Source organism: Leptodactylus fuscus, chromosome 1 (assembly GCF_031893055.1).
Source record: "Leptodactylus fuscus isolate aLepFus1 chromosome 1, aLepFus1.hap2, whole genome shotgun sequence".
NCBI classification, from domain to species: Eukaryota; Metazoa; Chordata; class Amphibia; order Anura; family Leptodactylidae; genus Leptodactylus; species Leptodactylus fuscus.
This window is the reverse complement of record NC_134265.1, coordinates 198,333,843-198,405,931: the sequence shown is the minus strand read 5'-3', so window position 1 is coordinate 198,405,931 and position 72,089 is coordinate 198,333,843. Positions and strand designations below refer to the sequence as shown.

General features: G+C 44.2%; 1 pseudogene; it reads right to left on the bottom strand.

The window, feature by feature from the left end:
- Positions 1-49,257: 49,257 nt before the first annotated feature.
- LOC142190563 (5S ribosomal RNA) lies at positions 49,258-49,366 on the bottom strand (annotated as a pseudogene).
- Positions 49,367-72,089: the final 22,723 nt, after the last annotated feature.

Here is a 72,089-nt window from a genome sequence, read left to right as displayed (position 1 = left end):
GCCCATTGCACATTCAAACAAGATTTGAGTTACCAAAACAATTGAAAACCCCCATAAATGACCCCATTTGATAAACTAGACCCCTTAAGGTATTCATTGAGGGGTATAGTGAGTATTTTGACCCTATAGTTGTTTCACAGATTTTACTAACCTTGGCATGTGTAGGTTAAAAATTACTAAAATGTCCCTTTATCCCCAAAGTTTTCATTTTGACAAGGGGTTAAAAGAGAAAAAGGCCCCCGCAGTTTGTTACACAATTTCTCCTGAACACGGCAATAGCCCATATGTGGCCATAATCTGCTGTATGGGGACATGGTGGGACTCAGAATGGAAAGAGCGCTATTTGGCTTTTGGAGGGCAGATGTTGCTGGAATAGTTTTCAGGTGCCATGTCGCATTAGCTGAGCCCCTAAAGTACCAATACAATGGAAACCCCTCAAATGTGACCCCATTTTAAAAACTACACCCATCAAAGAATGTATCAAAGGTATTATCATTTTGAGCCTAAAAATGCTTCCCAAAAATTAATGTACAAAATGAAAATTGAAATTTTTAAAGAATATGCCATTTCGGTGCCCAATACGTTGCACCCACTTTGTGTTGTCAGAGACCTGCACTCCTAAAACTATTAAAGGGCCATCCCGAGGGTCAAAAAATTATATATGTGGGTGTAAACTGCTGCTTGGGCACACAGCAGGGCTCAGAAGGGAAGGAGGCTTTTGGGGTACAGATTTAGAGGGACCCTCTGGGCGCCATGATGTTTTTGCAGAGCCCTGGAGTTGACAGTAGACTGGAATTCCCCAATAAGTGACCCCATTTTGTAGGGGCAATTTTAGGGTCTCTGTAAATGTGACGTGGTGTCCAAACACCAACAATCTAAATCTGCACTCCAAAAGCACATATCGCTCCTTCACATCTGCGCCCCGCTGTGTACCCAAATAGCAGTGTATGCTGACATGTATTACACTGGTGTACCCCGGATAACGGACTTAATGCCATATGTGGGTAGAAATGGCTGTTTGGGACAGCCGGGCACAGATGGGAAGGAGCGCTATTTTGGTTTTTGGCGCAGTTTGGTTTTTGGACGTCATGCCACTTTTGCGAAGACCCTGAATTGCCAATAAAGTGGAATCTGCAGACATGTTACCCCATTTTGGACACTAGCCCACTGTTGGGATTTATCAAGTGGCGTAGCGAGCATTTTTAACCCTTGAGGGTTGCATTTATTTAGTTTCCAGAAATGAAATCGCAACTGACAATGAGAAGTTAAAAATGAAATTTTTCCAGAGATTCGCCATTTTAGTGCCCGATATGTTGTGCCCAACTTATGTCAGCAGAGATACACACTCCAAAAACTGGTAAGCGGGTATCCCGGGCACAACAGCTTTTAGAGCGTTCATCTCTGATACAAGGCGGGCACAACATATTACGCACTGAAATGACGGGTTCCTGGAAAAATTGGTATTTTCACTTCTCACAATCAGCTTCATATTCATTTATGGATAATAAGTTATAGCAACACTTGGGGGTTAAAAATGCTCTCTGTACCCCTGGATAAATCCTTCAGGGGTGTAGTTTCCAAAATAAGGTCTCATATCAGGGGATTCCACATTACTGGCGTTTCAGCTCTACAAAAGTGTCATGGCATCCAAAAACCAAACCGTCTGCGATCCAAAAACCCAATAACCCTTCTTCCCTTCTGTGTCCGGCTGTGCCCTAATATCAGTTTATACCCACATATGACATTACCTCCGTTATCCTGGGTACACCAGTGTCATACATGTGTCATACATGTGTCATAAACTGCAGTTTGGGCACACAGCAGGGCGCAGAAGGGAAGGAGCGCGATGAGGCTTTTGGAGTACAGATTCAGATGTTTGGTATCTGGACGCCATGTCATGTTTGTAGAGCCTGTAAGGTACCAGAAAAGTGGATTACCCAAAGGAGTGACTCCATTTTGAAAATTGCATCCCTCAAAGAATTTATCAGGTGGTGTAGTGGAGTATTAGTATCCCAGACGTGACTGCACAGCGGATGGCGAAGAGGGAATATATAAGCGGTGCGGAGGACATTGGGAACACCACATTCCCTACTATGTCCCAGTAGCTCCTATGATTGGGGGAGTCACTCTGGGGGTCACTTTGGGGGTCATTTCTGGTGTCTGTTCCCTCATAAGCTGTAAATCTGGGGTGTCCTCTGATATCCGCTTGCACAGCTTATATATTCCCTTCCTGCCGCAGCCAGTCGTATTCTAATGATTTGGCGATTTTGCAGGTTTTTGTCTTCACATTGCTAGATGCTATAGTTTCTTTATTTTTCTGGTGACGTGGCCATATAAGGGCTTGTTGTTTGCAGGATGAGGTGTATTTTGTAATGGCACCATTTTTGGGTGCCTACAATCTATTGAATACATTTTATTAACTCTTTTTTTTGCTGGATTTAAAAAAATAAAATCAATTCTGGCATTGAGTTTTCCTTTTTAAATTTTGTGCCATGCAGCGTACAGTATAAGTAACATGTGACCTTTATTCTGCGGGTCGGTACGGTTACGGTGATACCTCATTTATAGTATTTTTTTATGCGATACTAATTCTGCAGAACAAAAACACATTTGGGAACATAAATCAGTGATTTTTGCATCGCCATCTTCTGAGAGGTGTAACATTTTTATTTTTCGGTTGACAGTGCTGGTTGAGAGCTTATTTTTTGCGGGACAACCTGCGCTTTTTATTGGTACTGTTATGGGGTGTATATGACTTTTTGATCACTTTTTATAGCATATTTTCTAAGGTGAGATGGCAAAAAATCACTACTTCCGGCGGGTTTTTTCCGGGTTTTTTTTACGACGTTTACCGTATACATTAAATATTGTTTCAGTTTTATTGTACAGATTGTTATGGACGCGGCGATACCAAATATGTATTATTTTTATAAATTTTTAGTTTTTTTTTTTACATAACTCATTTTCTATAGAAAAAAGGGGATTTTTGGGGCTTTATAACTTTATTCATTTTTTTCAAAAGCTTTATTTATTTATTTTTCACTTTTTTTTCACTTTTTATTTCACTTTTGTATGTGTCCCTTTTAGGACACTTGATTCAGCAATGATTTCATTGCTGAATCAGTGTTACAGGCTGGAGACACAGGCTGCACGTGTCTCCAGCCTGTAACAGGAAGCCAAGCGATGTAGACGCATCGCTTGGCTTCCTGAGAACCGGGCAGGATCAACCAGGTAACGGGGGGCTCAGGCAGTCTGGGGTCACTGGCCAGACCCCAGACTGCATATTTTTCATATCGGCACCCCCCGATCTCGCCGCGGGGGGTGCCGATACCGCCGGCACCATCACGGAACCGCTTCAGTTCCGTGATCATGTTTGATCACGGAACTGAAGGGGTTAAAAAAAAACCATTGGAGCCCCCTCCGATGGGGGCTTATGGAGCAAGGTCTTAGCTGTAAGATACAGCTAAGACTTGCTCCAATAACGTCGGCACTGACAGGGAATCCTTCCCTGACTGCCCGACGTAATTTTACTATAGGGCAGTCAGGAAGGACCTGTCAGTGCCGACGTAATTTTACTATGGGCCGGTCGTTAAGGGGTTAAGGTATTGAAATTATTGCTTGTACAATTTACTGAACCTTTTTTCATACTTGCATGTCCAGTGGCAAAAAACTGTCTAAAAGGAAGCATAGAACTTGTATTGATTGGCTACTGTATAGATTATCAGCAGTTGTGTTACCTGATGATCATGTGCCTGATGTATGTATGATCTGTGCTCAGAATCAAGCCTCCCCTCATGCATTTGCTAAAACTAAGCAGAAGACTAAATATGCATTAGCTGTCTCCAAAACCTTCCGGTGGATTATGTTTCCAATATCTACAGTGTCTGCACTTGTGTTTCTGAGGATGAACAGATGACTGATAAGGAGGCTAAAAAGTGTTTCTTTGGTTCAATCATGTATGTTTAGCAAAAAGAAATCCAAAGCAGGGTTTTTGCCATTTGTTTTATTCTTCTAGCTCTTTTGAGGGCAAGCTTCAGACATCAGAATCAGATTCAGACATGGCAATTTCTGAAGAATATTATTTGTTTAAGAAGAAAATACTGATCAGTTAATTAAAAATATTCAAAAATAGGACAATGGAAACTATCTCTTCCTGTCTGGACAGGATAAATTTGTTTTACTTCCCCAAAAGAAAGGCTTTCCTCGACATCTACACCTGATCTAGTTATCCATTATGAAGATGGAGTAGAAATTTCCAGTTAAAAGATTTGAGTTTGGTTCCAGATTTAAAACTGTGCACAAACTAGATCCTGGGGAATCTGAAGTTAGGCAAGAGCCAGTTAGAATTGATCCAGCAGTGGCAAGCCTTTCTAGAAAGTCTTTTTCTTCCAACAGTTGATTCATATCTTCTTTGGAATCCAAATTATCATAGAGCTGATATTTTCAGAAACAAACGTGTGGCTCATTAGTAGCATTATCTAAATCCGTCATGACAGCAATTTTTGTGTCTAGAGCACTGAGATCATGGCTAATGCTAGGCTCACACTAGCGTTCTCCTGTCCGTTCTGTGGTTTCCGTCTTCTGCATGCCAGAAGACGGAAACCACAGACCGGGTCCGGCCGTGAGCGGCGGTGAGCGTTTTATGCTCTCCGCCGCGAAACCGGATTTTTTTATCCGGACACAGAGTACTGCATGTCCGACTCTGTGTCCGGATTATAAAACCCGGTTTCGCGGCGGAGAGCCTAAAACGCTCACCGCCGCTCACGGCCGGACATCTCTCTCACCCATTCAAATGAATGGGTGAGAGAGACTCCTGCAGGTTTCCGTATCCTGCCTCTGTTTTAGGCAGGAAACGGAAACCTGAAGTACGAAGTTCACAACGCTGATGTGAACGAGCCGTAAGTCAGTTGGGAAGAGACATCCAAGATGGGGTTCCCAGGGAACACTTAATTCCTTTAAAGTAGCTGCAGGCTTTGCTTCTGACTTATATACATTAAAAATTGCCGCAAGTCTTAATAACGCTCAGGACACCTTTCGTTCTAACTGGTCTCCATGGGACACGTAATGTACTATACTGGGCCTCTGACCTCTGTTTCCCCTTCCCCCACTCTTTCCTCCTTGTTTTTTTCCTGTCTTTCGTAGTTGTCAATTCCCCCGTCTTTCCTCTGTGGTTTTTTTTTTTGTGTTTGACTTTTTGTACTTATGGTGATTGGAGAACTGCCTTCTCCCCCTTGTTGTTCTTTGTTTTATTATCTCCTATGTAAAAGTTCAATAAAAATTACAGTTGAAAAAATTGATGCAAAAATTCTAGCAGTCACCAATGCAGCAAGAAGAGCCATATGGCTGAAACCTTGTTCAATTCCTTTTGACACTGGAAGATTTAGGCTGAAGCCCCACATTGCAGAAATGCAGCTTTTTTTGTTGCAGATTTTGCTTCGGTTTTTTGAGCCAAAGCCAAGAGTGGCTACAAAAGGAATGGGAAATATCTAGGAGGCTCTTATACCTTTTGTTCAAGTCACTCCTGGCTTTGGCTCAAAAAAAACCTCAACAAAATCTGCAACAAAAAAGCTGTGTTTCTGCAACGTGGGGCCTTTGGAAGCTAATAAGAAAACAAGAGCACTGATCTTTTCTCAGACCAATAGAAGCTTTAAGCCTCGCCTCCCCTTGTCAGACAAGACACAATTTTTTTTCAGAAGAGAGAAATTAATAGACAAATTGATCGTGGTAGATCTTATCAAAAAATCAGAACAACTGCCTTAAAAAAACCCAAAAAAACCCCAAACAAACATGAAGATGCAGGGGCTGGGAACAGAATTTTTTTAAAATCAGAAATTGACAAGTTGGAGGTTATTTGCAAAATTTTTCACAGCACGGTGCAGTATTACTTCAGACAAGTGGGTTCTGGATATCATAGAGAAAAGTTATGTAATAGAAATTCTACAAAAACAAAAGGATCATTTTCTTCTAAACAAGCAACAGATTTCTCATGTTTTTCCTCTAATACAAGACTTTCTGGCAAAGAATGCTATGGAAGTAGTCCCAAAAGAGAAAGAATGTTATGGGATTATTCAAGAATTTTTCCAGTTCCAAAGGTTGGTTTTTCATGGATATTGATTATAGATCTCAGATCCCTGAATCGATATGTGAAGAAAATTCAATTCAATGTGGAAACAATAAGGATAGTCAGAGTAGCCTTACAAAAAGGCCAAGTCTTATCATCCTTGGACCTGAAAGATGCGTATTTGCACATTCCAGTCCATCCAGTTTCTAGAAAATTCCTGAGAATAGCTGTCATTTAGAATCAATCAGTCACTACAAATTCAAAGCACTCCCTTTTGGTCTAACTTCTTCTCCTAGTGTTTTTCCCTAAAGTGGCAGTAGTAGTAGCTACTCTGCGTTTGAAAGCAATCCAAGTATTTCTGTATCTCAATAATTGGCTGATAGCTGCTCCATCTGGATCCGTTCTGCAAGATCACCTTCAAGTAGTCATCACTCTTCTCAGAAAACTTGGTTTCCAGATAAACTTGCAAAAGTCCCACTTACTGCCAAAAACTTCAAAATCCTTTCTGGGCTTCATAATAAACACAGAATTGCAAGTCCTTTTTCATCTTTAAATTACAATTATAAAAATCCAAGCTGCAATAAGTGTTCTAATCAAATGCCCACTGTCTGCTATTCATCAAATCATGAAGACCTTGAATTTGTTAGTAGCCTTGAAAGACAGCCGGAGTCTTCAACATAATATGATCCGTTATTGGAATCGAGATATGAAGAGTATGCGTACAAAAATAAATTAAGCTAAAAGAGAAGACTTGGAATGGTAGCTCAATCTAGGCAACCTAAAGAAAGGAAAAGGTTTCCAGTTCAAGGAGTCAGTCATCTTAATGACACCTCCCTGAGATGTTAGGGTGCACATCAGCAAACTTCCTGGGCACAAAGTCTATCGGGCAAATTGGACAAGTTCCGTACTTAAAATTATTGAGAGATGAAAGGTGTCAGGTTGGCACTTCTGCATTTGAAATCATTGATACAGGACAAATCTGTCTTAATGCAAACAGACAACCAAATAGTGGCCTATTATTTGAACACAAAGTAACACAAAGTAAGCTATTGATGACAGAATGCAAAAAGATTGTGTCAGAATGTGTCCTGCTGGACTTAAAAACTCTGCATATAAAAGGATGTCTGAATACCAGAGTGGATCTTCTGAGCTGGACAACACTCAGACCATCGGAGTGGGTACTAAATCCTAAATATTTCCATCTCCTAACATACAGCTGGGGAATACAACAGATAGACATGATGGCAACCAGAAACAATGCAAAACTTCCAGTGTTTTGTTCTCTGAAACCACAAGATCATCCATATGTAGTGGATGTGTTCTCCATGAGCTGGAGGCACAGATTTTTTTACATATTTTCTCCAGTCCAGATTATCTAGAGATTTCTGCAGAAGATATTGCTAGAAGGTCCATCAGTCATAATAGTAGCACCATTCTGGCCCCGGAAGGCTTAGTTTACTCTATTATTTCACATTGCCAACCACGAGCATTGGCCTTTTCCTCAGTATCCAGATCTGTTGATCCAGAAAGGCCTGTTCCATTCAGAGTTGAGCAAACTCCATCTTTCAACTTGATTTGTGAAGGGTCAAGACTGAAGACTACAGTGCTATCTACATCAGTAATTAATACTATACTGGCAGCTTGGCAGGACTCTAAAATAAGACCTACTATAAAATTTGGTGTAACATCTCTGCCTGTTCGGGTCTCTGCACCACCCTCTGTACCTCCGCCACCTCAGGTTCTGTTGAGGGAGAACCCCCGCCAGAATACGGGTCACTTACAGTGGTCAGTCACCTGCTCCAAATCAATCATGCATGTGCGTGCTGACAAAGATAAACACTGACATTGATGCAGTTTCAATCTCAGTCCATGCAATGAGCGTGATGCCTATTCACACAGAACTGAGGTTTATTGAGGAAGTTACAGTTTTTATACAGGAATGCAAGAAAGATAAGAAAAAGGCAGGCTGTAAGCATACACGTCTTGTATCCGAATACACTGGTGATCAGTCATTGGCTGTTAAATTTCAACATCTCTTAGCTTTCGAGTTCCCAGGAAATGATACTGTCTTTCTTGTAAACCACATGACGATCATGTGCGTCAGCATCTGGGTGCGGTACTGGATACAGGCGCCATCTTAATGTATAAACGTTGCACAAAGAAAAATATAATTTCTTAAGCAGTATAACGCATGTATAAAAATAAGAATAGACATGGTCTACCTTCACATTCCCCCCTAAATTATATTTTTCTTTCCCTGAAATTCCTACACAGTGTTATCTGGAATGTGAGTACAACATTCTTCACCAATCATGGAGCAGACTCCACCTCTTTTTGCTGTGATCATATCTATAGCTAGTCGGTTTTGGAGAGAGGAGGAGGGTGTGGTAGAGTTTTTCATGCAGAAGTCAGAGCCAAATATGCCTAGTTTGACTCCAGATGTTTCATTGGCAGTAAAACAGGTATAGTTACCAGCATGTATATACACATGACCTTAATAGTCCCCCCTTGAAACAGCTCCAGACAAAGGGAATGCAGGGTGGGATGTCTGTCCCTATCTCTCACTACCAGACTGTAAGGAGTACCCTTCAGATCTTATAAAAAGCATATACATTGACTATTGTCAGACCTATAAACAATATGAATATATTAACTATAGAAACATAACAGGAATATAAGTTCAGATGGATCCAACAGTCTTCAAATTTTCTCTTCTCAAGGCCCATATCCTCTAACAGTTTATTGTCCCATTTATTTTTAAGAACATCATCAAGTGGGCAAAGGTTTAAGGTTTTCCTTGTACTCTCACAGCTGTACTGGCGTTCAACAGGAACCGGAAGTGACCATTGAATCTCATACATCTCTTTATCACCATCCAATCTTTGGGTTTTAGTTTATAGGTTTCTTCCACTGACTTAGAATCTGGAGGGAAAAGGGGGAAAACTCGAGAATATACATTAATCATATGTCTTTGATGATTTGTCACATAGTCAGTCAGCACAACATATTACATCTGGAACATTTATAAAAGAATACAATCCAAAGACAGGGCTAAATATCAATTTTCCTCTTTTCAACTTAGTGTGCAACACACTGCATACTTATGGACAATAGATTCAGGTAACCAATAATGACACGCGTAGACACGTCTGCCCCAGAACTAGTGGACTTTGTACACGGACTGTTTGTGATGGTTTTTCCTCACCAGATATGCCCCAAGCCATCCTGAAGGGAGACAACTACACACAAGCACGTACTCATACCGTCTCACTGTATATACTCAACCTGCAATCTCTGGAACAGGTACAAGGGCTTCAGGCCTGGCTCTCTGGCCTAGCACATGCCATGCAGGCTCACATATATATCTGACTATAGTGATGCTAAATCCTGCAGCTGCCCATCCTCCGCTCACCAGGTCACACATGGCTACTTCTAAACAGTACACTTAGTAAGAAGCTGCTTATGCCATAAGTGGGAACAATGTTCTCAGTACATACTCTCTTACCACCAGACACCAGGACTTGTACATCCTCTTTCCAAGTCTCCTTTCCTCCTGGACCATCTTCGGTGCATCAGTGTCATAAAACCTGAAAAGAGAGCTAAAAGGTTTGGGTCTTACCAGTAAAACATGTCCCCTAGGCCTATGCAGCTGGGCTAGTGGCAGTGTCTGCCCACATGCTACCTCTACTTTCTTTCGTATCAGCCTTGGTGTGTGCCATGACTTCTGACTATACCAACCTATGAGCAGCCGCAGGGTCTCCATCACACAAAAGTTCTTGCCCTCCAGATCGGACCATAATTCTACTATATCAACCACCTACCCTCAGACATTGTACCATGTTCAAGTGATGGCTTCAAGTTCAGCTGAGACCCGTGGAGTCCCATAATAGGTCTCCTTACGCTTGGTTTACCTCATATACGGTGACTGTGGCATATCTGATGCAGGATTCACCATCTTTCCCAAATATAAGACCATCTATAATAGAGCTCAATCAAAAAAGTTATCAATAGATTCATATCAGCAAAATTTTCTTAAGTTATCTTAGGCTTCTTCACCCCCGCCCCCCTTTAAGGTATTGATAACATCACGGTTTGGTTGTGTCAATGCCCAAACAACCATATACTGAATGCTGCATGCACCTCTATGGGAATGGGGTAGGAAAACTCTCCCTGGCGCTACTGGCTGACTAGGCCCTGCCTGCGGGTGTTGGTCAGCTGTTCCCAAGCTAAGCTTGGCCCCGACAACTTCTGGCTCTCTAAACACGAAGACCTAACAGACAGGTGGGGTGAGAGCTGAAAGAGGCTAGGGACTGGGATACTAAAGATGGTCACCCCCAATGAAAGAATAGGTGCAGCTGCCAACGGTAACAAATAGGATGGGGCGTGCTGAAAAACAAACAACAATGGCTGTGCTGTCTTTCCCCCCTGGAAAAAAAAAAACAAAAAAACAAAAACAAAACCAAAACAAAAACCTTCTAATGCAGCAAGCAAATGTGACTTGTCAGAGAAATGAACTTTAACACAATCTTAATGTACGTGGACTGGACCTTTTTTTTTTTTTTTCCAAAAGTACTTCATGTTCTGTGAGAGAGATACATGTCTGACGGGGCACAGGAGTCTCTGCAAGGTCAAAGCTAGACAATACAAGAAGAGCCAGTATGATCTTATCATGCTGCAGCTCACATAGCTGCTCATCCCACTCATAGCTGCGGCTGGGTATCCCCCCCCCCCTGTATCTCATAGCTGTGTCTTGTGTAGGACTACAGACTTCAGCAATCTCTCTTAAAGAAACAGAAACACATTTGTACAATCTCATAATATCAATACAATAAAGTTAGGTACATATTCAGAACATATATATATCAGCAAAGAAAGCAGAAACATTAACTGAGGGATCAAATCAATCTCCTGGTCACACAACACAATCATACACACAAGACACTACACAACAGGTATGGGAGTGACTTCTAATTCACTTCGTATAGACTCAAATGAATTTTTCTCTCTTTTTTCCTTTTTCCTAAAACCAAAACATCATGACAAAGATAATCTGTTCTACGTCTTTTTTTTTATCAACATACACACACACGTTTTCAAATTCGGACACCTTACTGAGTTTCTAAGTTTTAATAACAGTTTTCCTATAATGGGGGACAATCCTGGTTTCAATCAGCTTACAACCTACGTTCACTTCCTCGCACAATCTCTTCACTCGCTGGAGCAATCTCTCCACTTGCTTCACCCTAAAATCTGATACCCATCCTATTATGTGCATATTGTCACATCACTTTATGGTTCAACATTCCAAGTTCCATCTCTTTGACATCCTAAACTTAGGCAACATACTTAAACCTCCTGTTTCTTTCCACTTTCTGGCACCTCTTCATTACATCAACATTTTTCAACCATTCATTTCATGATTCACATAATCTAACACATTGTGACCACTCATTGACTAAGATACATGTTTAACACAATTTCACACTATATTCCGGATTATTGGATGGACATCTCAAAATTCCAGATTATCAGAATTTTCCTAAAATTTTACTTTTAAGATCAAAATGTTGCTAACAACACAGTCCTAACAAGAAAAACCTTCTACCGTACCCCTCTTATAGTACTATATGTTTTTCCAACTATCTTAAGGGGTCGGGTACGGCTTTAAAGAAGGCAACACCAAATGCTTTACTAAGACAATTCTATGTGGGATCAGTGACTACATAAGAAGAGAACGGAAGCTAGTGTGATATTGTGCACACTTCTGTATGATACAAATTATAAAGATTAATATACAAAGATTAAAATACAGCACAGACCAGATGAGTTACCTTCCCTCATAACCATGATCTGAGTCAGCTCAGGAAAAGGATTTTGGTCTCTTATGGTAAATTTTTAGACAAGAAGAAGACACGTTAGAATAATTAGCAGAACACAACGGGATATAAAATTCCAACATAGGTTTCAACACATAACTATGGGATAAGACACAAAGAAGAAGTTTCACCTCATTATTTCCCATTCCCATAAATAAAACATAAACACATAGATATATAAACAAACAAGTAAAAATCAGAATATTCTCTGTAATACATAGATGATACCAGTAATCCAATCTCTGTGTGCCTTGAACTCTTGCACAAAGATTTTAACTTGAGGTAAAACCCCAACTTGTAGGTTGGCGAGGCGACAGAGGGTGAGTGGCCGTCTCCCCCTCCGTGACCTCCCATACCCACGCTGTGAAGATTCAAAACTTTTCACTATCACCTTTTTGCTCTTTTGTGGATACAACAGTTTAAAAGACAATAACAGACAAACAATAATTCAAAACATAACCCTTACATCATATGCTTGGATATCCCTGTATACCCATTGTCATTATACGTTACTCAGGTTAACCCTTTTTTTTTTTTTTTCTCCTTTTTTTTTGTACTAAATCACTTCTTTGGATATAATACATAGACTGTGGACTGTGGTGCTGGCACAAAGCCAAGTTTCGTCTTCTCTGCGCGTCCTCCAGCATCTGGCAGTCTATGAGATAAAACGACCTTGAAGCTCTTGGCAGTCAATTGAAATGCTTTGATTGCCCTCTACAGAAATAAAATAGGAATAAAACTCAAACAGCAGTTAGTATACTGACACCAAAGTTACACATTAATATTTTTGCGCAATTTTTTATTTTCATAGCAAACCTCACTCTAGTAATTACCACAAGTGTTCAGAATCTCTTAAACTATACTTGAAGTTAAGAGAAATTTACCAGACCTTCCCAATTTTCCTTTTCTTTACTAGATCCCAACCAAAGTTTTGAACGTATAATCCTCTAAACATCATAATAGTGGTATACAGTGAGGTCTTTTATAGCTGAACTGGGCATAGACACTCGGAAAGGGGGCTACCGGGGGTTTGACCTCTTCCGGGCTTGAGGGTTTGTGATAGGAACTGGATGTGGCTATCACTGGAATCACCGGATAAAGGGGGCGTGATCTGAGGGACGGTGGGGGCCGGAGATGTTGGTCTGGGTGTACTAACATGGCTGCCAGTGGAAACAGTCATAACCTCACTTCCGCCATCCCTGGGCGTTGGTCCGGAAGAAGAGACAACAGGGGCATGGGCGGGGAGCTCCACAGGCTACACAGACATCTTGCAAATCAGGATTCAGCTGCCTACAGACGTCACAGATCCACCCATCTCCACTACTCTCGGCGCCATTTTGGGGCAGTGGCGCACAAGCAATTATACTCAGCATATTCTTTTTATCATCAAGTTTCAGATAACCAAATGAAGAAACAAAGGTTCAGCATTTTCATATCCCTCACGTTCTAGAGTCCTTGCGACCCTGTAATGAGCTTGGGCGGCTTCCAGCAAACCTTTATCTTCTAACACTCCCCGTGACTCTTCTAACATTTTTCTCCACATACTAGGTTGCAATCGGCCCGTAGGAGGCACCTCAGCCAGTTTATACATTCTCAAAGCTTCTTTCACGTATTTCTTGCCTTCCCTGATTCGAACTAAATCAATGGCAGTCTGTGCCCCATCAGGCAAGACATGTTTCTTCTTGAACAGCCGCAACATTGTCAAAGTCCCGATATTGCTTATCCGCCTGTGCACTGACGGATATGTGACCCCACAACCTCACCACCAACAAAGTCACCTTTACCGGTTTCTGACTCTTGTTGTCAGGTCCCTGACCACAGGTTGCAGTCACTGGGCAATATCAAAAGCCTAAAACAATCCAACAGCACCCGTCCTCCTCCCTGACGGCCTCATGCAGTGGATCAACAGTCAAATCACACCCACCACCGCACCCGTCCTCCTCCCTGACGGCCTCATGCAGTGGATCACCAGTCAAATCACACCACTGCACCCGTCCTCCTCCCTGACGGCCTCATGCAGTGGATCACCAGTCAAATCACACCACTGCACCCATCCTCCTCCCTGACGGCCTCATGCAGTGGATCAACAGTCAAATCACACAACAGCAAGGCTTAGTGCCAGGGACCACTAGTTGCGACCGTCCAAAAAGATCACATATACTACTCTATATCAAGGAGGGCAAGAAATTCACTTCCTGGAATCTGCAGCACCACAGGTGACTGAACACTCGGTGATATATATATACCGTGAGGAAAAACAAGTTCAGACTACGGCTCTAGGACCCACCCATCCGTATCACTCGGACTGGACAATCGATCCAACTGGATCACCTGTCAGCCAGACAACGACACACCGACAGTCACAAGCAAATGACACATATTCATATGAATATGCATACACTTACCGTGACTCTAATGAGGGTGATCAGGCCTCGGGTCGGTGAGACGCCGTCCGACGTCCAGGGTCCGGCGCGGGTCGGTCATCCGCGGTGGTCCCATGGCCGTGGTCCCGGGTTTCGGCACCACTTGTTGAGGGAGAACCCCCGCCAGAATACGGGTCACTTACAGTGGTCAGTCACCTGCTCCAAATCAATCATGCATGTGCGTGCTGACAAAGATAAACACTGACATTGATGCAGTTTCAATCTCAGTCCATGCAATGAGCGTGATGCCTATTCACACAGAACTGAGGTTTATTGAGGAAGTTACAGTTTTTATACAGGAATGCAAGAAAGATAAGAAAAAGGCAGGCTGTAAGCATACACGTCTTGTATCCGAATACACTGGTGATCAGTCATTGGCTGTTAAATTTCAACATCTCTTAGCTTTCGAGTTCCCAGGAAATGATACTGTCTTTCTTGTAAACCACATGACGATCATGTGCGTCAGCATCTGGGTGCGGTACTGGATACAGGCGCCATCTTAATGTATAAACGTTGCACAAAGAAAAATATAATTTCTTAAGCAGTATAACGCATGTATAAAAATAAGAATAGACATGGTCTACCTTCACAGTTCCATTCCAAAAAACGGGTCGCCGCGACTGAAAGCCGGCACACTCTGCTCCGGATTAGGCCCAATGAATGGGCCTAGTCCGGAGGAGGGAGTTTCTTCAGGCTGAATCACGAGGCGACTCGGCCTGAAGAATGAGCATCTCGCCATTTTTTTCCCAGGAGCCAGAAGAAACAGCTGCCGGAAAAAAAGACCTGAGCGGCTCCCATTGATTTCAATAGGAGACGTCTTTTTGGTCAGGGTTTTGTGGCGGATACAGTCTCAAAACCCTGACCAAAAAAACTCTGTGTGAACTTAGCCTAACACATACTGATCCCGGTGGATCACATGACCGCCGGGTCAGAGGGCAGCCGCATCATGGCGGTGCTGATAGGGACATATGGATCCCTCCGTATGTTGTAGAGGTCCTAATTAGATAATTAATTAACAGGCCTAGATGGACTGCAGCCATCTTTCTTTTAGGCCTGGAGAACTGATTAAAGACACAAGATGGTAGTGTATCAAAAGAGTTCTGATTTTATTGTAAGAAAAAGGTAGTTTAAATACATTACAGACAAAGAGCTGGCTTGGCTATTCTAATCAGTGCAATCATGATTGGTTATAGAGATATAAGACAAGCCTGGCACATGGCTATTATTATAGCTTTCCACACTGGGATGGACTTTCCCATGAAACAAAGAAGGATTCAAAATACTTATGTGTGAGCTAACATCCCAGACTATGTCTATATGTATATATAATGGCAAAAGAGATAAGATGACACGTTCCATAGACTCTGTGTCTATACACTCTAAGTGACCTTCATATACCATAAAATATGACAGAGTGCCCAGATACCATAAGATTAATACTTTTGTTGGTTATGTGTCCATACATCATGTAAAGAAGGTAAGAGATATGCAAAGTCAGCTGCATCTTCTCAAAATGAGGCCCTTGAGAGATAATGATTAGCAACCTATGCATTAACGTTCATTATCACATTCCTTAAAGTCTAACAAGGGGCCTCCTTGACTTAAGCAGAAAATACATACTTATGTGATGGCTGCCAAAATACAAAGATGGAGGACTTAACTCTAACAGTGCCCATAGGGTGTATATAGCGCTCATTGAACGCTGTATACATAGCAATCGGGAAGGCAGGGAAGGTAATAAACATTCCCTTTTCTTCTCTGTGGGAACTCCAGCTGAAGCTACAGCCGGCTCTCCATTTCAGCAGCTGCATGATTTCATGCAGCTCCTAAAATCTATTTTAAATATGATTTTTATTGAATAGAAGAAAACTTTTACAATATAATAGAAAAACAGTTACAAACATAAGAAGAATTGGCATGGGTCCAATCAATAAAACAGGAGTTACAAGTTGGAACTTCGGGCTGCAACCCAAATACATGGGTGACACAAACATGACCAAATAAACAAAGACCAAAGAACCAGATATACAAACGCTACAAAGACACCAATTCCACGAGACGGAAATGAAAGGATGGAGAGAGGAACACAACCAGAGAGGTACAAGAAGGGAAAAGGGAAGAGAAACAGTAGAAGAGATGGAATAGAGACAGAAGAGAACGAGAGGACCAAACAATAACATGAACAACATAACCACATACCTGAATACAATACTGAAAAAGACAAAAAACAGAAACACACATGGTACATCCAAAAAAGAAAAGAAAATAAAGCCACCTGGGATAACAACACAATAAGTAGATAGTGATCAAGGGGTCCCCACGGGAGCAACCTGAGGCCGAGGAGAAGGAACTCCCTTATGAGACTCCACATACGAAATCCAGAGGGACCACTGGGATCGGAACTTGGCGTAAGTATGATTCTTGTTGGACAACAGACGTTCCAAGGTGCATGCCAAGTTCACATGGTGGAATAATTCAGCTACGGTCAAGCAAAGAGCAGACTTCCACTGACGAGCGATCATGGCCCGAGCTGCGAGCACGATCTGACCCAGAACGACCTGCGACTCTGCGGGAAAACTACCAACGTCTAAGAAGCATAGGGCGAGACCAGGGGAAGGACTGATATCAAAACCGGCTATATTGGACATGAAGTGGAATACCGCTATCCAGAAGGCACGAACCGGAGGGCAATCCCACCACAAATGCAAGAAGGAACCTACTTGGCCACATCCTCTCCAACAGAGTCTGGAGCAAGAAGGATCAATATGCGCCAGTTGGGTCGGAGTCCTATACCACCTCATCATAATTTTCAAAGCCGTTTCCCAATGAGACGCCCCCCTAGAAACACGCTAACAAACCCAGCTGCCGTATACCAGTCAGACAGAGGGATGGTTCTGGCAAGATCCGCTTCCCAATGGAGCAGGTGAAGAGGCTTGACCCGCTCCGGAGGGACAGAGAAAAAGCCATAAAACACAGATAACCCACCTCTAACAGGCGAGGACCTATTCCACAGCTTTAAAGCTAGTCTGGGAAAGGTCAATCTAGAAGGCTCGTAGGAATGAAGAAAGTGACGCAACTGTAAATATTTAAAGAAGTCTGATTTAGGGAGCTGAAACTCTTCTTGTAACATGGAGAACGACTTAAACCCATCATCAGAGTACAGATGGGTCACTTTATAGAGACCCCTAGAGACCCATCCACGGAGCCGGAGCTGGGGGAGAAAAGAGGTCAGATATAACAGAGGTAGCTTCGACAAAGGGACCAGGTCTTCCCTAGAGGTATATGATAAGAAGTATCTCCAAGCAGACACTGAGGCCCTAATACTCAGCAAGGGAGGGGAAGTGATGGGGGGGCCCAAATCCTTAGGACGTAAAATACTCAAAAGTGGGCCATCTAGAAGGCTTTCCTCAATTTCAGCCCAACGCCATTTAGAAGTCTCATCCCACCCAACCTTAAGTTGATCAAGGATAGACGCCATATAATATTTTCTAACATCTGGGACACCAGCACCCCCATGGGACCAAGGGCGTGTCATCACCTTAAGTCGGACCCTGGACCTCTTACCCTCCCATATATAATTGGACAGAATAGACTGAAGCTTAGTAAAGTATGAGTCAGGGAGGGGGATGGCAACTGTACGAAACACATACAAAATTAGAGGTAACACCATCATTTTGATAATGGCGATTCTGCTAGCCCAAGACAACATCGGCTGCGAGAAGGAGGCAAGTAGAGAAGTAATTTTGGTCAGGAGGGGGATATAATTGGCAGAGAACAGATCCGAACTAGGGGCCGTCAGAGAGATGCCAAGGTAAGCTATACGGGAATCATTCCATTGGTAGGGGAATCGAACACTAAGGTCCCGTCTCAACGAGGGAGAAATAATAACAGGCAAGATTTGAGATTTGGAGGAATTTACCTTATAGTACGAAACTCTACCAAATCCCTCTAGGACCTCCGTAGCAGCACTCAAGGAGGGACCAGGGGAGGTCAGGGCCAGTATGACATCGTCAGCGTATAGACCAATTTTGTGCTGTTGGCGGCCCACAGTAATACCCTCAATATTTTCCGCCGACCGAACGGACTCCGCCAGGGGCTCCATCACTAGCGCAAAAATAATAGGGGAGAGAGGACAACCCTGGCGGGTACCATTCGAAATCCAAAAGGGCTCAGACAAAAAACCCGATGAGAGCACACGAGTGGACGGGTGGGAGTACAGAGCCAAAATAGCAGATTTAAAAACTGGCCCCATACCAAACCTATGCAAAAGGCAGTCTAAGTATCCCCAGTGGACCCTATCAAAAGCCTTCTCAGCATCCAGAGCCAGAAGCAAAGAAGGCGTACCATCTTTTTCGGCTTTTTGAATGAGGTCTATAAACCTCGGTGTGCCGTCCGGAGCCTGCCTACCGTATACAAAACCCACCTGGTCAGGACTAACCAACTGGGGGAGAAGGAGGAGCAACCGCTCAGCCAGGATTTTAGCGTACAATTTAATATCTGTGTTTAGAAGGGAAATAGGTCGAAAATTAGCCGGGACAGTGGGAGATTTGCCGGGTTTAGGGATGGTCACTATAGTAGCCGACAACATTTCTTCCGGGAAGCATTGCTCCTCTGCCGCCCTCCTAAACACAGCCAAAAGATAAGGGGATAAAATATCAGCGTATTTCTTGTAGTAAATCCCTGAGAAGCCATCAGGGCCAGGAGATTTTAGCGGTTTCAGTGAGGCTATAGCTTCCGTAACCTCAACCAGGGTAATAGGCGAGGCTAGGGAGGCAGACTGCGCAGGGGAAAGGCGGGGTAGGGCCACAGAATCTAAGAATCTATCAATTTCCTCCTGAGATGGCTGATATGTCTGGGGGTCGTCCCTAAGATTATATAGTGACTTGTAATATAAGCGAAACTGCTCTGCAATAAGGCGGGGGTCAATTACTTTAGTACCCGAATCATCTACAAGGTGAGCAATACGAGTTTTGGGGCGTGACTGTTTGATTTTTTTGGCTAAAAAAGCGCTAGCCCTACTATTATGCACATAGGCCTGACACTGAAAACGCTTAAAAGCTAAATCCTGTTGGCAAGCCAGAAGACCCTGCAATCGGAGTTGACATTGCCTAATCTCCGCAGAGACAGAGGGAGTGGGGTTAAGCTTATTAATTGCAGAGAGGGAGGATAGGGAGCGAAGTGCAGCATCTATGTCCTTAGATCTTTCTTTTTTAGCTCTAGCGCATGCCTGAATAAGTATCCCTCGCATATACGCCTTATGGGCATTCCAGAGCACATGAGGGTCAGACATGGAGGGAGAGTTAAGGGAAAAATATTCCCTCAGGGCCTCACGAAGGTGCTCACCATAGGAAGGGTGATCTAGGATATACTCATTCAATCGCCACTGGGTAGGCATGGCAGTGGAGAACTTCTCATGTAGAGAGAGGGACACTGGAGCATGATCAGTCCAGGTGATCAGCCCAATATCCATAGATTCCGTCTGCATCAGCCCAATTGTGTCAGTAAGAAAAAAGTCAATACGGGAATAAGAGGAGGACGAAGAGGAGGAATAACTATAATCTCGTTCCCCGCCATGTTGACAACGCCAAACGTCATAAAGGCCCTGGTCAATCAAAGAGGAGGATAATATAGGGGAGCGCCTCTTGGGGTTAGAAGAGTCTAGAGAATTATCTACCAAACAATTAAAGTCCCCGCCAATGATCAACATACCAGTAGCAAAAGTTCGGATCTTGGAGAGCACAGATTTCCAATATTGCGCCTGGGAACGATTCGGGAGATAAACAGTCACCAAAGTATACTTAACATTATTAATAAGGCAATTAAGCTCCAGAAACCGACCCCCGGGGTCAACTAAAGTGGATTCAAGGGAAAAGGCTACCGAGTCCCGCACAGCAATAAGAACCCCCTTACGCTTAGCATTGCATGAAGCCTGATATATATGAGGGAAGGAGGGATTAGAGAACTTAGGACTTTTACCAGCACAAAAATGAGTCTCCTGGAGAAAGAGCACATCACAGCGGAGGCGACGGGCCTCTCTCTAGACAGAGCTCCGTTTACAGGGGCTGTTTAGACCCCTAACATTAAGTGAAGATATACGGAGTACCATAATAACAGACTAAGGAGAAATGACGAAGGACCCAGGTGACTATACCAAGAGACAAGGATGCATAAAGTGTGTATGAACAGGCATAAAAACCATACAGAATTCCAGGTATGAAACAAAAACAAAGAATGCAAACAAAATAGCATAGTGTCAAAAAACACCGAATAACCAAAAGTAATCAGTTGGGGGGGGGGGGGGAAAACAGGTCAGTAACACTCAGTGAGGGTGAGTATTAGAAAGGCACACAGGTCACCTAAATCAAACATTAAAGTCATATCAACATTAGGCAAGGCGAGTCAGTCCGCCGAAGCGGATAAAGGTTTCACTTACGACCGCCCACCACAGTCCATTCCTTAGTAAGATGGGAAGGCCGCACTGAGGACTCGGGAGCAGAAGAGAGGGAGTCAGCAGGGGCAATCTTCCATTTACGGAGGAGGAACATGCCCGCCTCCACATCAGGGACAGAATGGAAAACCCCATTGCGGGGAATCAGCAATTTGGTAGGAAAGCCCCAACGATACCGTATGCCCCGGTCTCTAAGGATCCTGGTAATGGGAGCCAATTCACGCCTAGCCTGCATAGTAGCTGCGGATAAATCGGGGAACAAGGAAATGGATGCAAATGGAGCTGGCAAGGTACCACATTGTCTGGCTTCCGCAAGAATCGAGTCTTTAACTTGATAGAAATGGACCCTCGTTAGCACATCTCTCGGGACATCCACAGGAGCAGAGTTCGCTTTTGGAATACGATGGGTCCGATCGAGGGTGAGCTCCAATTCAGTGAGACGCGGGAGAATTTTCTTAAAGAGACGCTGGACATAGGCCACTAAGTCCTCTGCTGCCACATCCTCAGGGACCCCACGGATCTTGATGTTATTGCGTCTAGACCGATCCTCAGCGTCAGCAGCCTTAATTTTGAGCCATCTGACCTCCGCTTCCAGGGTGTTATGAGCGTCAACCAGTTCATTATGGGCAGATGAAAATTCCTCCATTTTATTTTCGAGATGGTCAGTCCGCTCTCCCAAAGCATCGATATCCTGTCGCAATTTGCCCACCGCAGAGGAGACAGTCTTGTTAATCCCCGCCTGTAGCAGAACAAGCATCCCCTTCAATGTATCACATGTTACAGGGTCTGAGGAAGCCGGGAAATCAGAAATGTCCGAATGAACAAAATCAGAGGGAGTATCAGAGGCAGATAGGACATCAGCTACCCGTTTACACAGCGGCTCCTTACCAGATGGAGAACCCCGAGGAGATGCAACAAAGCTTCTCTTACCGCCATCAATCAGCAGGGGAGGACAAACAGCCGATAGAGAGCCCTCTGTAGGTAAAGAGTCCACCAATTCAGACCGTGGAGGCGACTTCGCTGGGGAGCGGGAACCCGTTGGCGAGGAAGGCAAAGAGTGCGACATGGTGCTCGAGAAGAAATCAGAGAGTTTCCTAGGTGCTTTGGAGGAGGACGGTTTCTTCCGAGGCATAATAGAAGCAGCAGGGAAGGCCAGAGATGCAACTGAAGCTAGTAGTGCAGGAGGGTAACTCTATGCGGTAGGAGCAAAGTTCGTGGAGCAGTGCAGGAGGTCAGACAGCAACAAATTCCAACAGGGCTGTGGGGGCCATATAACAAGAAGCCTAACAATCAGCTGAGAGCCGCTAGTGGTGACACTGTGAACGATTTAGTCGAGCATGGCAAAACAAGTGGCCTGCAGTAGGGACACCCAGGCAATTGCAATTCCACGGAAGCCCAATGTGAGGAGCCCCCCCTGGTGGTGGAGTAGGGGCTCTGCACTCACAAAGGGCTCAACCAGAATAGGCAGGGAGCAGGCCAAGTAATATAGAAAGTCCAGTCCAGGTGGAAGGTGAGGAGTCCCCCCTGATGGTGGTGTAGGGGCTCAGCACTCACTCAAAATAAAAGCACTCAAACAGGGGGGCAGGAGACAATGTCCAGTCAATGTCCAATAAAGTCCAGGGGGAGAGAGAGGAGCCCCCCTGATGGTAGTGTAGGGGCTCAACACTCTCTCAACCCCCCCTGAAGCTGTAGAGTACGAGTGCGTCACAAAATGGCCGCCGTTACCGCCAGGCCCAATGCAGGAGCATACAGGACGTACCACAGGCTCCCCACAGGCCAGGAGCAGACGCAGGACGCTGGAGGCAGCGTGTCGGGGGCCAGGAGAAACACCGCTCACGTCCACATATCAGCCGCGGCAGTAATCCAGAGAAGCAGGACGGGAGCCAGCAGTCGCGATCAACAGGAAGGAGCCGGAAGCGGAGAAGGCGCAGCAGGACAGACCGGTGAGTAGGCCGCTGAGTAGGCCGCAAAGCCTCCGAAGCCACCAGGTCCCGGGGGAGCAGGAGAAAACCGCCCAAGACGTTCCGCCAGGGTCCGAGGGTATACCGCCGGGTGTCACCGACCTGATTCAGGTGAGTAAAATTCGGATGCCGAAGGGAGAAGGTCGCAGATGCCGGGAGCTCCAGCAGACGCGTCCTCTCTCCTTGCCGGCTAGCCACGCCCCCCCCTGCAGCTCCTAAAATCTGCTTGGACGTACCAGTACATCTTTGCCGATCTAGATAACCACCTTTGTAAGAAAACAATAGGTGGTCCGGAAGTGGTTAAAGGGCTTGTCCATTTTAAGACCAATACTCAGAGACAAATGTTATTGTTTGTATACTAAAAAGTAATACAATTTTCCAATATACTTTCTCTATCAATTCCTCATGGATTTCTAGATCTCTGCTTGCTGTCATTCATTATGCTTGCTTCTGGTGGATAAAAATCAGTCCATGGTCATGTGATAGACACAGGTGCACAGCTTATTACCAGGCAGATGCTATGCAGCTGTGTTGTATCACATGACCATTACCTACTAGAAGTAACAGAATGAATGACAGCAAGCAGAGATCTAAAAAACAGTGAGGAATTGATACAGAAAGTATATTGGAAGATTGTAGAACTTTTTACAAAATCTACTTGTTTCTAACCAGAATGTCTTATCTCATTACCATTATCTTAAACTTGATTTTGTAGCTGCAATCATACTTGCTTATTATGTATTTGTTCTTTTTATCTTTTTTTTTTTTAGTGATTATAGAAGTGCACTTTATACAATAACTAAGTAGGATACACCACCTGTCTGGTTCAAACACTCGGTATGGAATAGCTCTCCAGACATGCTGGGCGCTGTCCTCGCCTGTCACACACTGAGCTCTTTGTTTGCTCAATACCTGTGCTCCAGACATCTCAACACCTGAGAGAATTTGTTCTGTCTGGATCATGTAACCCTTAAATCACCATAGAGATTTATTGCATGGTAACTGCATAAGCGTTTAACATTTATATATGTGAAATTTGAAATAATGCCTATGAAATAATCTCATGAAACTTTGAATAACCTTATCTTGTCATTTACTTTTAAAAACCGCAATGCGTTGCTGACAGTTTTTCCCACATGTTTTTTTTTTTTTGCTGTGGTCCACTACATGGGGCCATAGCCTGATATACATTTTTCACATGTTTTATACATACTGTATAAGTTGGATGTTGGACTGGGACTATAAATATGTTTTACACAACGCGGATCTGAAGGCAATATCCACAGAGTCCTCACTGTGATCGTGAGCATTAATTTTTTAGATACTTCCGTCAAAGGCAGTATGTAGGCAAAATTCCAGGGGCCCCAATCTGTTACCAGGGGCGTAACTACCGTGGTAGCAGCAGTAGCAGCTGCCACAGGGCCCGGGCCATTAGGGGGCCCGGTGACAGCCGCTACCGCTGCGTTTTTTGTTTTTTTTTTAAAAGTCCGTTACGGGCCCCATTCACTTGCCGATCCTGGCTGGGCCGGGATCGGCAAGTGACACCGCGGGGCCCACAGAGGCTATCATTATACTCGGGGGTCTTTGCAGACCCCCGAGTATAATGATCGGCGCACCGGGAGGGGTAAGGTAACATAAAAAACAGTGTTACTTATCTCTCCGCGATCCTGCCAGGCCTCCGTCATTTGTGTCTGACGTCTCTGACGTTACATGACCCAGGCCAGCTTCCCGGGTCATGTGACGTCTGACGTCATTAAAGCTGGACAAGAGCGGACAGGACAGCCGACAGGAACAGGTAAGCAACTGTCTCTGTTCTTTTAATGGTTTTAATCCCCCGGGTCTCCGATTATTATACTCTGGGGTCTTTTCAGACCCCAGAGTATAATACATGTTTATAGGTGTCCACAGTGGGACATATGGGGACACTATGGGGGATAATACTGTGTGTGCAGGGGCACTATAGGGGTTAATAATACTGTGTGTGCATTGGACACTATAGGGGTTAATACTGTGTGTGCATTGGACACTATAGGGGTTAATAATACTGTGTGTGCAGGGGACACTATGGGGGATAATACTGTGTGCATTGGACACTATAGGGGTTAATACTGTGTGTGCATTGGACACTATAGGGGTTAATACTGTGTGTGCATTGGAAACTATAGGGGTTAATAATACTGTGTGTGCAGGGGACACTATAGGGGTTAATAATACTGTGTGTGCAGGGGACACTATGGGGGATAATACTGTGTGCATTGGACACTATAGGGGTTAATACTGTGTGTGCATTGGACACTATAGGGGTTAATACTGTGTGTGCATTGGACACTATAGGGGTTAATACTGTGTGTGCATTGGACACTATAGGGGTTAATACTGTGTGTGTAGGGGACACTATAGGGGTTAATACTGTGTGTGCAGGGGACACTATAGGGGTTAATACTGTGTGTGCAGGGGACACTATAGGGGTTAATACTGTGTGTGCAGGGGACACTATAGGGGTTAATACTGTGTGTGCAGGGGACACTATAGGTGTTAATACTGTGTGTGCAGGGGACACTATAGGGGTTAATACTGTGTGTGCAGGGGACACTATTGGGGATAATACTGTGTGCAGGGCTTACTAAGGGACATAATAGAGTGTGGAGGAGGGGGTCAGTCGAGGTCTTCGGCATCGGTTTGGGGAGGGGGGGCCCCATGTCAAAAGTTTGCCACGGGGCCCCGCCATTCCTAGTTACGCCACTGTCTGTTACCATGACATCTGGTAACCTATTGAAGGCTCCCCGGCCTGTCATTACTATGCTTCTACTACAGGCTGTCATAGGCAGCCTGTAATAGAATTCAATGGATTTTACAATATACTGCAACACATTCATATTTCAGTACAGTAAGACACTTGTATATATGGTTTAATTAACCATGGTTTCACTTAAAGGGATCCTATCTTTCAAACACATTTTTTCTCATTAACATGTCGGAATAGCCTTAAGAAAGGCTATTCTTCTCCTACCTTTCGTTGTCAATACTGTGTAAGCGGCCATTTTCTTGTGGCCTGCGGGCATGCACAGTCGACTTTGCCCTAGGCCTAGAAGTCTGAAGCCTGCGCCGGAAGGAGACGCATGAAGAGAATGTTGCTGAAGAAGATGGAGGCGTCGCTAGAGAGAGTTCTCCCACAGCATTGGGGATGCCCCCAGTGCTGTTTGAGCGCTGGGGCCCACCCCCAGTGCTATGAGAGAACTCATTTGCATACCGACAAAAACCGGGATTTCAAGCGAATGGTGGCGCGGAGAAGGCAACGAAAGGTAGGAGAAGAATAGCCTTTCTTAAGGCTATTCCAACGTGTCAGCTAGAAAAAATTGAGTTTGAATGATAGGATCCCTTTAACCTCTTCACAACAACACATGCAGAGGGACTACAGCCAGAGATGGAACAGGAAACACAGACGTAATGGCAATATGTATAGTTTTTCTTATGTCAATCATGCTCTGATTATTGTACCATCACAGTTAATAAAGTACAGTACGCACAGTCATCATGACATCATGTCTGGTCTCACCTAGGACAATGAACACATTGGGGCACATTTGTTAAGCTACTAACACCTTTTTTTGGTGTTTATTGCACCTTTTTGAGGTCTTTTTCTGCTTAATTTATTAAGCTACCTTTGCCTTTTTTCCACACTGTTATGCTGCTCCTGCCACTTTTGAAAAGAGGGTGCGACCTAAATGGAAATCCTTTTTTCACTGTACAGGGTGGGCCATAAGTATGGATACACCCAGGTAAAATGGAAGTGTTAGCTGATATCGCTTTACCGTTTGTGGCATATTAGTACATGGGAGGGGGGAAACATTTGAGGCTGGGTTAGGCCCATAGTGGCCATCTGCTAAGCTGGCATTTTGGATTCAACTTTACTTTTTTCAATGGTAAGGGGGTCATGTGACACATCAAAAACATGGAGAATTGCACAAGAAAAATAATGGTGTGCTAATTTTTAATGTAGCTTTATATTCATTATCAAGTTATTGACACATTTCTTATTGTTACAGACATTGACATGTCGCAGAGGTTAACTGACGAGGAGTGGACAGACATTGTGTTGATGTCTGGTGAACGCAGTACCCGGGTTATTGCAGCAGACTTCAATGCAAGAAACCCTACAAGACCACCGATCTCCCATGTCACAGTTAGCAAACTGGTCGCCAAATTTCATGCAACTGGTTCAGTGTTGGATAAGCCCATATCTGGACATATGAAAACTGTAACCAATGAATAAACATCAGTGGCTGTCCTGAATTTTAAATCCAGAAGAACCCGACAGAAGAAGACATTGCGGGGAAGTGTGCCAGAAGAAGAGAGGCCAGGGCTAGAGAGTTTTCTCAAAGCACTGGGGATGCCCCCAGTGCTGTTTGACCATGGGGACCTCCCCCAGTGCTGTGAGAAAACTCATTTACATACCGAAGAAAACTGGGATATCTACGGAACGGCGGTGCGGAGAAGACTTCTAAAGGTAGGAAAAGAATAGCCTTTCTTAAAGCTATTCCTACATGTTAGGGAGAAAAATGGGATTCAAATTATTGAATCCCTTTAAAAAATGTTAAAAGCTTAAAAAAATGGGCCACTTTGGTTAGACAATCCCTTTAAGAGTTCTCATAACACTGCACATTGCCATCCTCTTCTGCCCTTTATCTCTCAGCACTGACTTCCGCTAGCAGCATAAGGCAAGATCACACAACCAAGTTTCACCCTCTCACCCGGATTTATCGGCCTGACCTTCATGTCCACTTTCTAGTCCTGCTTCCAGCATGAAGGCCAGGCCGGTAAATCCTGCGAACACACAGACTGAGAGAAGACATTGGGACCAAGTTGTAGTTTACACAAACAGGCTTTCTGTGCCCCCTGGCTGAGAGCTCCTTCTGACTATTCCACACCTTTTTTAATGAGATACACACCTGGTGCTTAATCTGTTTGTACTCATCGCAATATAATAATGCTTAGTAATTGTAAACATAATAGTATGACTCTGTCATGCTGCAGGTTCTGGAGTTGTGGCTGTGCCATGACTTCCAGCTTGCAACAGTATAATATTATAAGGTCAATACCCGGGGCTATGAAAATACTTTAAGTTTGATGGCTTAACCACTCAGATGATGAATAGTAATCACGCCATCTGGGTAGTTAGGGATGAATTCACCTGTAAATTATATGCCCCCCCTCCATCTCTCCCCCAGTTTCATATACACCCTTCCTCTGCCCCCAGTTTCATGTCCCCCCCTCCATCTCTGTCCCTAGTTTCATGCCGTTCTCCCCCCTTCATCTGCCCCAGTCTCATGCCGTTCTCCCCCTTAATCTGCCCCAGTGCCATGCCATTCCCCCCCCTTCATCTGCCCCAGTGTCATGCCATTCTCCCCCCCTTCATCTGCCCTAGTTTCATGCCTTTCTCCCCCCTTCATCTGCCCCAGTGTCATGCCGTTCTCCCCCCCCCTTAATCTGCCCCAGTGTCATGCCGTTCTCCCCCTCCTTCATTTGCCCCCAATTTCATAGATCCCCTACATTATGTTCCACCTTAATGTTTAACACAAACAAACACACTCACCTTCCAACGCTCCCCCACCGCTCTCTCCGCTATCACTCCACTCACATAGTTGTAGGCCCGATGTGACGTCATCACATCGCGCCTACAAATGCAGAAGCCGGACCACAGCGTTAAAGCAGGAGCTGAGCTGTGACAGCTCCTGCTTTAATCGCCTATGTATTCAGCTCATCGGCATCCTACAGATGCTGATGAGCTGAAATTGGGACAGGCAAGTGCTGGGGCGGGCAAGTGCCGGGGGGCCCCCAGAGGCTCTGGGGGCCCCGGCACTTGCCCGACTATGCCGTGCGCTGACGCCGGCTCTGGCTGTCACCTTACACCTTATAAAGGTAGGCAGCGTAGGCCACACCATAGATGTCAGGATGTGCCTGTACATGTGGGAGAAAGTGCTCCAAGGTCAGGATTAAAATAAGGGGAGACAGAGGGCAGCCCTGCCTGGTACCATTAGCAATGGGAAAAGGTTGAGAAAGCAAACCATTGAGCCCCCATCAGAGAGCAGCAGAGGCCCACATGTAACAGGGTTTCCTCAATGAACTGCCAGTCCACCCTGTCAAAGGCATTCTCAGTGTCCATAGAAAGGAGCATGATAGTCTAGCGCCAAATAAGAGATTAATAGCTTTGGTTGTATTGTCTCTAGCTTCTCATTCTGGAATAAAGTCAGCTTGACCCAAGTGTATAATGTCACCTAACAGGGGTGTCAATTGGGAAGCAAGTATTTTAGTAAGACTTTTAAAATTGACATTCAGGAGAGAGATTGGAAGGATAACTTGGACAGTGAAGTTTGTCTGGTTTCAGAACTACCACAATGTGTGCACGGAGCGAATCACGGCATAACGATGAGCCAGTTGTTAGGGTATTAAACATCTTTAAAAGGTGAGAACTGAGGGTTCAAGTTTCCAAGTCTGGGCCAAGTTTCATCTAGTAAGCAAGGGGTAGGCCATCCAGGCCTGGTGCTTTACCCGTAGCCATATGTTTAATCGCCAAAGAAAGCTCATCATCTGTTATTGAGATACCAGTACTTCTAGGTCCTCAGGTGACAGTGTGGAAAGATTGGAGGAGGATAAATAAGTCCAAATACAGTCGCGGAAAAGCGCGCTGGACTTGTTAGGGTAAGAGGCCTTGACGAAATATAAAAAAGCGTAATAGTCTTGAAATGCCACGAACCCCGGGCCGAGGTTAACCCTCACGCCTTGAGTGATTTGGATTTTTAGAATGTAGGTGGAGCCCTTTTGCACACGTAGGCTCTCGCTAACAAACTGCTACATTATTGCCAAATTCATAAAAGTGCCTCTTACATTAACTAAGGCCCCCTTAGCTTTGTAGATCAAAAAGGAGCTTAAGTCTTGCAGTATGTTTGTGAGTTGGGCATAGGTGTCAGAGGTAGCTTGGCATTTATGGAGCAGTTCAAGTGTACGTATACATTGCAAAAGGGAATCTATATAAGCCCGACTGTTACGTCCACACCCATTCCAACTTCTGCGCCATCCGCTCACACGCTGCAGTACAGGAGGTGTATTTAGTTTTGATTCCTTGCTCTTCTTTTTGTTATGTCTGAACACTATTCTATTACCTCATCTCTGTAACTCATTTCCCTCCACACCCATCTCTTACACCTTTGTTTCCCTCTGCTCCTCAAATAGTTAATCTTAGCCTTACCTGTGTGAGTGACAGTCTATCTACCAATCAAGTCTGGGGCGGATTCTGGACTTCCTATAAACAAGTCATCAACTCCCAAATGTTTGCTGGCTATTGAGACTCCCTCCTAAGTGCTTCTCTTGCTATTGTATTATATTTACTGACTTCTGACCTTTGGCTTCACTTGTTACTACTCTTTTGGATTTCGATTTGACACTGTTTGTCTCTCTGGTTTGACCTTGGCTTGCTGACTCTGCTTCTGTGTTGTTTTGTCTTATTCTGTGTAACAATTATTCAGAGAAGGGACTGTCGCCCAGTTGCCCTGCTACCACCTAGGGTAGTTGAGGCAAGTAGGCAGGGACAGGGGCTGGGTCAAGTTTAGAATTCCCTGTCTGTGTCATTCCCTTCTTTCCTTGTTTCAGCAGTAACTACTGGGAATTGTTCAACATGCAATTCCATAACACCGACATTCTTTTTTTCAGATGAGAACCATATTGTATGAGAACTCCACGGATCAGACATTTATAGTCTTCCCACACTACGGAGGATATGGAGCCCCATGGCATCCTCCCTAGTAAAATATTCTGCTAAATTGGGTTCCCAAAGATCAGTTTACACACACATGTGGGGTATTTCTGTGCTCAGGATAAATTGCATAACAAACCGTGAGAGGCGTTTTCTCCTTTAACCCTTTGTGAATGTGTTAATTTTAGAGTTAAATGAATGTGTTATTGAAAAAACATGAAATGTCTAAATTTCACCTCAATATTGTTTTAATTTTGATGAAATGATTAACAAACTTCCCAAATGCTGCCTTAAATTATTTGAGGGGTTAACTTTCGAAAATGGGGTGATTTATGGGGGGTTTCTAATATAAGATTTCATAATTAGTTTGGGAAATTTCTGTTACACTTGTAAGCATTCTAACATCCAAAATAAATTAAAGGACGATTAGAAGATGATGCCAATATAAAGCAGAGATATAGTAGATAAAATTTATTAATGTAATTTTTTCCAAATTTCCATCAAATTTCTTATTTTTTAAGTAAATACAAAAATATTGATAAGATATTGATAATGATAATGATGATGATAATATTGATTGAAAAATCAATCTCAAAATCTCTTGTGGAACACAAGCTCTTGTATTTCAAAGTTATTGTCTTATAAAGTGACAGTTTAAAAAAAAAAAAAGAAAAAAAAAAGAGATCTGGTCCTTAAGGGGTTAAAAAAGGTTTTCTCTTAAAGGGATCCGATTAGAGATGAGCGAACAGTGTTCTATCGAACTCATGTTCGATCGGATATTAGGCTGTTCGGCATGTTCGAATCGAATCGAACACCGCGTGGTAAAGTGCGCCATTACTCGATTCCCCTCCCACCTTCCCTGGCGCCTTTTTTGCTCCAATAACAGCGCAGGGTAGGTGGGACAGGAACTACGACACCGGTGACGTTGAGAAAAGTAGGCAAAACCCATTGGCTGCCGAAAACATGTGACCTCTAATTTAAAAGAACAGCGCCGCCCAGGTTCGCGTCATTCTGAGCTTGCAATTCACCGAGGACGGAGGTTTCCGTCCAGCTAGCTAGGGCTTAGATTCTGGGTAGGCAGGGACAGGCTAGGATAGGAAGGAGAAGACAACCAACAGCTCTTATAAGAGCTAAATTCCAGGGAGAAGCTTGTCAGTGTAACGTGGCACTGACGGGCTCAATCGCCGCAACCCAGCTTTCCCAGGATCCTGAATGGAATACACTGTCAGTGTATTCCCGTATACCCGATATATACCCCCGATACCCGTTCCAACGGTGTGCCCCCCCACCTTCACCCCAGAAATACCCTGCAAGTCCCCTAGCAATAGAATTGGGGCTATATACACCCACTATTTTTGCTACTGCCATATAGTGCCATTGTCTGACTGGGAATTCAAAGAATATATTGGGGTTACGTGCACCCACAATTTTTACTACTGGTATACAGTGCCAGTTTCTGACTGGGAATTCAAAGAATATATTGGGGTTATAAATACCCTCATTTCTTGCTACTGCCATATAGTGCCAGTTTCTGACTGGTAATTCAAAGAATATATTGGGGTTATAAATACCCTCATTTCTTGCTACTGGTATATAGTGCCATTGTCTGACTGGGAATTCAAAGAATATATTGGGGTTACGTGCACCCACAATTTTTACTACTGGTATACAGTGCCATTGTCTGACTGGGAATTCAAAGAATATATTGGGGTTATAAATACCCTCATTTCTTGCTACTGGTATATAGTGCCATTGTCTGACTGGGAATTCAAAGAATATATTGGGGTTACGTGCACCCACAATTTTTACTACTGGTATACAGTGCCAGTTTCTGACTGGGAATTCAAAGAATATATTGGGGTTACAAATACCCTCATTTCTTGCTACTGCCATATAGTGCCAGTTTCTGACTGGTAATTCAAAGAATATATTGGGGTTACGTGCACCCACAATTTTTACTACTGGTATACAGTGCCATTGTCTGACTGGGAATTCAAAGAATATATTGGGGTTATAAATACCCTCATTTCTTGCTACTGCCATATAGTGCCAGTTTCTGACTGGGAATTCAAAGAATATATTGGGGTTACGTGCACCCACAATTTTTACTACTGGTATACAGTGCCATTGTCTGACTGGGAATTCAAAGAATATATTGGGGTTATAAATACCCTCATTTCTTGCTACTGGTATATAGTGCCATTGTCTGACTGGGAATTCAAAGAATATATTGGGGTTACGTGCACCCACAATTTTTACTACTGGTATACAGTGCCAGTTTCTGACTGGGAATTCAAAGAATATATTGGGGTTACAAATACCCTCATTTCTTGCTACTGCCATATAGTGCCAGTTTCTGACTGGTAATTCAAAGAATATATTGGGGTTACGTGCACCCACAATTTTTACTACTGGTATACAGTGCCATTGTCTGACTGGGAATTCAAAGAATATATTGGGGTTATAAATACCCTCATTTCTTGCTACTGCCATATAGTGCCAGTTTCTGACTGGGAATTCAAAGAATATATTGGGGTTACGTGCACCCACAATTTTTACTACTGGTATACAGTGCCATTGTCTGACTGGGAATTCAAAGAATATATTGGGGTTATAAATACCCTCATTTCTTGCTACTGGTATATAGTGCCATTGACTGACTGGGAATTCAAAGAATATATTGGGGTTACGTGCACCCACAATTTTTACTACTGGTATACAGTGCCAGTTTCTGACTGGGAATTCAAAGAATATATTGGGGTTACAAATACCCTCATTTCTTGCTACTGCCATATAGTGCCAGTTTCTGACTGGTAATTCAAAGAATATATTGGGGTTACGTGCACCCACAATTTTTACTACTGGTATACAGTGCCAGTTTCTGACTGGGAATTCAAAGAATATATTGGGGTTACAAATACCCTCATTTCTTGCTACTGCCATATAGTGCCAGTTTCTGACTGGTAATTCAAAGAATATATTGGGGTTATAAATACCCTCATTTCTTGCTACTGGTATATAGTGCCATTGTCTGACTGGGAATTCAAAGAATATATTGGGGTTACGTGCACCCACAATTTTTACTACTGGTATACAGTGCCATTGTCTGACTGGGAATTCAAAGAATATATTGGGGTTATAAATACCCTCATTTCTTGCTACTGCCATATAGTGCCAGTTTCTGACTGGGAATTCAAAGAATATATTGGGGTTATAAATACCCTCATTTCTTGCTACTGCCATATAGTGCCAGTTTCTGACTGGGAATTCAAAGAATATATTGAGGTTATAAATACCCTCATTTCTTGCTACTGGTATATAGTGCCATTGTCTGACTGGGAATTCAAAGAATATATTGGGGTTACGTGCACCCACAATTTTTACTACTGGTATACAGTGCCAGTTTCTGACTGGGAATTCAAAGAATATATTGGGGTTATAAATACCCTCATTTCTTGCTACTGCCATATAGTGCCAGTTTCTGACTGGTAATTCAAAGAATATATTGGGGTTATAAATACCCTCATTTCTTGCTACTGGTATATAGTGCCATTGTCTGACTGGGAATTCAAAGAATATATTGGGGTTACGTGCACCCACAATTTTTACTACTGGTATACAGTGCCAGTTTCTGACTGGGAATTCAAAGAATATATTGGGGTTACAAATATCCTCATTTCTTGCTACTGCCATATAGTGCCAGTTTCTGACTGGTAATTCAAAGAATATATTGGGGTTACGTGCACCCACAATTTTTACTACTGGTATACAGTGCCAGTTTCTGACTGGGAATTCAAAGAATATATTGGGGTTATAAATACCCTCATTTCTTGCTACTGCCATATAGTGCCAGTTTCTGACTGGTAATTCAAAGAATATATTGGGGTTATAAATACCCTCATTTCTTGCTACTGGTATATAGTGCCATTGTCTGACTGGGAATTCAAAGAATATATTGGGGTTACGTGCACCCACAATTTTTACTACTGGTATACAGTGCCAGTTTCTGACTGGGAATTCAAAGAATATATTGGGGTTACAAATATCCTCATTTCTTGCTACTGCCATATAGTGCCAGTTTCTGACTGGTAATTCAAAGAATATATTGGGGTTATAAATACCCTCATTTCTTGCTACTGCCATATAGTGCCAGTTTCTGACTGGGAATTCAAAGAATATATTGGGGTTACGTGCACCCACAATTTTTACTACTGGTATACAGTGCCATTGTCTGACTGGGAATTCAAAGAATATATTGGGGTTATAAATACCCTCATTTCTTGCTACTGCCATATAGTGCCAGTTTCTGACTGGGAATTCAAAGAATATATTGGGGTTATAAATACCCTCATTTCTTGCTACTGCCATATAGTGCCAGTTTCTGACTGGGAATTCAAAGAATATATTGGGGTTACGTGCACCCACAATTTTTACTACTGGTATACAGTGCCATTGTCTGACTGGGAATTCAAAGAATATATTGGGGTTATAAATACCCTCATTTCTTGCTACTGGTATATAGTGCCATTGTCTGACTGGGAATTCAAAGAATATATTGGGGTTACGTGCACCCACAATTTTTACTACTGGTATACAGTGCCAGTTTCTGACTGGGAATTCAAAGAATATATTGGGGTTACAAATACCCTCATTTCTTGCTACTGCCATATAGTGCCAGTTTCTGACTGGTAATTCAAAGAATATATTGGGGTTACGTGCACCCACAATTTTTACTACTGGTATACAGTGCCAGTTTCTGACTGGGAATTCAAAGAATATATTGGGGTTACAAATACCCTCATTTCTTGCTACTGCCATATAGTGCCAGTTTCTGACTGGTAATTCAAAGAATATATTGGGGTTATAAATACCCTCATTTCTTGCTACTGGTATATAGTGCCATTGTCTGACTGGGAATTCAAAGAATATATTGGGGTTACGTGCACCCACAATTTTTACTACTGGTATACAGTGCCAGTTTCTGACTGGGAATTCAAAGAATATATTGGGGTTACAAATACCCTCATTTCTTGCTACTGCCATATAGTGCCAGTTTCTGACTGGTAATTCAAAGAATATATTGGGGATACGTGCACCCACAATTTTTACTACTGGTATACAGTGCCATTGTCTGACTGGGAATTCAAAGAATATATTGGGGTTACAGATACCCTCATTTCTTGCTACTGCCATATAGTGCCAGTTTCTGACTGGTAATTCAAAGAATATATTGGGGTTATAAATACCCTCATTTCTTGCTACTGGTATATAGTGCCATTGTCTGACTGGGAATTCAAAGAATATATTGGGGTTACGTGCACCCACAATTTTTACTACTGGTATACAGTGCCAGTTTCTGACTGGGAATTCAAAGAATATATTGGGGTTACAAATACCCTCATTTCTTGCTACTGCCATATAGTGCCAGTTTCTGACTGGTAATTCAAAGAATATATTGGGGTTACGTGCACCCACAATTTTTACTACTGGTATACAGTGCCAGTTTCTGACTGGGAATTCAAAGAATATATTGGGGTTACAAATACCCTCATTTCTTGCTACTGCCATATAGTGCCAGTTTCTGACTGGTAATTCAAAGAATATATTGGGGATACGTGCACCCACAATTTTTACTACTGGTATACAGTGCCATTGTCTGACTGGGAATTCAAAGAATATATTGGGGTTATAAATACCCTCATTTCTTGCTACTGGTATATAGTGCCATTGTCTGACTGGGAATTCAAAGAATATATTGGGGTTACGTGCACCCACAATTTTTACTACTGGTATACAGTGCCAGTTTCTGACTGGGAATTCAAAGAATATATTGGGGTTACAAATACCCTCATTTCTTGCTACTGCCATATAGTGCCAGTTTCTGACTGGTAATTCAAAGAATATATTGGGGTTACGTGCACCCACAATTTTTACTACTGGTATACAGTGCCAGTTTCTGACTGGGAATTCAAAGAATATATTGGGGTTACAAATACCCTCATTTCTTGCTACTGCCATATAGTGCCAGTTTCTGACTGGTAATTCAAAGAATATATTGGGGTTATAAATACCCTCATTTCTTGCTACTGGTATATAGTGCCATTGTCTGACTGGGAATTCAAAGAATATATTGGGGTTACGTGCACCCACAATTTTTACTACTGGTATACAGTGCCAGTTTCTGACTGGGAATTCAAAGAATATATTGGGGTTACAAATACCCTCATTTCTTGCTACTGCCATATAGTGCCAGTTTCTGACTGGTAATTCAAAGAATATATTGGGGATACGTGCACCCACAATTTTTACTACTGGTATACAGTGCCATTGTCTGACTGGGAATTCAAAGAATATATTGGGGTTATAAATACCCTCATTTCTTGCTACTGCCATATAGTGCCAGTTTCTGACTGGGAATTCAAAGAATATATTGGGGTTATAAATACCCTCATTTCTTGCTACTGGTATATAGTGCCATTGTCTGACTGGGAATTCAAAGAATATATTGGGGTTACGTGCACCCACAATTTTTACTACTGGTATACAGTGCCAGTTTCTGACTGGGAATTCAAAGAATATATTGGGGTTACAAATACCCTCATTTCTTGCTACTGCCATATAGTGCCAGTTTCTGACTGGTAATTCAAAGAATATATTGGGGTTACGTGCACCCACAATTTTTACTACTGGTATACAGTGCCAGTTTCTGACTGGGAATTCAAAGAATATATTGGGGTTACAAATACCCTCATTTCTTGCTACTGCCATATAGTGCCAGTTTCTGACTGGTAATTCAAAGAATATATTGGGGATACGTGCACCCACAATTTTTACTACTGGTATACAGTGCCATTGTCTGACTGGGAATTCAAAGAATATATTGGGGTTATAAATACCCTCATTTCTTGCTACTGCCATATAGTGCCAGTTTCTGACTGGTAATTCAAAGAATATATTGGGGTTACGTGCACCCACAATTTTTACTACTGGTATACAGTGCCATTGTCTGACTGGGAATTCAAAGAATATATTGGGGTTATAAATACCCTCATTTCTTGCTACTGCCATATAGTGCCAGTTTCTGACTGGGAATTCAAAGAATATATTGGGGTTACGTGCACCCACAATTTTTACTACTGGTATACAGTGCCATTGTCTGACTGGGAATTCAAAGAATATATTGGGGTTATAAATACCCTCATTTCTTGCTACTGCCATATAGTACCAGTTTCTGACTGGGAATTCAAAGAATATATTGGGGTTACGTGCACCCACAATTTTTACTACTGGTATACAGTGCCATTGTCTGACTGGGAATTCAAAGAATATATTGGGGTTATAAATACCCTCATTTCTTGCTACTGGTATATAGTGCCATTGTCTGACTGGGAATTCAAAGAATATATTGGGGTTACGTGCACCCACAATTTTTACTACTGGTATACAGTGCCAGTTTCTGACTGGGAATTCAAAGAATATATTGGGGTTACAAATACCCTCATTTCTTGCTACTGCCATATAGTGCCAGTTTCTGACTGGTAATTCAAAGAATATATTGGGGTTACGTGCACCCACAATTTTTACTACTGGTATACAGTGCCAGTTTCTGACTGGGAATTCAAAGAATATATTGGGGTTACAAATACCCTCATTTCTTGCTACTGCCATATAGTGCCAGTTTCTGACTGGTAATTCAAAGAATATATTGGGGTTATAAATACCCTCATTTCTTGCTACTGGTATATAGTGCCATTGTCTGACTGGGAATTCAAAGAATATATTGGGGTTATGTGCACCCACAATTTTTACTACTGGTATACAGTGCCAGTTTCTGACTGGGAATTCAAAGAATATATTGGGGTTACAAATACCCTTATTTCTTGCTACTGCCATATAGTGCCAGTTTCTGACTGGTAATTCAAAGAATATATTGGGGATACGTGCACCCACAATTTTTACTACTGGTATACAGTGCCATTGTCTGACTGGGAATTCAAAGAATATATTGGGGTTATAAATACCCTCATTTCTTGCTACTGCCATATAGTGCCAGTTTCTGACTGGGAATTCAAAGAATATATTGGGGTTATAAATACCCTCATTTCTTGCTACTGGTATATAGTGCCATTGTCTGACTGGGAATTCAAAGAATATATTGGGGTTACGTGCACCCACAATTTTTACTACTGGTATACAGTGCCAGTTTCTGACTGGGAATTCAAAGAATATATTGGGGTTACAAATACCCTCATTTCTTGCTACTGCCATATAGTGCCCGTTTCTGACTGGTAATTCAAAGAATATATTGGGGTTACGTGCACCCACAATTTTTACTACTGGTATACAGTGCCATTGTCTGACTGGGAATTCAAAGAATATATTGGGGTTATAAATACCCTCATTTCTTGCTACTGCCATATAGTGCCAGTTTCTGACTGGTAATTCAAAGAATATATTGGGGTTATAAATACCCTCATTTCTTGCTACTGGTATATAGTGCCATTGTCTGACTGGGAATTCAAAGAATATATTGGGGTTACGTGCACCCACAATTTTTGCTACTGGTATATAGTGCCAATTTCTAACTGGGAATTCAAAATGCGCAAGGCTCCCGGAAAGGGACGTGGACGAGGCCGTGGGCGAGGTCGGGGGAATGGTTCTGGGGAGCAAGGTAGCAGTGAAGCCACAGGGCGTCCCGTGCCTACTCCTGTGGGGCAGCAAGCATTGCGCCACTCCACAGTGCCAGGGTTGCTTGCCACATTAACTAAACTGCAGGGTACAAACCTTAGTAGGCCCGAGAACCAGGAACAGGTCTTGCAATGGCTGTCAGAGAACGCTTACAGCACATTGTCCAGCAGCCAGTCAGACTCTGCCTCCTCTCCTCCTATTACCCAACAGTCTTGTCCTCCTTCCTCCCAAAATTCCCAAGCTTCACAGAACAATAACCCCAACTGTCCCTGCTCCCCAGAGCTGTTCTCCGCTCCTTTCATTGTCCCTCAACCTGCCTCTCCACGTCACGATTCCACGAACCTAACAGAGGAGCATCTGTGTCCAGATGCTCAAACACTAGAGTCTCCTCCATCTCCGTTCGATTTGGTGGTGGATGACCAGCAACCCACCCTCATCGACGATGATGTGACGCAGTTGCCGTCAGGGCATCCAGTTGACCGGCGCATTGTGCGGGAGGAGGAGATGAGACAGGAGTTGGAAGAGGAAGTGGTGGATGATGAGGACACTGACCCGACCTGGACAGGGGGGATGTCAAGCGGGGAAAGTAGTGTGGATGTTGAGGCAAGTGCAGCACCAAAAAGGGTAGCTAGAGGCAGAGGCAGAGGTCAGCAGCTTAGGCGAAGCCAGGCCACACCCGGAATCTCCCAAGATGTTCCAGTTCGTACCCAGCCCCGAAAAACTCCCACCTCGAGGGCACGTTTCTCGAAGGTGTGGAGTTTTTTCAAGGAATGCGCCGAGGACAGATATAGTGTTGTCTGCACAATTTGCCTCTCGAAATTGATTAGGGGCTCTGAGAAGAGCAACCTGTCCACCACTTCAATGCGCCGTCATTTGGAATCCAAGCACTGGAATCAGTGGCAGGCAGCAACGGCAGGACAAAGGCCGCCTGCCGTTCACGCCACTGCCACTGCCTCTGCCACTGCCTCTGCCTCTGCCACTGCCACTGCTGACTGTGCTGGCGATGCACTCCAGAGGACGAGCCAGGACACCACTTCATCTGCCTCCGCCACTTTGTTGACTTCTCCCTCATCCTCCCATGTTCCTGTCTTATCTCCTTCTCCTGCACCATCAAAGGCACCATCAGGCGCTTCTTTACAACAACCCACCATCTCTCAGACATTGGAGCGGCGGCAGAAATACACTGCTAACCACCCACACGCGCAAGCCTTGAACGCCAACATCGCTAAACTGCTGGCCCAGGAGATGTTGGCGTTCCGGCTTGTTGAAACTCCCGCCTTCCTGGACCTGATGGCAACTGCGGCACCTCGCTATGCCGTCCCTAGCCGTCACTACTTCTCCCGGTGTGCCGTCCCCGCCTTGCACCAGCACGTGTTACTCAACATCAGGCGGGCCCTTAGTTCCGCGCTTTGCACAAAGGTCCACTTGACCACCGACGCGTGGACAAGTGCATGCGGACAGGGACGCTACATTTCACTGACGGCACACTGGGTGAATGTAGTTGAGGCTGGGACTGCTTCCCAAACTGGCCCGGTGTACCTCGTCTCCCCGCCTAACATTCCTGGCAGGGACACGAGAAGAACACCCCCCTCCTCCTCCTCCTCTACCGCCTCCTCCTCCGCCACCGCCTCCTCCTCCGCCACCGCCTCCTCCTCCGCTGTTAGATTGACCCCAGCTACGAGTTGGAAACGTTGCAGCACTGGCGTTGGTAGACGTCAGCAGGCTGTGCTGAAGCTGATCAGCTTGGGGGACAGACAGCACACTGCCTCCGAGGTGAGGGATGCCCTCCTCGATGAGACGGCAATATGGTTTGAGCCGCTGCACCTGGGCCCAGGCATGGTCGTTTGTGATAACGGCCGGAACCTGGTAGCAGCTCTGGAGCTTGCCGGACTCCAACATGTTCCATGCCTGGCCCACGTCTTCAACCTAGTGGTGCAACGTTTCCTAAAGAGCTACCCCAATGTTCAAGAGCTACTGGTGAAAGTGCGGCGCATGTGCGCCCACTTTCGCAAGTCGACAGTAGCCGCTGCTAGCTTAAAATCTCTCCAGCAACGCCTGCATGTGCCACAACACCGGCTTTTGTGCGACGTCCCCACACGCTGGAACTCAACGTTTCAGATGTTGAATAGAGTGGTTGAGCAGCAGAGACCTTTGATGGAATACCAGCTACAAAACCCTAGGGTGCCACAAAGTCAGCTGCCTCAGTTTCACATCCATGAGTGGCCATGGATGAGAGACCTTTGTGACATCCTACGGGTCTTTGAGGAGTCCACAAGGAGGGTGAGCTCTGAGGATGCGATGGTGAGCCTTACAATCCCGCTCTTGTGTGTTCTGAGAGAATCCCTGATTGACATCAGGGATAACTCAGATCACACAGAGGAGTTAGGGATAGCATCCGATCCGTCACAGCTGGAGAGTAGGTCCACACATCTGTCTGCTTCACTGCGTTTAATGGAGGAGGAGGAGGAGGAGGAGGAGGAGGAGGAAGAAGAGTTGTCCGATGATGTGATGGTGATACAGGAGGCTTCCGGGCAACTTCGAATCGTCCCATTGTTGCAGCGCGGATGGGTAGACATGGAGGATGAGGAGGAAATGGAGATTGAACTTTCCGGTGGGGCCAGAGGAGTCATGCCAACTAACACTGTGGCAGACATGGCTGAGTTCATGTTGGGGTGCTTTACAACCGACAAGCGTATTGTCAAAATCATGGAGGACAACCAGTACTGGATCTTTGCTATCCTTGACCCCCGGTATAAAAACAACATCTCGTCTTTTATTCCGGTAGAGGGGAGGGCCAAACGCATCAATGCTTGCCACAGGCAATTGGTGCAGAATATGATGGAGATGTTTCCAGCATGTGACGTTGGCGGCAGGGAGGGCAGTTCCTCCAGTAGGCAACCAAGTTCTCACCGGTCCACACAAACGAGGGGCACACTGTCTAAGGTCTGGGACACCTTTATGGCACCCCCTCGCCAAAGTGCCGCCACGGAGGGTCCTAGTGTCACCAGGCATGAGAAGTATAGGCGCATGTTGCGGGAATACCTTTCCGACCACAGCCCTGTCCTCTCCGACCCCTCTGCGCCCTACACGTATTGGGTGTCGAAGTTGGACCTGTGGCTTGAACTTGCCCTATATGCCTTGGAGGTGCTGTCCTGTCCTGCCGCCAGCGTCCTATCTGAGAGGGTGTTCAGTGCAGCCGGTGGCATCATCACTGACAAGCGCACCCGTCTGTCAGCTGAGAGTGCCGACCGGCTCACTTTGATAAAAATGAACCACCACTGGATAGAGCCTTCATTTTTGGGCCCACCTGTGTAAAGCACCCCAACATGAAACTCCATGTCTGTACTCAACCTCTCCAATTCCTCCGCATCCTCATACTCATCCACCATAAGCGTTGCACAATTCTGCTAATACTAGGCTCCCTCCACCCTGATTTCCCCCAACTCTGCTGGTTAGAGGCTCCCTCCACCCTGATTTCCACCAACTCTGCTGGTTAGAGGCTCCCTCCACCCTGCTTTCCCACAACTCTGCTGGTTAGAGGCTCCCTCCACCCTGCTTTCCCACAACTCTGCTGGTTAGAGGCTCCCTCCACCCTGCTTTCCCACAACTCTGCTGGTTAGAGGCTCCCTCCACCCTGCTTTCCCACAACTCTGCTGGTTAGAGGCTCCCTCCACCCTGATTTCCACCAACTCTGCTGGTTAGAGGCTCCCTCCACCCTGCTTTCCCACAACTCTGCTGGTTAGAGGCTCCCTCCACCCTGATTTCCACCAACTCTGCTGGTTAGAGGCTCCCTCCACCATGAATTGGTCCAAACTGGGCTGTTTAGCGGCTCCCTCCACCATGAATTGGTCCAAACTGGGGTTTTTAGAGGCTCCCTCCACCATGAATTGGTCCAAACTGGGCTGGTTAGAGGCTCCCTCCACCATGAATTTGCCCAAACTGGCCTGTTTAGAGGCTCCCTCCACCATGAATTTGCCCAAACTGGCCTGTTTAGAGGCTCCCTCCACCATGAATTGGTCCAAACTGGGGTTTTTAGAGGCTCTCTCCACCATGAATTGGTCCAAACTGGGCTGTTTAGAGGCTCCCTCCATCATGAATTGGTCCAAACTGGGGTTTTTAGAGGCTCCCTCCACCATGAATTGGTCCAAACTGGGGTTTTTAGAGGCTCCCTCCACCATGAATTGGTCCAAACTGGGGTTTTTAGAGGCTCCCTCCACCATGAATTTGCCCAAACTGGGCTGTTTAGAGGCTCCCTCCACTATGAATTTGCCCAAACTGGGCTGTTTAGAGGCTCCCTCCACCATGAATTGGTCCAAACTGGGGTTTTTAGAGGCTCCCTCCACCATGAATTGGTCCAAACTGGGGGTTTTTAGAGGCTCCCTCCACCATGAATTTGCCCAAACTGGGCTGTTTAGAGGCTCCCTCCACCATGAATTGGTCCAAACTGGGGTTTTTAGAGGCTCCCTCCACCATGAATTGGTCCAAACTGGGGTTTTTAGAGGCTCCCTCCACCATGAATTGGTCCAAACTGGGGTTTTTAGAGGCTCCCTCCACCATGAATTTGCCCAAACTGAGCTGTTTAGAGGCTCCCTCCACCATGAATTGGTCCAAACTGGGGTTTTTAGAGGCTCCCTCCACCATGAATTGGTCCAAACTGGGAGTTTTTAGAGGCTCCCTCCACCATGAATTTGCCCAAACTGGGCTGTTTAGAGGCTCCCTCCATCATGAATTGGTCCAAACTGGGGTTTTTAGAGGCTCCCTCCACCATGAATTGGTCCAAACTGGGGTTTTTAGAGGCTCCCTCCACCATGAATTGGTCCAAACTGGGCTGTTTAGAGGCTCCCTCCACCATGAATTTGCCCAAACTGGGCTGTTTAGAGGCTCCCTCCACCATGAATTGGTCCAAACTGGGCTGTTTAGAGGCTCCCTCCACCATGAATTGGTCCAAACTGGGGTTTTTAGAGGCTCCCTCCACCATGAATTGGTCCAAACTGGGGGTTTTTAGAGGCTCCCTCCACCATGAATTGGTCCAAACTGGGCTGTTTAGAGGCTCCCTCCACCATGAATTGGTCCAAACTGGGGTTTTTAGAGGCTCCCTCCACCATGAATTTGCCCAAACTGGGCTGTTTAGAGGCTCCCTCCACCATGAATTTGCCCAAACTGAGCTGTTTAGAGGCTCCCTCCACCATGAATTGGTCCAAACTGGGGTTTTTAGAGGCTCCCTCCACCATGAATTGGTCCAAACTGGGGGTTTTTAGAGGCTCCCTCCACCATGAATTTGCCCAAACTGGGCTGTTTAGAGGCTCCCTCCATCATGAATTGGTCCAAACTGGGGTTTTTAGAGGCTCCCTCCACCATGAATTGGTCCAAACTGGGGTTTTTAGAGGCTCCCTCCACCATGAATTGGTCCAAACTGGGCTGTTTAGAGGCTCCCTCCACCATGAATTTGCCCAAACTGGGCTGTTTAGAGGCTCCCTCCACCATGAATTGGTCCAAACTGGGCTGTTTAGAGGCTCCCTCCACCATGAATTGGTCCAAACTGGGGTTTTTAGAGGCTCCCTCCACCATGAATTGGTCCAAACTGGGGGTTTTTAGAGGCTCCCTCCACCATGAATTGGTCCAAACTGGGCTGTTTAGAGGCTCCCTCCACCATGAATTGGTCCAAACTGGGGTTCTTAGAGGCTCCCTCCACCATGAATTTGCCCAAACTGGGCTGTTTAGAGGCTCCCTCCACCATGAATTTGCCCAAACTGAGCTGTTTAGAGGCTCCCTCCACCATGAATTGGTCCAAACTGGGATTTTTAGAGGCTCCCTCCACCATGAATTGGTCCAAACTGGGGTTTTTAGAGGCTCCCTCCACCATGAATTGGTCCAAACTGGGCTGTTTAGAGGCTCCCTCCACCATGAATTGGTCCAAACTGGGGTTTTTAGAGGCTCCCTCCACCATGAATTGGTCCAAACTGGGGTTTTTAGAGGCTCCCTCCACCATGAATTGGTCCAAACTGGGGTTTTTAGAGGCTCCCTCCACCATGAATTGGTCCAAACTGGGCTGTTTAGAGGCTCCCTCCACCATGAATTTTCCCCAAACTGGGCTGTTTAGAGGCTCCCTCCATCATGAATTGGTCCAAACTGGGGTTTTTAGAGGCTCCCTCCACCATGAATTGGTCCAAACTGGGGTTTTTAGAGGCTCCCTCCACCATGAATTGGTCCAAACTGGGGTTTTTAGAGGCTCCCTCCACCATGAATTGGTCCAAACTGGGGTTTTTAGAGGCTCCCTCCACCATGAATTGGTCCAAACTGGGCTGTTTAGAGGCTCCCTCCACCATGAATTTGCCCAAACTGGGCTGTTTAGAGGCTCCCTCCATCATGAATTGGTCCAAACTGGGGTTTTTAGAGGCTCCCTCCACCATGAATTGGTCCAAACTGGGGTTTTTAGAGGCTCCCTCCACCATGAATTGGTCCAAACTGGGGTTTTTAGAGGCTCCCTCCACCATGAATTTGCCCAAACTGAGCTGTTTAGAGGCTCCCTCCACCATGAATTGGTCCAAACTGGGGTTTTTAGAGGCTCCCTCCACCATGAATTGGTCCAAACTGGGGGTTTTTAGAGGCTCCCTCCACCATGAATTTGCCCAAACTGGGCTGTTTAGAGGCTCCCTCCATCATGAATTGGTCCAAACTGGGGTTTTTAGAGGCTCCCTCCACCATGAATTGGTCCAAACTGGGGTTTTTAGAGGCTCCCTCCACCATGAATTGGTCCAAACTGGGCTGTTTAGAGGCTCCCTCCACCATGAATTGGTCCAAACTGGGGTTTTTAGAGGCTCCCTCCACCATGAATTGGTCCAAACTGGGCTGTTTAGAGGCTCCCTCCACCATGAATTGGTCCAAACTGGGGTTTTTAGAGGCTCCCTCCACCATGAATTGGTCCAAACTGGGGTTTTTAGAGGCTCCCTCCACCATGAATTGGTCCAAACTGGGCTTTTTAGAGGCTCCCTCCACCATGAATTTGCCCAAACTCTGCTGGTTAGAGGCTCAATCCACCCTGATTTTCAAAACAAATGTTGGTGCCAACCTCAACTTACTACAAGGGCCAAATTCACTGCTGGTGACAAGCTCTCCTCACTGCAAGTGCCAAATACACGTTTCAAGGTGTTTTCCTACTGTCAGAGAGGTGGTATTGAGTGTGTAAAGTGTGTAGTTGTTAGGCTGTGATGTTGGGGTAATAGAGGGTCTTTGGTGTGTTAGATGCCCCCAGACATGCTTCCCCTGCTGTCCCAGTGTCATTCCAGAGGTGTTGGCATCATTTCCTGGGTTGTCATAGTGGACTTGGTGACCCTCCAGACACGGATTTGGGTTTCCCCCTTAACGAGTATCTGTTCCCCATAGACTATAATGGGGTTCGAAACCCGTTCGAACACACGAACATTGAGCGGCTGTTCGAATCGAATTTCGAACCTCGAACATTTTAGTGTTCGCTCATCTCTAGATCCGATCACTCACACACAATTTTTTATAGGTACCACATCGGAATAGCCTTAAGAAAGGCTATTCTTCTCCTACCTTTCATCGTCTTCTCCGCGCCGCCGTTCGCCTACAATCTCATTTTCTCTCAGTATGCAAATTAGCACTCTTGCAGCACTGGGGGCAGGCCCCAGCGCTCAAACAGCACTGGGGGCATCCCCAATGCTGCAAAAGAACTCTCTCCAGCGCTGCCTCCATTTTCGTCAGCAGCGTGCTCTTCATCCTCTTCTTCCGGCACAGGTTTCCGACTTCTAGGCCTCTGGTACCCACAGGTCCGAGGCCTAGAAGTTACAAGCCACCGCCGGAAGAAGAGGATGAAGAGGACGCTGCTGATGAAGATGAAGGCGGCGCTGGAGAGAGTTCTTTATGTTTGTTGTCCATGCATTATTGCAACAGACTTCAGGTTTGTTCCCAGTCTGCTGGAAACGAGTCAGCACATTTATCATTTTCAGCAGGCTATGGGTTCCATACCCACATCCATTTCTAATTTCAAGGATAACTTGGTGATCACTTGATCTATATAATAAAAAGGCGCCAATGCATACATATATCAATGATCTGGTTTGATAAAAATCATTGAGTCTGATACAGACCACAAAGTTATGCTATCCTACCAATCGTTTTTTTTAGCATGTATAAATATAAAAACTAAATTTTTAGGAAAATAACATATTTATTTGAGAGTGAAAAAAGTTAATATGTTTTAATTAATAAATAAAATCTAGTCATACAGATGTATTTATGCATCTACGGTGTAAGTTCAATGGACAATGCATTCCAAATGCATCTCCCAGAGGCGGTGAGCTGGACTCTAATCGCAACTCTGTCATTTATTTTTTGAGATGATCCTGAATGTCCTTTCATTGATTATTTGGTATTCCATATCTGTATAGAGTTTCCCTGCACATCATTATCAGCGGCCCAGTAACCATGCATCATTGGGAATTAGCTTAAAGTGCTGGCACGCATGGATTTGTCAAGTGCCTTTGTATGTGGTAGCGTTTCATTCATGGAGCACAACGACCCCTAGTGGACAAAATGCTTCACTGTTGTATTAGGTATTAAAAATCCAGTACATCAGATACCATATGGGACATGACATGGGTAACATGCTGCTGAAAGAACCGTTAACTTGATTCTGAAATAAAAATATTTTATTATACCCTAATGCCAATGCATCTTTTGAAAGCAGACACGTGGAATTATGACAATTCCACCATCGCTTTACACTCTTGGATACCCTATAATTCTGTATGAATTCATAATTACCCAAGCACAGCCTGACATGCACAACACTTCATTTGTATATATGTCAATTGTGTATATACACATACCTTTACATTGTCACCAAAACTAAATAGACTAATCTATATTATTTTTTTATTATGTTTAATGTAACTGTTTCTCTTTCTCATGTTATGGTTCTGCTATGTTATGTTCTTCTGCTATGTTGTCATCTCCTACCTATTCATTTATTGTTGGGGTAGCTGCTGGACACCTGCCTCACAGATAAATGGGTTATCCGGGACATTAAAAGTTTTTTTATGTAAATCTGTCATCTGTCTGTTTTTTATTGTTTACATTTTTAAAGTGTATTATTCCTATTAATTTGTGCCTTAGTCACATGATTTTGGAAGTGGTGTCTTTTTTTTTAAACCTGGTGACAACACAATCCCCACTTTTTGTGACTTTGTGAGGTTTTTTCTTCTCCTGTTGGTGTCTGATCATCATCAGTCACATGATTACAAGGCTCTGGCAACTGTAGTGTACCAGTCTAGTGATCTATGATGATGATGATGATGATGACTTCCATGGTAGGTGTAGTATAGGACAAGGGATGACTGTATTTACTAATCCCTTAATATATATATAAAGGAGGTGGTATGGTTCACCAGGGGCATAGCGGAAGAGGCCAGCGCCGCACCTCCCAGGCGGCGTTATGTCAGGGCCCCAGGGAGGGTGGTATTTTTGCTTCCCTAAGCCAGTCCAGGACAAGCTGTCCTGGACTGGCTCCAGCAGCCTCCCCTCACGCTCAGGCAGAGAGCAGGTCATCTCCGTGCCTGCTCTCTGCCTGCGAACGGCGATAAGCCCCTTCGCCTTGGGCGGCGAAAGGGGAAGGTTCACCCTTGGCAGTGGCTCTTCTGTGATAGTGGGACTATCACATCATAGTGTCACAGCACAGGGATAGATCATAGCAGGGCCACCGCGGCTATTCTAGCCGTGGTCCCGCTATCACAGAGGAGCTACTGCAACTGCAATAGCGACAACAGCTATCCTGTGATTCTTCCTTTTGGATTTAGTGTCAAACAAATGTTTTGGCACAAAGGAAACTGGAGTAAATGAAGAAATTTAGTATATAAAAGTTACTCCGAAATACCATAACAGGTAGTCCCGTGGAAGTGTGGCCAGCACAACACAGACATGGAAAACACAAAAAAACCTGCAAATGTAGGGAAAGCTACCCTCACAGTATTGCATGTAAACAGCATTCATCTAATAGTTATTTATAACAATTCTTTTTTTTTTTTTTTTTTTTTCCAGCACCTGGTATTCCCATGCGGTCTCCTATCCAAGTACTAACCAGGCCCGACCCTGCTTAGCTTCCGAGATCAGGCGTATTCAGGGTGGTGTGGCCGTATTTTTATAACAATTCTTGTACAATTCCTTTACATCAGTGACATTGCATAACTACTGATGGGAGTCTCTGCGTGTTATTTATCATCTGCCACTTTTTGGCCATATTTTTGGCTGGTGTGCCTTTCTTTTAGGGCACACATTTTTTACACGTGTAAAAAACACGTCAAAATAGGCGTCACATTTTTTGGGGGCGTATTTTGCTGCGTTTTGTACACGTGTAAAAAATTTCATTGAAGTCAATGGGAGTGTTATTTTTACACGTGTATTCTATACAGTATATTCTAAAATGCGCTCGGGTTAACTCCGTATGCACGGGCCCTTAGACTAGTTTTACTGCACTGTCTGTTTATGATGTAGGCGCACCTCCTTGTTAAATGTACACATGTGTGGGCTTAAATGCACCTTTATAAGCTATGTCTACTTAGCTTTTTTTGTTCAATAAGCACATTTGCCAATTTTTAATGCTGTCTGACCTGATGGTTTTTTCCTTACACTCCATGTACTGGAATGCATTTGTGCCTTTAAAAAAAAAAAAAGTGCAATCCATAAATATAGCACGAAAAGGTTATCCATTTAGGCCATGTACCCTTTTCACGATGAAGTGGCAAGGACAACATAAGATCTAGGGAAAAAAGGGGCAAATGCTTCATAAATCAAGTGCTGGGCAGAAAAAGACCACAAAAAGGTGCAATTTACGCAAAAAAAAGTACACATCCTACTAATATTATAAATGTGAAAGTTTGTGTGTTTGCATGTTTGGATGTTTGTTCCTCAATCACAGCCAAACGACTAGGAAGGAAAGATAGGCTACTTCTTAGGTCCCACACTCACCTGGAATCCTGACCTTGACCAGAGAACGTTCTCTCTGCCTCAGAGGCAGGACCTGAGATGACATCATCACAGGTCTTCCAGCTGGGCTCCGATTGCTTGGCTGCAGTCTGTGGGCAGGCCACAGGGGAAGCCGAGCAGCCTGATATGTTGGTGGCATTGCATGGGCGGCACCGGTGAGCAAGTCCGCGCCGGAGAAAATGGCAGCTTCTCCTGGCTCCGGAGCAACAACGCCAAGCCGGCCGGCAGCGTGGAGCCGGCATAAGTACTGCCCACGTCACCACACATTCGGCAGAAGGCTGCATCGTCACCCGTAACTTGCCGTCTGTACAAACACCAGCGGGAGAATGAACACATACCTCCGCAACACCTCTTCAGTGACTACAGCAGCTCCAGGTAGGGGTTGCTGGCTGCGGGGGTTAGGGGTTTTCACAATGCGTGGGGATGGGGTGGGGATGTTGGGGGTCTGGGGATGAAGAGGGTTGGTGTGTGTGTGGGGGGGGGGAGGGACGTTGGGGGTCTGGGGATGAAGAGGGTTGTTGGTGGTGGTGGGGTTAGGGGGAAAGGGATGTTGAGGGTCCAGTGGGGAAAGGGGGGCCAGGTGTTATGGGGTGGGCCCGCAAGGAACTGTGGTAGGGGTGCAGCAGGGGGGTACTTTGCATGTCTTCAACCGGCGAGGGCCATTGTCGCGAGCTGTGGAGAGGGGCCGGTGGAGTGCACGGGCAAGACTGGCGGCAGAGGGTGCGGGGGAGACACATGGGCGCGGGAGCGCCTGCGGGGGGAAAGAGGCCGGGTGCATTGAGGACGTTGGGCCTGGGCGTGCACAAGAGGTGGGTTGCGCAGGGGGTCAGGGTGCCACGGTACTGCTAGTAGATTAATAAGTGTGCTTTTCTGACTCATGCAGAGACATAGGTTAGCTATTTTAGGCTAAAGTCCCACGTTGCGGAAGTGCAGTGTTTTTTGTTGCAGATTTTGCTGCATTTTTTTAAGCCAAAGTCAGGAGTTCCACAAAAGAAATGGAAAATATAAAGGAAGCGGTTAAACGTTTCCCTTCTGTTGATTCCACTCCTTACTTTGGCTCAAATAACCACAGCAAAAGCTGCAACTATAAATGCTGCACTAACTGATGTGGGACCTTAACCTCAGCAAAAAAACACTGCAGGAAAAACCATGGTGGAAATTCATCTTGGTTTTTGGAGAGAAAAACTTTCTGCTTCAATTATACCTATACAGAAAACGCCAGTGTTTCCATAGGTATAATTGAAATGCTATAACGTTTTTTTTTTGTTTTTTTTCTTAAATCTCAGCACATCTGCTGCGGAAATTTTTTACTGCAATTTGCAGGTTCTGTAAAAGCAGTGTTTTTTGCCACAGTGGTAGCGTTTTTGATATATGGGGTCTCGGCCTTGCTGTGCGGGCCGGACTGAATCAGTCAGAGGGCCGGATACGGCCCGGGGGCCGGGCTTTGCCCAGGTCTGGTTTAACCCCTTGCTGCACGGTGCCTTAATAGTAAGTTGTTAAATAATACACTATGCTGTACTATTATGGAATTGACATGGTGCCCAGATTCTGCCTCCATGTTCTCATGTGATACAGCTTCCATCTCCACGTTCTCACACCATTGGTCCTGTAATGTCTGCCTCATCCTCCACTGGGTCTTCAGCCTTCACTGCAGGGAAAACTCCCAGTACTCCTCCAGCATGCCACATGTGCAGGGCACAGTGGTGTCTCGCTGTTCTACACCTCGTTTGCGTGGGCAAATGAAGTTACAGAGGGGAGGAACTCCTCCGTTGTCTCAATCAAGAACTTAAGCACTGTATGACCTCATAAAGCTGCTGAACCTCCACATTCTGCCACTGAGTCACTGTAGGGCCTCCTCACACTACTGCCGCCTCCCCACTCTGCCTCTGGGTCACTGTACGGCCTCATAAGACTATTACAACCTTCACACTATGCCACTGGGTCACAGTATGGCCTAATAAGGCTACTGCAATGTCCACACTCTGCTACTGGGTCACTGTATGGCCTTATAAGGCTACTGCAACCTCCCCACTCTGCCACTGGGTCATTGTACGGCCTCATAAGGCTAATGCAACCTCCAGACTCTGCCACTGGGTCACTGTATGGCCTCATAAGGCTACTGCAACCTCCCCACTCTGCCACTGGGTCATTGTATGGCTTCATAAGGATAATGCAACCTCCCCACTCTGCCACTGGGTCACTGTAGGGCCTCCTCACACTACTGCCACCTCCTTACTCTGCCTCTGGGTCACTGTACGGCCTCATAAAGCTATTGAAACCTCTACAATATGCCACTGGGTCACTGTACGGCCTCATAAGGCAACTGCAACCTCCACACTCTGCTACTGGGTGATTGTATGGCCTCATAAGGCTACTGCAACTGCACTCTGCCACTGGGTCATTGTATGGGCTCTTCACACTGCTGTAACCTCCATACTCTGCCAATGGGTCACTGCCTGTCCTCCCTCATAAGGCTGCTACAACCTCCAAACTCTTCCACTGTGTCCAAATAAGTGAGGAGTACAGCGGTTCTAAGAGCAAAGCCTGTCATGTGTATGACATACTCACTGACTCTATTGTTTGACTACTACAGCAGATTCCCCATGTGTGTTACTGCAAGGCCCAGTGTTCTACACTACTACACAGGTTCTCTGCAGACAGGAAATAGCTGTTTTTAATTTTATTCGGTGTGAATCAATTTGGAAAGAATCAAATCTTTTTGTGAAATCGGAGAAGTGGCCGAATCGAATTTTCCAACAATTCGCTCATCTCTAATAATAATCAATAGCATGATGTGCAGAAAATATTGGCGACATTGAGGCATCCAAGAAACTGATAAGAGATTTGCATCTTTTTTGCCACATCATCTATTGTTAACAGACAAGTGTGCTCCTAATCTTTGGGATCTCTTGATGCAAAGTCACTTATTTCATCCCACTAGGATATTGGGACAAGGTATGAGAATGAAACTAATACATCCCTGTTGTAAGTGCAATATTTACCCCTTTATCAAGCCCACTACCTCATTACAAAATCTGGGTGATAATAGAATCTATTCCATTAGCCAATACATAAACTGTAAAGCAAAAAATGTAGTGTTGCATTTATCTGTCCCTGTTCAAAGGTGCGAAGCGAGATTAGGAGGAAGATAACAATTTACATCTGTCCTTGAACATTACTTACACAAAGGTAAGGTAAATACACAAAGGTAAGATAGACAGGACAGGTATTTGGACTACAAAACCTATATAGACACATACAGGGACATGCCACTAAGGGCTTTTTTGGTGAAATCCAAATGGATATTTAATTTAGAATCAGTGACACCTTCTGATATAATTCTTTATCTAACAATACTTTTTCAGCACTACTGGTAGGTTTTTTATGGATAAAATACAATAATATATATTATTACTTTTTTTTTTTTATACAACATGGGCTCTTGATTTAGCCTCTTTCACTTTATTATCATTATCACCCTCTAAGCGGGATACTTGCAGCAGGATACAGCGAAGCAGCGTGTCTGCTTTGTGGTTCCTCTAATCCAGGCTCATTCATTGTTAAACCACATGGCAGTACTTCACCTTACACCCATAATTTAAGTGGGGAGAAGGAGTGAAAGCAATAACTTGCCCTGATGATGATGGTGACATTAAGCGGTCCAGAGAGGAGGATCAAGAGAAGGTGAATTGGCCCTGCATGTTGTTGGAACTTGACTTGCACAATCGATGTGGTACAAGCACCTGACCTCGTGTTTTTGGGCTGTGGCTGCTGCCACTCAAAGTATTGATCCAGTGGACCATGAAAGCCATGTGTTGTCCTTGATTGGTATGGAAGAGGAGGCAGAGAAACAGTTGGTGATGATGATAGCAACAAATATGTGCTAGGTGGGGCCACACGGTGGCTCAGTGGTTAGCACTGTAGCCTTGCAGCACTGGAGTCCTGGTGTTCAAATCCCACCAAGGGCAAAAAACCATCTGCAAGGAGTTTGTATGTTCTCCCTGTGTTTGCATGAATTTCCATCCCATATTCCAAAAAGACATACTGATAGGGAAAAATGTACATTGTGATCTACACTCAATGGCCGCTTTATTAGGTACACCTGTCCAACTGCTCGTTAACACTTAATTTCTAATCAGCCAATCACATGGCAGCAACTCAGTGCATTTAGGCATGTAGACATGGTCAAGACAATCTCCTGCAGTTCAAACCGAGCATCAGTATGGGGAAGAAAGGTGATTTGAGTGCCTTTGAACGTGGCATGGTTGTTGGTGCCAGAAGGGCTGGTCTGAGTATTTCAGAAACTGCTGATCTACTGGGATTTTCACGCACAACCATCTCTAGGGTTTACAGAGAATGGTCCGAAAAAGAAAAAACATCCAGTGAGCGGCAGTTCTGTGGGCGGAAATGCGTTGTTGATGCCAGAGGTCAGAGGAGAATGGCCAGACTGGTTCGAGCTGATAGAAAGGCAACAGTGACTCAAATAGCCACCCGTTACAACCAAGGTAGCCAGAAGAGCATCTCTGAACGCACAGTACGTCGAACTTTGAGGCAGATGGGCTACAGCAGCAGAAGACCACACCGGGTGCCACTCCTTTCAGCTAAGAACAGGAAACTGAGGCTACAATTTGCACAAGCTCATCGAAATTGGACAATTGGATCCATCCTGCCTTGTATCAATGGTTCAGGCTGGTGGTGGTGGTGTCATGGTGTGGGGAATATTTTCCCCGCACAGGAAACTGAGGCTACAATTTGCACAAGCTCATCGAAATTGGACAATTGAAGATTGGAAAAACGTTGCCTGGTCTGATGAGTCTCGATTTCTGCTGCGACATTCAGATGGTAGGGTCAGAATTTGGCGTCAACAACATGAAAGCATGGATCCATCCTGCCTTGTATCAACGGTTCAGGCTGGTGGTGGTGGTGTCATGGTGTGGGGAATATTTTCTTGGCACTCTTTGGGCCCCTTGGTACCAATTGAGCATCGTTGCAACGCCAAAGCCTACCTGAGTATTGTTGCTGACCATGTCCATCCCTTTATGACCACAATGTACCCAACATCTGATGGCTACTTTCAGCAGGATAATGCGCCATGTCATAAAGCTGGAATCATCTCAGACTGGTTTCTTGAACATGACAATGAGTTCACTGTACTCCAATGGCCTCCACAGTCACCAGATCTCAATCCAATAGAGCATCTTTGGGATGTGGTGGAACGGGAGATTCGCATCATGGATGTGCAGCCGACAAATCTGCGGCAACTGTGTGATGCCATCATGTCAATATGGACCAAAATCTCTGAGGAATGCTTCCAGCACCTTGTTGAATCTATGCCACGAAGAATTGAGGCAGTTCTGAAGGCAAAAGGGGGTCCAACCCGTTACTAGCATGGTGTACCTAATAAAGTGGCCGGTGAGTGTATATGTGGGGCTCACAATCTACATTGAAAAAAAAAAAATGTGCTAGGTGTAGACAGACTCAGACTGGCCCACCGAGGAACTGATGAATTCCCCAGCGGGCCCTGTGCGTTTAGGGGACCCTTCCAGATCCCCACTGCATTTTTGACAGGCCTGGAGTAATCCAGCTGCTAATGGTCTCTATTAACTTACCACTAACTTCCTGTTTGACCACTCTTAAAATTCTTGGTCACAGGCCATTGAACCTGTGGCCTACAGACTTGCGTGGAATAAGTGGTAAGTATGAGTATTTACCTATCTGCTCTCCACTCCCACTCCTACCTGCTGAGGGCACATGTGATAACACAGCAGTTTGCCTGAAGCAGACAGACAGAGCGGGAGGAGCCGGGGAGCAGACAGGTAAGTAATGAGTAATGAATAATACTGCTGTATGGGGGGAGGTCAGTGAAGGAGCCACTATGTGGATGATAGAGTGGCAACTTTACTGGTCCACCATACAGGGATGCCTTCACTGATCCCTCATACAGTGACCCCTTTACTGGTCCCGCCCACATTGGGCCCTTCACTGGTTTTCCCCATTTAGTGGCCCCTTCACTTACAGCATCCTATAGTATTGGATCTTTTAAACTGCAATTTTAAATTTGTTTTGGGCCCAGGCTCTAATACAATAATGGTCCAGCAGAAGACACCTATATGTGAAGGGTCTGTTTCCTAGGGGTTATGGAAGGATGAGCCCCCAGAATCCTTTTATCTGGTGGGCCCAGTGAACCTCAGTCCAATGCTAGAGGTAGGTAACCTTGTATGTTATATTTAAGGCCAAAATTTATGAAACAACTTCCTTCTCTGGTTCCCCATCCTCTCTATGATATATCTTTAGATGAAGATTGGGTCTAAGAGTTCTCTCATGGACGAATTGATAACTTGATGCTGTAATATATAATGTATAAATATACCAATATTTCCTGATTATTAATAAAATTCATTATATAGAAATAGAACAACAACTTTGCTGCTCCTCTTGACAACATAGAATTACATGATAAAATTCTGTCTGTAGTCATTGCTAGTAGAAGGTTACTGCTAATATTAAAGTAAAATAACATAAACAACATAAAAACATAAAGAAAATTATACTGTATTTACCTAGTCCCCACATCTTTCCAGTTCTGACACTGGGTCTACTTCCAATGGTCTGTCAACACACAGAAAATGCTTAGAAAAAAACACAGAAAAATGCCTGCTTAGTCAACCATTGGCTGAGGTAGGTGACCACTTTGGCCAGTGATTGAGACATTTCCTATGTGTTCAAACATACCAGGAAGTGGAGACCTGTGGAAGCTGAGTAGAACTGGAGTGGAAGGCGGATTAGTGAGAATATCAATTTATGTTAGGACTCCATTTTGAGCAGTTTTAAATATATTTTTGAATAGCTGGAAAACTCATTTTAAGTTCAATGTATATAGCTCCTGGACTTCCCTATTTATCTATATGCCTGTGTAGAGTCTTGAATGTTTATATCATAATAAATTACAGATAACACCTTCCTTCTAAGTTATGTCCTTCATGTAACTCCATTTCCATTTAACCTTCCTGCTGGTTTAGATTATAGCAAATATGTTCCAATATTTTCATCACATCTTAAACGGAGTCTGCCAACAGTAAATTGGTTATTAACCTAAGCACAGTATTGTGATTCTACAGTTTCCAAATATACCTCTGTTATTCAGCTTTGTTGCCCCATTTTCATGTACATTGGCATTTTATTCACATGAAAATAAGGTGAAAGTGTCTTAGCTTTTGTGGGCTATGTATTCAGCTGTAGCTGCTCAAGCAACACATTTTTCCCCTCATATGCATATAAATAACATCATGATTTACATGAAAAGCTAAATAATTGAGGGAAATTTGTAAACTATAGAAACACTGTGATTAGTTTTATAGTGAATTTACTACTGATAGGATACCTTTAAAGGGGCTCTATCATTGGGAAAAGTCATTTTTAACTAAGCACATACTTGCATGGCCTTTAGAAAGTCTATTTCACATCTACCTTTTGTATGTAAATTGCCTCAGTAGTTTTTGAATGAGCCCGTTTTTATTGATATGCTAATTAGCCTCTTCGTGCACCCCAGAAGTCTTATCATGCACTCCTCTCTGCTACTCTTTCCTATGTATGTGTACAGGACAGGGTGCTGCTGATGACTTCCTGCTTCCACACACAGATAGGAGAGAATAGCAGAGAGGAGGCTGCTGGGAACTTCCTGTGCTGTCTGGAAGCTCATTAGCATATGAATAAAAAGGGACTTATTCAAAAACCACTGAGGCAATCTACATACTAAAGGTAGGTGTGGAATAGCCTTTCTAAAGGCTATGCAAGGATGTGCTTAGTTAAAAATGACTTCCCAATGATAGAGCCCCTTTAAGTCCTGCAATTTCCCACTAAGACCCATCACTTTCCATTAAACCATAGCCCCTTAATGGATGAAGTGCAGCTTTGTGCCACAGCCATTTTTTTTTCTTAATTTTTACTCCAAAATCTGTAACTTTTTAATTTTTCTGTTCACAGAGCTATGTGTAGCTTATTTTTGCAGGACAAACTGTGCAAGTAATAGTACCTATTATATTCCTCCTACCCCCTTCCCTCATACATTGTAAGCCCTCGGGGCAGGGCCCTCTACCCCAGTGCCAGTCGGTCACTGTTAGTTTTCTATCTGCCTGTATATTTTGTGTACTGTATGTAACCCCCAAATGTAAAGAACCATGGAATTAGTGGTGCTATAAAAATAATAATAATAATAATAATAATAATAATAATAATATTCCATGTCACTTACTGGAAAGCTATAAAAAAAATATTTCAGAATGGGAATTAGAAAAAAGCAAAATTTTGCCATTTTCTTTTTTTTTCAGTTTTGTTTCTAATGTGTTTACTGTACAGTAAAAATTACATGGTACCTCTGGGTTGGTACAAATGTGGCTACACTGTCTACCAATAAGTATTTGGACACCCATGCAAATGAAGATACAGTATCTGCGCCTGTGATGTACGCCACGCCTTCCACCTTTAACCCCTTAAGGACCAGGCCATTTTTTGGTTTCAGATTTTCGTTTTTCCCTCCTCACATTTCAAGAGCCATAACTTTTTCATTTTTCAGTTCACAGAGTTACATGATAGCTTATTGTTTGCGGGACAAATTGTACTTTGTAATGGCACCATTCAATATGCTGTGCAATGTACTGGGAAGCTGGAAAAAAATTCAGAATGAGGCGCAATTGGAGAAAAAATGCATTTGCGCCATTTTCTTATGGGTTTAATTTTTACAGCATTCACTGTTTGGTACAAATGACATGTTACCTGTGTTCTACGTGTCAGTACAAACACGGTGATACCAAATTTATATAGTATTTGAAATTTTTTGATACTTTAAAAAAATGATAAACTTTGCAAAATAGAAAAAAAAAATTGTGTCATCATGTTCTAACACCTGTAACTTTTTCATATTTCCATGTATGGAGCTGGTTGTGGTGTCTTTTTATGCGGGACAAGATGACGTTTCTATTGATACCATTTGGGGAAAGATCAGATGGTTTGATCACTTTTTATTCAATTTTTTATAGGAGGCAAAGTGTTGAAAAAAACGCTTTTTGGCTGTTTTTATTTTTTTTGCCGCTACGCCGTTCGCAGTACGGGATAAATGTTTTAATATTCTAATAGTTCAGGCATTTTGGAGCGCAGGGATACCTAATATGTTTATGTTTAATGTTCTTTAATTACTTTTATAGCTGATCTAGGGAAAGGGGGGTGATTTGAACTTTTATATTTTTTTTATTTTTTTAATACTTTTAAAAACTTTTTTTTTCTTCTGTTACATTTATGATCAGACCCCTTAGGTACCTTGAAACCTAGGGAGTCTGATCGCTCATACTATTCACTGCAATACTACAGTATTGCAGTGAATAGGAAAATCGCAGCACTTCTATTAGACGATGCCTCTGGCATCGTCTAATAGATCTAGTGCAGAGACAAGCCTGGAAGCCTTCAATAGGCTTCCGGCTGTCATAGCAACCGATCACCGCCCTCTTGTGACGTTCAGGAGGGCGGCGATCGGCGAAACATGGCGGCGCCCGTGCCGCCGGCGCCGTTTACACACTGCGGTCACGTTTGACCGCAGTGTGTAAAGGGTTAACAGCAGCGATCGGCTCGGGCACCGACCGCTGCTGTTAGTGGCAGGTCCTGGCTTTATTATACAGCCGGCATCTGCCGTGTATGGAGCGAGCTCAGCGTGTGAGCTCGCTCCATACATCCCCATGCGACCCATGACGTACAGTTACGTCAAGGGTCGCTAAGGGGTTAAATAGGAAACAGCATTGGCATTAGTCGCATGCAAGATACCACAAAGTGCAGGGTTGTATGATTTTGAGAAAGGGGTAATTGTGGGGTACCACAAGGTCCTTAAGATCCTTAAGGGACATGGCAAGCAAACTGAATTACCCAAAATCGACAATGACCTATGTGATTACGAAGTGGAAGGTGAACGGTGATTATCGGAATGTATCCCAAGTCGGTAGACCCCCAAAACTGGGAGATAGAGACGGCGGGTGCTGGCATGGCCAGCGAAATTCCGAAGAACCGTACCCAACCGATGGCTCACATGCACCAGGAGTTTCAACAGGCATCCTGGAGTATTGCGTCAATCAATCCCATCCGTAAGGAAGCATCTGCTGGGTTCTACCAACTATTGAATATGAATAAATGTTGTTTTTCTATTCTACCACTGGTGTCCAAACACTTATTGGTAGACAATGTATAACAAATATATATTTTTTGTAATGTTTTAAAGAGGACCTTTCACCACCTCTGAGTCCAGCTTTGCTCCACTGATTCTGGCACTGTTGTAGTATTTTCTCTAGCCCCCACCATTCCCAAGCAATGAATGCTATTAGTTTTGGTGTGTGATATACTACATAGGCTGTGTATTGTCAGGAGAACAGTGTTAGTTTAGGTTCACATCTGTGTCTGGTATCTGACTTCTGTGAATTTGTATAAAAAAATAACAGATTGGTCAAAAAGACAGATTTAAACAGTTACACAGCAGATACAAGGCTCCATCTTTTTTGATTAGTCAGCGGATTTCCTTCAGAACAGTGTTAGTTTTTTTTCCGTTTTTCTCTGTTTGTGTTTATTTTTTCGTATGCATTTTTTTCACATAACTTTTTTTTTTTTTTTTTTGGGGGGGGGGGAGACTATAAATGTGCTAGATATTTTATAATTTTATATCAGGAAGGAAAATCCATTTGGAACCAGCTATGAAAAGGACAGGATCATTCCCATCTGCTCTTCATTATACTCTGCCTGTGTTAGGGAATAGCCAGATGATAATTCCCCAGAAGCTGCTGGTGAACCCTGGAGGAAGAGGCACAAGGGACAGTGAGCCCTAAGCTGAAGCCCCCAACTTTCCCTTCCTATTGCCAGGCCCTATCCTAGGTAATAGGCGACAACCACAAAGACAGTCCCTCCCTGAATACGTGAAACACAAAACGCAGACAAGACGAACAACAACAAAGGGAGGTCAGCTAGCCAGGGTTCGGTAACAGGAGAGCGATGCAGTGCCAAATCAGAGTCCAAAAGAATAGTCAGTAGGGAAGCCAGAGGTCAAGGATTAGAATACAAGTAATTTAACAGCAAGAGAAACCAGCAAGCAAGAGGCAATAACCGGCACCAGTGTGACTGTGAGCCAAGACTAAATAGGGGAGGATGAACCCGCCCTGAACCTGATAGGAAGGAAAGCTGTCAATCACAGGCAAGACAAAATCAAACACTTAATGGACAGAGGCAACATTGGCAGAAGACGGGTGTGGTGCAAATGCAATCACAGAACTAGAGCTGAGTTCACACAGTGCGACTAAAAACTTTAAGCAGATTATCAAACTGCACACGCCTCCTGCGCCGCAGCACGCGAGCAGAGGGTGGCGCAGAGGCCCAAACAGGCAGAGATGTTACAGCCTGCTTGCTTGGAACCATGTTGCCTTCTCACGTCACCTTCAGTTTTCAATATTTCATGCTGCGTATGCAGAGGAAGTGACTACAACAGAAGAATGAGCAGTGAAGACAGCGCTATTGAGTCTACCCTATTACATCAAGGAGGAAGTCGAGTGACGTGTATTGTATCTAGAGCAGCTCAACACCTGGGCAAGTTCTTTCATTATTTGTGGGTGGATGACTGTTTCCAGCTTTGATGACCTGTGTGATGAGGAGAGTTCCAGTTATATATTTCCAGGCATGTATTTTTCTGTGATGTATTATCATGTGTTCATATTAACCCTTTTGGATTCAGGAATGTGGTATTTCTGGTTTGCAATCAAACCCAAGAGAGTCACTTACAGGACTTTATTGGTACACAAGTGCTAAACTCATTATCACAGCAGGGGGACCTCCTGGAGCGGTGTATTGGGAAAGACCTGTGAGTACACAAACACCAGACTTTGTGGCTGTAGCCAAAACCACAAAGGAAGTATGGTTTTCTGATGATATTTCCCTGGAGAACATCCTGATGGGTTCCACGGGTGCCTAAGGCGGAGCTGAATGATCCGGGTCCGCACAGGGTACTGACAGGCACAGGGAAAAGGTCCAGACACTGAACTCATTACTCAAAGGTTTCTATGGAGTCAATCTTGGTGTCTGCATGATAGGGGTCTCGCCATGAATCCCACCATGCTCCTTGCCTGACGCCATGTTCATCTGGCGAGGAAATACGATTTATGGTTGTTTGGTTTCAAGGATGGAGGGTTGGACTTCCACCTTGGTGACATCACTCAGGGTTGGAGACTTGGAGAGTTAAATGGTTCCCACTGAGGGACAAAGGTCTCTTTGTTCCTGGACAGCATGTAGGACACATGCCCTTTGACAGACTTTTGCATGCGCCCTGGACTCAGTGAACTAAACTATTAAGTTGTTTTGGTATTGTTTCTTTTCTATCTTTTATTCCCATTTTATTTTCTGTATTATGTTGTGCTTTTACCTTTATTTGCTTGACATCCACTGATATGTATTTCTGTATATGTTAGTGACTAGTACCGACCCACTTGGGTTACTAAATATATAAAATTTATAAAGCTTGTTTCATATTATCCTATGAACCCAAGCACTCACATGGTGTGAGTGGAAGATAAGAAATGTGGTTGTGGGTGTCCAAAACGGCTTGGTAAGGCGAGATCCTTCACAACCTTTGAGGATCCATCGGCAGGACACCAGCTTCAGCATAGTACATTTTGTTTACCATATTTCAAATTTTGTTTAGCATTTTTCTAGTATAACATTTTTTTTAATATAATGTTTTATTAATTGTTATTGAAATTTTTTGTTATTACATCGCATATATAGACAATACATTTTTTTAATCAGTATGTGAAGATATGTTGCCCAATGTCTATGTATAGTGTATTGCATGTATATTTTTATTTTTCTTATTACTACTACTGTTAATTTCTTTTAAGTTCTGTGTTAATTTTTAACTTTTTACTCTTTTAATCTTTTAATCCAGTTTCTTGGACTGGATTTTGACGTGGAATCCACCTCAGAATCCAGCTCCAAAAACGCCTCCCATTGACTTCTTTTTTCCGCTAGCGTTTTTTTTCCCGCTAGCAGAGAAAAGAAGCGAGCGCGCCCTATCTTGCCACGGATTCCTCTGCTGAATCCACCACGGCATCTGCGGCACGAGACTTGTTCCTGCTGGCTCGCTAGGCCGATTCATTTGGGCCTAATTCGGAACAGAATGCCGCAGGGGGCATTTTTTGGAGCCGGATTCTGAGGCGGCTTCCTGTGTCAAAATCTGGTCCAAAACACTCTGTGTAAACTTACCCTTTTAGGTGTAATCAAGTTTTATTGAGATTTTCCAGTAAAACAAAGTATACTCACAATACAAAATGCAGGCGATGCAAACATCACAATGTATGTGCTAAGGGACATAGTGAAACAAGTGAAAACAAAACAAAGTAGAAGGAAAAGGGGAAGAGACAGAGAAACACAAAAAGATACACAGACACAAAAGAGGAACAAGGGAGGAAAAGGCAATGACCAGCAAGGCAAAAGAAGGGGGGAAGCCCAGGGGAAACAAAGTAGAGAACTTGGGAGACTCCCGAAACACAACCCACAGCCGCCAGAGGGATTCAAACTTAGAGGTGGAGGGAGAGTCCTCCGCTACCAAGGCCTCCATCCGTCTAATGAGGAGGGACTCCTGGAGTCATTCCAGCAATGAGGGATTAACAGAGCTGCGCCAATGGCACAGGATAACCGTCCTGGCGGCCGTAAGAAAGTGACGCAGGAGATCACCCTTAACCTAGGAAATCTTACCCGGGATAAGGAAAAGGCGAGTCAGTTGAGGGGAAGGGACCACGTTCCGGCCGCTAACTTTAGTATACAGGGAGAACATGGAGTACCAGAAAATCTGGATCTCCCTGCACTCCCACGAGATATGGAGGAGAGAGCCCATAGTGGAACCACAGCGGCAGCAGGTATCGGATACCGAGGGGTAAATCCTGTGAAGGAGGTCCAGGCAATGGTACCATCGAGTCAGGATCTTGAACTTTTTCTTCTGAGCGCTACATGGCAGCAGGAGTCTGTGAGTGAACAGAAAAGATTGGCCCAATCAGCAGGAGACAAAATTCAGTCTGCTGCTGGAGCGACCCCAAAGCGCCTGAATAACGTTTGTAGGGACGAGAAGTAACGCCAAGGGACTGGGATTAGAAGGGCTTAGAAAACATACAAGAATCTGGGGACCACATCCATCTTTAACGCGTCAATTCGCGCAAACAAAGACAACCCGAGGAGGCCATAAGAACATAAGTCAGCTTCAGTTTTCTCCATCAAGGTGGTATAGTTGAGGCGGAAGGGTCCGAGGGGAGCTGGATCCTCAAATAGTTGATGGAGCGTGATTGCCACTTAAAGGGAAACTGGGCGGCAAGAAACGCGACTTCCGCTCAAGGACACATTGAGTCAGATTAACCTTAAAGTTGGAGACATTGCCAAAGCGTTGGAACTCAAGGTGAAGAAGAATTATTAAAAAATATATATATCCACTTGTGATGCCATAATATCACATTAGATAGATGTTGTAATCTACAAGTCTGTGTTTACCTATATACTCCTAATTAGTAATTGTAACCATATCTGTCCTAAGAAATATTATATCCTGTAAGACATTCCTAAGGTAGGGGGTGCCCAATGCCTATGTCAAAGGTCATCCTTAACTGTTATCATAACGGACAGACTGCATGGGGCCCTTGAGAGATAAGCCATATGTTTTGAGCAATGTATATGTTCTTTGTTTAAGTTGATTGATAATAAGTGATGTAAAATTCCACCAATAGAAATTGAGAATGATGTCATAAATGCGGGTTTTGATGTATAATAAGCCCTGAGTTTCTCTGCGTTGTTAGAGACTGCTATTGTACTCTATGTACTAAACATGCACTCTCCCACCCTGGGGTGAATAAAACCTTAGGCCGGGTTCACACAGAGTATTCTGGCTCGTCATTTGGTACGTAGATGCCGCGGGAGGATTTGTGGGCCGTATACGCTCCCATTGTTTTCAATGGGAGCCGGTACCGTACACGCGGCGCTATTTTGCGGCCGCCGCAAAATCACGGCCGCAAAATAGCACCACGTGTACGGTACCGGCTCCCATTGAAAACAATGGGATCGTATACAGCCCGCAAATCCTCCCGCGGCGTCTACGTACCAAATGAGGAGCCAGAATACTCCGTGTGAACTCGGCCTTATACTTCTTTAAGATTGAGGTCTGAAGTGGTATTTCTCCCAACAAAGGAGGATGGCCGGGAAGAAGGAATGAGGTTGGGTGACATAAAGGAGAAGGTCATCCACGTAAAGTTCCAATTTAACCTGTGAGAGACCAATTCGGGGGCTAACATCGGAGCATTTCCAAAGAGCAACAGCAAGATGCTCCATCACTAACGCATACAGAAGAGGGGAAAGGAGGGAAAGGGGGCAGCTCTGTCTAGCATACCTCCCAACCGTCCCGATTTCCGCGGGACAGTCACGATTTGGGTGACATGTCCCGCGGTCCCGGTTGGAGGGAGGTATGTCCCGATTTCAACTCAGATCTGCGTCCAGAGGACGCAGATCTGAGTTGAACACATATGCGGCTGAAGGAAGGAGCTGACACAGGTCAGCTCCTCGCTTTACCACTGCCCGCCTCTCTCACTGACACACGCGGCTGAAGCTGCTCGCGTAGACGCGATGTGACAAGCCAGGAGCCGGCGGCAGCTGCGAAGCGTGGAGCTGACACAGATCAGCTCCTCGCTTCAGCCGCATGTGTCAGCGAGAGAGACACGCAGCGGCGAAGCGAGCACGCGAGCAGCTTCAGCCGCATGTGTCAGGGAGAGAGGCGGGCAGAGAGCAGCGAGGGAGCGGAGGAGAAGGTAAGTTTAATGTGGAGGTGGAACATGAATCTGGGGGCAGATGAAGGAGAGGACGGTATGACAGTGGGGGCAGAGATGGAGAGGACGGCATGACACTGGGGGCAGAGATGTGGGAACATGAATCTGGGGGCAGAGATGGAGAGGACATGAATCTGGGGGCAGAGATGGAGGGACATGAATCTGGGAGAAGAGATGGGGGACATGAATCTGGGGTCAGAGATGGAGGGACATGAAACTGGGGGCAGAGATGGGGGGACATGAAACTGGGGGCAGAGATGGGGGACATGAATCTAGGGGCAGAGATGGGGGGACATGAAACTGGGGGCAGAGATGGAGGGACATGAAACTGGGGGCAGAGATGGGGGGACATGAAACTGGGGGCAGAGATGGGGGACATGAATCTAGGGGCAGAGATGGGGGGACATGAATCTGGGGGCAGAGATGGAGGGACATGAATCTGGGGGAAGAGATGGAGGGACATGAATCTGGGGGCAGAGATGGGGGGACATGAATCTGGGGGCAGAGATGGAGGGACATGAATCTGGGGGCAGAGATGGAGGGACATGAATCTAGGGGCAGAGATGGAGGGACATGAATCTGGGGGCAGAGATGGAGGGACATGAATCTGGGGGCAGAGATGGAGGGACATGAATCTGGGGGCAGAGATGGAGGGACATGAATCTGGGGGCAGATGAAGGGTGTATATGAAACTGGGGGAGAGATAGAGGGGGGACATATAATTTACGGGTGACTGTAGGAGGATTATACTGTGTGCAGGCACATGAAAAATTAACGAGTCGGTGGAGTCAACACAAAAGTGGGCGGGGCTAAATTTGCCGCGGCGCGCTACGCGCACCGCACATTTTGTCCCTCTTTCGGTTCTTCAAAAGTTGGGAGGTATGTGTCTAGTGCCATTGCGAACTGGGAAAGGGTCTGACAGGAGGCCACTGACACGAACTCTAGCTGTAGCGTCACCGTAAAGGGACAAAATTTTACTTAAAAAGAGTCGACTAAGTCCTATTTGCTCCAAGATGGCGCAAAGAAACCACCAGTGCACACGGTCAAAAGCCTTCTCCATGTCAACGTCGAGAGAAGGCAGAGAGGGATGTCTCGATTATGCGCCGCCTCTGAGACAAGGAGGGTCTTACAGATGTTATCTCTAGCTTCTCAACCGATTATGAAGCTGACCTGATCAGTGTGGAACAGGCCAGGCATCAAGGGGGAAAGACGGTTAGCAAGAAGTGTAGCATACGACTTAATGTTGACATTAAGGAGGGAAATCGGTGATAGCTAGCACAGCAGGAGGGGTCTTTACCGGGTTTGGGGAGGATAGAGACAAGGGCCGAAAGGGACTGCCGAGTAAAGGGGGTATCACCGTCAAGGCTATTAAACAGCCGCAATAGAGAAGGGGTTAGCTGGTCCATGCACTGTTTCTAAAAATGAGGAGTGAAGCTGTCGGGCCCGGGGGATTTACCCAACTGTCATAGCAACAGTTTGCTGTCCGCTTGATGGTAAATAACAAAGGCAAAATTAACATGGCAGTGCCCACATGCTGTTTTCCTGATGGCTTGATTACATTTGACTGAAGCACCTGAAGAGTTAACGCCTGTGATCAGCTTTCAGATTTCCACTGTGTTAAGCCAGTTGCACACAACTGTGTGCCAACCAGCTGCCGTGAATGAACGGCACAGGGGGTGCATGGGGAACATACGGATGTCATCTGTGGGCTACCCGTGCAATTGACCATGCTTCCGTTGTCCCTTCCATTTAATGCATAGGAGCCACAGAAGCAGGACCGCAAAATTGGACAGGATTAGGACCTGTTCCATATTTTGCGGCCCAGACTGTTGGCCTGCACACAGGCCCATATAAATGAATAGGTCAGGAAAACCTGGATAGCACACTGACCATTCATATGGTTGTCTTCAAGGGAACCTATACTCAGTGCTCAGTGCCAGGGTCAGGGTCAGTTTTGTTTTTTGTAGATTGTGAGCCCCACATGGAGCTCACAATGTACATTTTTACCTATCAGTATGTTTTTGAAATATGGGGATGGAAATCCATGCAGACACGGGGAGAACATACAAACTCCTTGTAGATGGTTTTATGCCCTTGGCGGGATTTGAACACCAGGACTCCAGCGCTGCAGGGCTGCAGTGCTAACCTCTGAGCCACCGTGTGGCCCCCGAGTGCCAGGGTCAGTTTTTATGGAGTTAAACTGCTCAGTTCAGTACATGTTTAAAAGGTTAAACAGCTGTTAAGTCTTATTCTTCTTAAAAAAAAAAAAAATGAAATGAATGAAAATGAATACCCTCCAGCTCTGCATTTTTCAAGACCTTATATTCATGCTAATATAATTTATACACAACTCTCAGACAACATTCACTTTGTTACATTCATGCTAAAAGGTATTTTGGCAGCAAGATTTCCTGGCATCGATTCCAGACACTTCACTTGATACTGTCAACAGCAACTGCCATGGAAAAGACAGAAGAGCAAGTCATTGAGATGCAAAGCCAATTGCTAGAAAGTCTGTGTTAGCATGCTAGATAATACATGCTGACAAATCAACAATGCCGTCTACTCTACAAAAGCAAAGCTTTTGTTGTCCCTACAAGAAAGGGAAGCGTACAAAATGATCGCTGTCCCCACTAACATATTCAAGGTTCACGAGTCTCCACAAAAACTTTGATTGATCTTAAGAATCCCAAGCAGTTGGGTCAAACCCCTTGCATGAAAAGTTTTCTGGTGGTTTTTCAGCTTTTGTTTGTTTTTCAGTTACACTTTTTCTTACTACAATGTGTTTCTTATTTTTTATGAAATCCGCTAACCCAGGTTCAGACAAGTTGGTAAGCATAGTGAGTTTCACTGTTATAAAAACTGCTGGCTTATGGCTGAAATGCATAGTAGAAATGTTCTAGTCCATGTGGCAATTAAAAAGATACTGCCACATGGTGTTAAGACTGCCAATGGTTCACTTCTAGATAAGTGAAATACTGCTTAAGGCTGAGGCCCCACGTTGCAGAAGTGCAGCTTTTTTTGTTGCAGATTTTTTTGCCTTTTTTTGAGCCAAAGCCAAGAATGGCTACAAAAGGAATGGGAAATATATAGGAAGCTCTTATACATCTATCTTCTGCTCAATCCACTCCTTTCTTTGGCTCAAAAAAACGCAACAAAACTGCAACAAAAAAGCTGTGTTTCCGCAATGTGGGGACTTAGCCTAAAGGCCTGTTTTGCTCTGCTGCATCAAATTTTATTCTCCCTACCCATCTCCTCTTCTGACCCTGCAACTGAGCCTCACTTAAAGGGGTATTCCCATCTACATAATTATTATTTAATTTGTAGATGATTAAAAGTTAAACATTTTTGCAAATATAAGTAATTAAAAATTCTGCAGAGTTTTAAAGATTTTCTCTAACTTTCTTAGTGGTGTCAGTCTGTTATCTTGATCAGTTGCCATGGATATGACCACCAATGCAGAAACTTTCTAAGGTCAGAAAATCAGCCATGATGTCTTTATTGTGGCCGGGATATCTTCTGATACATGTAGTGTTCCTGCCTGATAACTCAGCTATAATAAGAATATCATAGCTGGTTCTTGACAAGTCCCAGACCATAGAAAGTTTCTGCATTAGTGTATCCATGGCAACCGATCAAGCTAAAAGACTGTCCCCACTAAGAAAGTTAGAGAAAATCTTTAAAACTCTGCAGAATTTTTAATTACTTATATTTGCAAAAATGTTTAACTTTTAATTATCTACAAATATAGATTTGATTATGTACATGGGAATACCCCTTTAATGCTCCCTCTCCCTCCCCCACTTCCCGACAACTGTTCAGCCACTATTACGGCAGTCACTTACCATTTTATTGTTTTTATTCTGTTTTACTCTACAAACTTTTAATGAAAAAAATCATTGAGATAAAGGCAAAAAAAAAAAAATAGTAATAAAACAATACACATATGTTATCATTGTGTCCATAACAAACTATACAATAAAAATAAAACAGTAGTTAACCCTCATGGTGAGTAAAAAAATAAATAAAATAAAAACAGAAAAATATGCCAGTAGTAACAATTTTTTTGGAGTGAATTGTATTGTTTTGGAGGAGTGTATTAACTATGTGAACACATATCAGGGTACACCACAGGATTAGAGATTACATGGGAAAAGACACCAGAATTGACCCCCATATTGACCCCCCTCAATAATAGGAGCTTGTGTGAAAATAGTGGGGAATTTGTCAGTGTACAAATTGTACTAACTGCCTTTATTGCATATAACATTTTATTCATTTTATTATTATTATTATTTATTATTTATTATTATTTACTTAAACATACACAACCAAAGTAATGTGTGTTTTTTACAGGGTGGTGGTAAATAATTACGCTTAGGAGAAGTGGTAGATTCCCTTTTAACCCCTTGAAGACATGTTCTAAAAACACCTTAAATGGCTGCTTACAATACTGTAATACGCAGTTGGCTTTGCCGTAGGCCCGAGGCCTAGAAGTTAGAAGACACCACCGGAAGAAGACACGGTGAAAACCTCGTTCCAGACGAAGATGGAGGCTGCGCTGGTGAGTTCTCTTGCATCATTGGAGCCGCCCCCAGTGCTGTTTGAGCGCTGCGGCCCGCCCCCAGTGCTGCGAGATAACTCATTTACATACCGACAAAAACCAGGATTCCTACGGAACAGCGGCGCGGAGAAGACAACAAAAGGTAGGAGAAGAATAGCCTCTCTTAAGGCTATTCTGACGTGTTAGAAAAAAAATGGTTTGAATGATAGGTTCCCTTTAAGAACACAATCCCATTTTTTTAAATCTGATCTCTCACTTTATGTGATGCTTTAACTTATCCACATGATTTTGAGACAGTTGTTTTCATAACTCACTGTTCATAATAACTGTTAATAGTAAACCTTGGTCAATATTATTTGCATCTATTTATGCTAAAAAATAAGAAATTTGGTGAGAATGTGAAAAGTTTTGCAGTTTTCAAAATGCTCTACTTTTTCAGACAGACAGTTCTAAATATGATTTTAAAGACCTATATATTAACCCCCTCCCATTAATTACCCTATTATCAAAATTGCACTCCTCAAATAATACAAAATATTTAAAATAATTAGGGAAGTTTGTTAACCCTTTAAGAGGAATCACATGGATTATAACAAAATGAAGGTGAAATGCAAACATTTATTATTATTATTATTATTAATAATAATAATAATAATAATACAATAATTTAACCCTAAAATAAATCATACAATTTGTTACACAATTTCTTCTGAATACAGCAAAACCCCATTTGTGTTCTTTTGTATGGTACTTGGCGGGGTTTGAACCAGGAAGAGTGCTATTTGGTTTTTGGAGGGCAGATTTTGCTGGAATAGTTTTCAGGTGCCATATCGCATTTGCAGAGCTGCTATAATATCAGTACAGCTACACCCCTGAATAAACTTATGAAAGTGTAATGTGAGCATTTTGACTCACAGCTGTTACACAGATTTTCTTAACATTAGGATGTGAAAATGAAAAATTACATTTTTTTCCAATAAAACACTGCTTTAACCACAAGTTAGGAAATTGCTGGATGAGTAATTCTCCAGTGGCTGCTGCTGAAACCTGGGAGAAAGAGAATGACAGAGACAGTGAGTCCCAAACTCGACCCAGCCCCTGTCCCTACCTACTTGCCTCAACTACCCTAGGTAGAGGGCAACTGGGCAACAATCTCTTTTCTAGATAAGTTTACACAGAACAGAACAAAACACACAACACAGAAGAAGAGTCAGCAAGCCGAGGTCAAACCAGAGAGACAAACAGTACCAAATCAAAATCCAAAGAGTAGTCAAAGAGCAGAGGTCATTAAATACAATTGTAACATCTTTGTCTGTTTGGGTCTCTGCGCCACCTTTTGCTTGCACGCTGCGGTACAGGAGGTGTGACCGGCTGTGATTCCTTGCTTTTGGATTCTTTGGATTCTGAACTCTGTCTTATTCCTTCACCTCTGTAATGGATTT